This window comes from Lissotriton helveticus, chromosome 1_1 (assembly GCF_964261635.1).
Source record: "Lissotriton helveticus chromosome 1_1, aLisHel1.1, whole genome shotgun sequence".
In the NCBI taxonomy this organism is placed as follows: Eukaryota; Metazoa; Chordata; class Amphibia; order Caudata; family Salamandridae; genus Lissotriton; species Lissotriton helveticus.
In genome coordinates this window covers 222,187,697-222,259,785 of record NC_136057.1, presented here as the reverse complement: position 1 = coordinate 222,259,785, position 72,089 = coordinate 222,187,697, and positions in this window count along the sequence as shown.

Genomic DNA, 72,089 nt, shown 5'->3' with positions numbered 1-72,089 from the left:
GTGTTTGTAACATTGTCGCAAATGCATAATTTTGGTATCAGTGAACCGCAAATGATCCATTTAGTATATCCTGGTGTTTTCGCTATACTACGAGCAAGAGCACTCCTGTTACAAACACATTTCTGTTCTACCCGTGGCATCCATCTTAGAACAAGGAAGCCATTTTGTATTCCTTGCCCTCACATAGTCAATGGACACGCAATGACCTCTTTTCATTTAAGGACACGTAGGCTTTAGCCGGCAATTCACCTTGCTAGTGACACGTGCACCTTAGGCCAGCAACGCTGTGGCAGCATGACTCGGCAAGAGCTGCCTCCCCAGCCTGAGGCCAGTCCTGCTATACTGGTTCTCGTGTTCGTTGGCCTGATCATGATTAGGCGGCCGAAGCTGGTAACCGTGCCCATTTACGACCCACAAACATCTCTTATCCTACTCTTCTATCTTCTGCACCTGGCTCTGCTCCTTTCCTTCTGGGCCTTTATTAGGGGGAGGTAACGAAATTTACGATGAGGCGGTCCGGGTCTTGAATGGAAAATTGACATGGAATTATGATGGAATAGTGGGAACCCCTCGTTCGTAATGTTTTGACATCAGATATTGTTGACGATTCCTGTGCAACGCCAAATATTTATTGTTTAAGACACAAAGGTTTTGGAATGTGCTAACATGTAAAGAATTTGCCTGAAGCCCAATATTCAGTATATAAGGAGCAACCCTCTTTGTACAAATGGAACAGGCTCCTAGATACTGCCCATGTGTAGTTTCTGTGACTTCTGTGTCCCTGCAGTAATAAACCTTTGGTCTTTGACGCCACCATCGAGAAGCCCGTGTTTCTGTTTGTTTGTGCACCGAGGCAGGTTGAACTCCGGGGTCTTCGGGTGTTATCCCTGACACCTCTGGACGGAACCAAAAAGTCCAGAACTCCAATGCGAGGGGATCTTGGTCGATGCGGTACAATGCGACAGTTCCAGTGGCGACACCCTCCAACCTACGACACCGACGGCAGGCACAGCGACGGCAACACGCTCCAACCTCATTGCGAGATTCTTCTCCTGATGTGGTGCAGTGCAAAAACCACAGCAGCGACACCCTCCTTCTTGGGAGTTGCGACGGCAGCAGCAGCGACAGCTCAAGCTTCCTCTTCTTTGCGGCACGCTTCTCTCTGATGCGGTGCAGTGCAACAGATCCAGCAGCGACGCCCTCCTTTCTCCGGAGTTGTGACGGCAGGCACAGCGACGGCGACACGCTTCTTTTCGTTGAGTCGCACTTCCAGCTCCTTGCGACACGCAGTTCCTCAGAAGGCCCAAAACAGCAGCAGGCACTTCCACAAGAACTCTGGGGAGCTGGGGGTGAATTCTGTTGTCCCTGAGACTTCAGCAGGAGGCAAGCTCTTTTCCAAGCCCTTGGAGATCATTCACAAGTTGAAAGCAAAGTACACAAAGTTCCTTTCTCCTTCCTTTGGCAGTAAGGCAACTACTGTAGGCCAATCCCCCAAGCAGCACTTCAGCTTAGGAATAGTCTCTCCTCAGTTTCTTCAGGTTCCTCTCCTCAGTAAGGGTTTCTTCTTGTAGTCCAAGTGATCTAATTTCATGGGATCAGGATCCCAATATTTATACCCAGAAATCCTTTGTTCTCTGAGGGGAGAGGGGCCTTTGCCCAGTCCAAACCAGTTTTGAAGCACTCTGTTTACCAGACTTCTCCTTTCCTTTCACAGTGCAGGGCATGTACATCAGACGTCCCACAGGAGGTGGAGCCAGCATTGTGGAAGGCAAGTACAGTCCTGGAGCACTTTGTTTACAGGACTTATTTCAGCGTACAGGGCAGAGACATCAGCCGCTCCCCAGGGGGTGGAGCCAGCATTGTGGAAGGCAGGCACAGCCCTATTCAAGGTTCAGGTGAACTACTCCCTCCCATCTAGATGCAGATCTCTCTATTTACCACTGGGTGACTCAGCCTGTCTCCTGGAATTCCCCAGCCCTGTCATTCGCAAAACCAGATATAGGAATACACAAACTAGCAGAGGCAGGTTTGAATGGTTAGACAAGCAAATACCTACTTTCTAAAAGTGGTATTTGCAAACACAGAATATTAAAATAAACTTTACTAAAATATGTATTTTAGTATTCTGAGTTCAGGCATACTAAACTCAAATGTCTACCATGTTCTCTGAGACAGTTAGGATTATAAAATGTAATAACTCTAACAGCCCATTCTGGCCTATGGAGAACAGGTAGCCTTGCAATAGTGAAAAACGAAAATGGCTGTAATTCACTATTAGGACATGCCACACACATCAGGGCTTGTCCTACCTTATACTTACAATGTACCCTGCCATTGGGCCTACCATAGGGGTGACTGATATGAAGAAAAGGGAAGGTTTAGGGACTGGGAAGTGTGTGCACTTGCCCAGTCAGCATGACAGTACCAGACTGCACGCAGGCTCTGCAATGGCAGACCTTAGAAACATTTTACAAGGCTGCTTCTGTGGGTGGCACAACCAGTGTACCAGGCCCAACAGCAGCATTTGGATTACATGCCCTGGGCACACTCAGTGCACTAGACTAGGGTCTGACAACTAAATCAAATAGCCAAACATGGAACCACTGATTAGTACATCAATTTACAGTAGGGAGCACTTGCACTGTGGCACTGAATAGCAGTGGCACAGTGCCCAAAGCATCTAACACCAGAAAAAATACATGAGGCAACAGCAAAAATGGAAGGGAGGTCTAACAGTGTTGTTGTCAAAGATAACGCACCCCCTCACAATTGCACCATCAACACCTCTCTGAACGGATGTATGACGTTACAACGCATACTTTAACAACGCAAAAACTATTACAACGCATACAATTACAACGCAGGATTTTACAACGCAAGTACCTTTACAACGCATACCATTACAACGTAAATATTGGTAAGTATATAATTTTTTTTATATAAATTAATTTAAATTATTAAAATATAATTAAATTTTATTTAATTTAATTTAATTAATTTTATTTAAAAATAATTTTAATTTATTTTTACAAATTAACCCTGTACCCCAAAAACTGAAAACTGACCCTGAACCTTAAAAATACCCCTTTACCCAACAACTGAAAACTTCCCTGAACCCTAAAAATACCCCTTTTCCCAAAAACTGAAAACTGACCCTGAACCCTAAAAATACCCCTTTACCCAAAAACCCAAAACTGACCCTGAACCCTAAAAATACCCCTTTACCTAAAAACCCAAAACTGACCCTGAACCCTAAAAATACCCCTTTACCCAAAAACCCAAAACTGACCCTGAACCCTAAAAATACCCCATACCCAAAAACACAAACATATAATATATTAAAAATAATTATATACTTACCAATACTTACGTTGTAATGGTATGCGTTGTAAAGGTACTTGCGTTGTAAAATTTTCGTTGTAATGGCACTTCGTTGTAAAAGTTGCGTTGTAAAGGTTGTTTCCCCTCTGAACAATGCTCACCTCACAGGGGCTGGCACTGGGCTGGCAAGTACTCTGGGAGTGGGCTCTGTTGTGGGCAACACAAGGCTCCGCTCGGAATTGGCAAACACCAAACAACAGAACTCCACTGTCAGCCATCTTGTCAGCACAGGCACACCCCCTCACAGGGAAGCAGAGTCAGAAGGAGGGAAGGGAGGGCATGCTGGGAAGGGGGGTGTATGCTGGGACTTGCAGTCACTCACAATACCCACCCACCCAAATGGCCCAGCAAGCTCACACTGAACCATGCTCACCTCACAGGATGGAGGACTGACAAAAACTCTGGGACTGGGCACTGTTGTGGGGAGTACAAAGCTCCACAGTCAGCAATCTTGTCAGCACAGGCACACACCCTCCCAGGGAAGCAGAGTCAGAAGAAGGGAAGTGAGTGCATGCTGGGAAGGGGGTGTAGCCGAGAGCATGCTTGGACTTGCAGTCACTCACAATACCCACCCACCCAAGAGGCCCAGTAAGCTCACACTGAACCATACTCACCTCACGGGGGGAGGACTGACAAGAACTCTGGGACTGGGAACTGTTGTGGGGAGTACAAAGATCCACTGGGAATTGGCCACCAACAAACACCAGGACTCCACTGTCAGCCATCTTGTCAGCACAGGCACACACCCTCACAGGAAAGCAGAGTCAAATGTTAACAGGGATCCCACTCCTGTGTCTGCCACTTGATGGCCGTTGAGTAACAATGACCATGAAATCCATACATGAGCTGGGTATGTGCACACATCAACATGCACATTGAAAGGCTCCATATTGGCAGGCCAATGTGCTACCACAACATCAAACTCTGTCTGTGACAACTGAAGACAATGCAGTGTTCAGACATACATCCTGACGTCACATTGCAAATGTCATGTATATCAAACATTGTTACAAAGATCAAGGAGGGGTGAATTGTCTACTCCTCCTGTGCAACCTGGTTCATAACTGATTTAATTGCTTCCATTTGAAAGCCACACATATGTACACATGCGTAGTGCGTGACATAATGTTTTTCAGCATCAGTGTACTGTCGCAGCAGCATCATTAGCTCCCCCTTGTTGCAAATATGCTGTGCCTCCACCTGGAGGAAAGTTGGCTGGTTCCCCAGTAGTGCCCAGAGGAGAAAACTGAGAGCGAGTGTTTCTGCTCAAGTGCTGTGAGTCAAAAACACGCACAACACCCAAAGGCAAAGGAAACATGTTGAACATTGTGGTGTATGAACCTTCAAACAAAGGTGTTGTGTGTGGATCCAGCTACTGATCCACCGCACCAGGGTTGGTCACTGTTGGACAACATGTAGCAGCCCCATGTGATCCTAGACCTAATATCTCCTCTGGACACTACTGGGAAAGCAGCCAGTATGCCTCCAGGTAGAGGCATATCATATTTGCAGTAAAGGTGAACCAAAGTAAATGCAGCTACAGTACACTGAGGCGGCAATCCAAGTAGCACGGCCCCATTCCTGTATACGTTCAGGAGGGAATTTACTAAGGATTAAAATCATGTACATATCATGGCTGCCCAGGATGAGTGAATCACTGCCCCCTCCTTCATTGTTAGTACTACCCATTGCAAGATGAATGTATGTGAGGAAGGCCCGCGCCGGAGGGCGATCTTTTAGCTGCAGAGCTCCCCAGCTGTGGAATCTGCTCCCACTTTCACTGCGCAGTACTGACAATCTGCTTCAGTTTAGGAGGGGCCTGAAGACTTGGCTTTTTAATTCTTAGTCTGTTCTTTTATTAAATTGTTTCTTTTTACTTTTCTTTTATGTTTTCTGTTTTTAGCTGTGTTGTGTTACTTTTTATGAGCCACTGGTGGAAAAGCGTCGGGACACTCCTCTCGAGTAGCCGTACGCTATATAAAAACCATGTAACATAACATAACATAACATCAGTACCTCTTCCCCCCTCCTTGTTGCAATATACATAGGTCAACCATTGATGTCAGTAGTAACATAACTTACAATGTCTGTCTCTTCCAAACACAGGTGCCACTGCTGATTCAGCAGCAAGTGAAGATAAGTCCCCGGCCAGACTCTGGTGGAGGATTAGCTCTTTTGCGTCGATCTGGCTCTGAACCCTTCAGATGACGACTAACAACCTGGCACCTCTGGTGTGAGTCATCAAGCAGCCCCACCCCCTGCAGCCATGTAAATACCATCTGGCCACAGACCTAACACCCCCGCTAACACGGACAGACCTAGGAGACCAAGTTCAAACAGCACAGGGGCCCCGGCCACCCAGTATGCTACCAACAATATCACCAGTGGCAACATCCAAGGGGGCCCGGGTCAACTGCACCTGCCACCACTGGTACAGCCCGTGTGTCTAGGTGTGGTGGGAGTGGTACTAGGCAGAGGTCACTGTCTGCAGAGGGGCCTGGCCTGCCTGATGACCCCCCCCAACTGGTACGCATCATAAATGCATACCAGGAAAGCACCGGAGGGTTCAGCCAGGTAGTTGGGGTCCTCAAGGACATGCAACAGGAGCAGGCTGCGCATCATGCCCGCATGGAGGCCAAGTGGGACAAACTTACTGTGGTGCATATGGACATATTGACCTGTCTCTGCCAGATCAGCACAAATATGTCCACACCTCCCTGTGTGCCCACAACATCTCTTGCAACAACGTCTGCAAATGCCACAGGGAGGGAGGATGAATCTGGTGGAGAGTCCGATGCACCGTCGGCGCCTGCTCCTGAGGATCCCCCTCAGAAGAAGAGATGGGGTCATCCGAAGAAGGACAAGTGTGCCACAGTCATTCCTGCACATCCCCCAGGAATCCAGAACCTGTTTTGGATATTGGTCTTTGTGTGCAAAGCGTTCACCTTGTTGCACATGACACAAGTCCCCTACATGACATGGAGGGTCCATGTTGTACCAATGTAGAAGATGAATGTGGACTGCACTCTGGACATTTCATCTACCAATACTTCAAACTCATGTGTGAACTTTGGATTCTAAACCTCATGTACTTCACTATCTCCACACATTTATGTAGAATAAAATTGCTATTACACTATACTTGCCTATGTTGTGATTCCAACTAGGTATGTGTCATGGAGATGAAGAAATGCCGAAGCACATAGTGCATGCCGACTACTACAGCAATGTCATTAAAATTATGTGACTCATGTTGATGTGACACCTATGAGGGACACACCAATTGGGCTCCACAACACATACTCACCATGGACATGTGACACATTGCCTACAACGACGATTGCCAGATATACAGTGGAAAGCAAAGACACCACATCTTTCCGCAGTCACTGCCAACAAGCCCACAGGTGAGGTAACCTTATGTCAGTCAGATGTGTGAAGACAGAAAACACACATAACTAAGTGAAGCACATGTTCATTACAAATCAGAAAGAAGTTTATTACACAACAATATCAAGGTGAATCCACATAACAGTGGGCACATGGTCACCGAGTGCCGTCAAATGGCGCTTTAAGGGTGGATTCTGGATGTCGGTGTTAGACTTGCCCCAGCAACTGGCAAAGCACCTTGGAAAGGATAGAAATGAGACACAGTCAGAAGCACACTAGAACAGGATGGAAATGCAATAAACATGTCACAAGAAACCTGCACACTAACAACTTAGCATGTCAACACCATTGTAGACTACAGACCATCTGACAGGACACATCACTGCACGCTTCGAGTCAAGTACCACATGCACACACTCTAACAGCAACTGAGCTGCACATACACATCACAGGCTCACTCAGGACATTGACATGACAACCTTGTGAACTCACCTTCAGCTGAAGAAGTTGTTGATGAGCTGTGTGCGGACGTCACCCTCATCATCCTCATCACTGGCCTCGTGGCCCAGGCCAGGATCCTCCACTGGTGGTGGATGTTGGTCGTCATCGTCCTGGATGAGAGGCACCTCCTTCAGTACTGCCTTGTTGTGGAGCTTGCAGCAGACAATGATGATTTTACACACCTTTGCAGGCTCATATGGGAGGGCCCCTCCGGTCTTGTCCAGGCAGTGGAAGCGGCTTTTCAGGAGATCAAAAATGGTCTGCAATGTGCCTGATTGTAGCGCATCTGGGATGCTGTCACAGGGTTACTCAGGGGTGTCAGCAACCGTGGAATGTTGGGTTATCTAGAGTCAAGCCAAGCCTGGCTGAAGACGGATGAAATGCCCGAAACCGGTCCTAGGAAGCTTGTTTCCGGTCCGGGGAAGGCATGGCTTGGCAGTTCGGGCTGGACTGTTCCCATTAAGCGCAGGGTCAGACTGATTTGCATATGGCCATGTCTGAACTGGGGTGGCAGAGTGGACTAAAGAACGGAGATGGATTAAACCCGGATCTGTTGACTGGGTGTGAGTGTTTGATTGGTTCAGATGCTCCGTCCATCACTACCCTCTTTTGCACCACTTTGTTCGTGATAATTTGGCAGGGTGTGCTCAGACGTGAGTCCCTTGCTCACTTTGCCACTGGATTCAACCAAGCCTGGCTGAAGACGGCTGAAATGCCAGAAACCGGTCCTAGGAAGCTTGTTTCCGGTCCAGGGAAGGCATGGCTTGTCAGTTCGGGCTGGACTGTTTTCATGAGGCGCAGGGTCAGACTGATTTGCATATGGCCATGTCTGAACTGGGGTGGCAGAGTGGGCTAAAGAACGGTGATGGATTAAACCCAGATCTGTTGACAAGGTGTGAGTGTTTGATTGGTTCAGATGCTCCGTCCATCAATACCCCCTTTTGTACCGCTTTGTTCGCCATAATTTGGCAGGGTGTGCTCAGACGTGAGTCCCTTGCTCACTTTGCCACTGGATTCAAGCAAGCCTGGCTGAAGACGGCTGAAATGCCAGAAACCGGTCCTAGGAAGCTTGTTTCCGGTCCAGGGAAGGCATGGATTGGCAGTTCGGGCTGGACTGTTCCCATGAGGCGCAGGGTCAGACTGATTTGCATATGGCCATGTCTGAACTGGGGTGGCAGAGTGGGCTAAAGAACGGTGATGGATTAAACCCAGATCAGTTGACTGGGTGTGAGGGTTTGATTGGTTCAGATGCTCCGTCCATCACTACCCCCTTTTGTACCGCGTTCTTCACCATAATTTGGCAGGGTGTGCTCAGACATGAGTCCCTTGCTCACTTTGCCACTGGATTCAAGCAAGCCTGGCTGAAGACGGCTGAAATGCCAGAAACCGGTCCTAGAAAGCTTGTTTCCGGTCCAGGGAAGGCATGGCTTGGCAGTTCGGGCTGGACTGTTCCCATGAGGCGCAGGGTCAGACTGATTTGCATATGGCCATGTCTGAACTGGAGTAGCAGAGTAGGCTAAAGAACGGTGATGGATTAAACCCAGATCTGTTATCTGGGTGTGAGTGTTTGATTGGTTCAGATGCTCCGTCCATCACTACCCCCTTTTGTACCGCTTTGTTCGCCATATTTTGGCAGGGTGTGCTCAGACGTGAGTCCCTTGCTCACTTTGCCGCTGGATTCAAGCAAGCCTGGCTGAAGACGGCTGAAATGCCAGAAACCGGTCCTAGGAAGCTTGTTTCCGGTCCAGGGAAGGCATAGCTTGGCAGTTCATCCTTACCAGTCGGGGTTTCGGGCAGGATATTCGACCGAAACTGCCTTACTGCGTGCCACAGAGACGCTACGGCAGGGCGCTGACGCAGGTCACACCATGGCACTGGTCATGCTTGACCTAAGTGCAGCGTTCGACACTGTAGCACATATCACCTTGCTACAGTGTCTGAACAGGGGAGGTGTGACGGGTCGGGCGCTCGGCTGGTTAAAATCCTTCCTGACTGGCAGAAGCTTCCAGGTCCAGAGAGGCTAGTTTCAATCTGTGGAAATGGCACTGGAACAGGGGGTGCCGCAGGGCTCGGCCTTGAGCCCTACCTTATTTAACTTATACATGGCCCCCCTAGCAGCTGTGGTTCAATCATTTGGTGTAGAGATAGTATCCTACGCCGACGATACTCAACTGCTGCTCACCCTCTCCCAGGCACCATCAGGTGGAGCCGACAACTTTAGAGCATGTATGCAGGCCTTAGCAGTGTGGATGGATAACCACTGCCTAAAGCTGAACGGCTCAAAGACGGAGGTGCTGGTGGTCGGTGATGATCAACTCAAATGGTCGTGCGACCTGTGGCCAAGCTGTCTGGGTACAGCGCCTACCCCGTGTACGGAAGCTAAAAACCAAGGGATTTGGGTAGATCCCACACTTTCCTATGAGGCACATATTGGGCGGTTGGTGGGGAAGTGTTTTGGGGCGCTTAAGATCCTGAATAAAACCTTGGACCTGCTCCCCTTGGAGGCTAGACGCACGATGAACCAGGCCCTGGTTACATCCCGGCTTGATTACGGGAATGTCCTCTTCTTGGGAGCTTCCAGCAAAAGTATAGGGCTGCTTCAGGTATTACAAAATGCAGCGGCACGTCTAGTGCTTAGACTACCTAGGAGAGCGACATCCAGAGTCGCATTGGCGACCCTCCACTGCCTTCTAGTAAAGGAAAGGATACTGTTTAAGGCCCTCCTGACATGTCACCGTATCCTATGGCAGAAGGCTCCCCCATACCTTACTGATTTGATCACTAGGTATGAGCCGAGGAGAGAGCTGCGGTCTTGAGGAATGGGCACGTTGGTGACCCACCGTTTTAAGAGGGCTAAAATGGGAGGTCGCTCTTTTAGAGTGATGGCCGCCACAAGCTGGAATAAACTCCCGCTCAGTCTTCGCCTCCAACAATCGGAAACTAAGTTTCGGTGTATGTTAAAAACTCACCTGTTCCAAAGGTGAGTTGGGTGCTGGTCTCTGATGTGGATCAGCCACAGTGCCTGGCTAGTATTTGCTCTCGCAGCGCGGGGACACGCCGAGATGGCGCAGCCATAGCGCTTTACAAATATCTTTATTATTATTATTATTAGTTCGGGCTGGACTGATCCCATGAGGCGCAGGGTCAGACTGATTTGCATATGGCCATGTCTGAACTAGCGTGGCAGAGTGGGCTAAAGAACAGTGATGGATTAAACCCAGATCTGTTGACTGGCTGGGTGTGAGCGTTTGATTGGTTCAGATGCTCCGTCCATCACTACCCCCTTTTGTACCGCGTTCTTCACCATAATTTGGCAGGGTGTGCTCAGACATGAGTCCCTTGCTCACTTTGCCACTGGATTCAAGCAAGCCTGGCTGAAGACGGCTGAAAGGCCAGAAACCGGTCCTAGAAAGCTTGTTTCCGGTCCAGGGAAGGCATGGCTTGGCAGTTCGGGCTGGACTGTTCCCATGAGGCGCAGGGTCAGACTGATTTGCATATGGCCATGTCTGAACTGGAGTAGCAGAGTAGGCTAAAGAACGGTGATGGATTAAACCCAGATCTGTTATCTGGGTGTGAGTGTTTGATTGGTTCAGATGCTCCGTCCATCACTACCCCCTTTTGTACCGCTGTATCCAGAGTCACCTACATACAAAGAATCACACATTAGTTGAGTATTGTAAGGGGGCGGGAGACAACAGTACAATGCTAAACAGTACACACCAACAAGCCAGGCACGCTGGTTTGGCATTTGTGACATCATCAAGGGTATGCGACTCCTTCTCAAGATGTAGGCATCGTGGGCCGAACCAGGGAAACGTACACCCACATGTGTAATCACCATGTCCGCCAGGCATATCGCAAGAGCATTGATTGAGTGGTAATGTTTGCGGTTGCGGTATGTCTGTTCCTGTGCCCGTGGTGGTATCAGGGCCACATGTGTGCCATTGATTGAGCCAATCACGTTTAGCATCCTCCCTAGTACATTGAAGGCATCCTTGATCTCTGCAAGTTCACATGATGTAGGAAACTTGATGTAGGAGTCCAGGTGAGTCAACATCCCCTCCAAGACATCTCGTAGCACACGGCTGAACATAGTTTGTGACATACCACCAACACTAGCCACAGTGTGTTGGAAGGTACCGGTGGCAAAGAAGTGCAGGTCTGCAATCCCCTTCACCTTTGGTGTCAGTGCTGTTGGGTATGGTTTTTTATTTTTCAAATTGTATTAAACAAGTTCAGAAGGCAGATACAATGTCAATGTAATTACTTAACATTTCCATATTGACTTCGCTCATAACATCTAGCGTCTTTAAGATATATGTTTCATCTAGTATAAATTCCTGCAAACTTAGCTGAGCAGTATACTTTCAGCTGTACATATTCCGCCTCCATAAAGTGAGGAGGGCCCCCGAACAAAGAGAAACAACAGCAAACAAAAATAAAAAGAAAAGGAAAGGAAATTAACCGTTCACACCATGTACAATGTATTATTCCTAGTCATATACGTACGCAGTAGTTACCAGGCAATCTGTGGGAACCGATTCGAGCACCCCTCCGCGTGCTTCACTGAACAATTGCAGATTCTACCCGACTGAGTAAATACACCCTCAGTGGCTCCCATATGTCCCTTGGTCTCGAAATCTCGGGCAGCTCCTCGGCATATGCCACCAAGTTGTCTCTACAATAAACTAGATATGTGATCCATGGGCCCGATTCACAGAATGAATTTAAGACTCAATCCTAAACTTACTACTATTTTGGTATTCACAGAATGCACTTACTACTTTTGGCATTCACAGAATGAACTTACTACTTTTGGTATTCACAGAAGTTAGGATTTTGTCTTAAGTTTATCTTAAGACAAACTTAAGACAGACTTAAGACAGACTTGTGTGTTATGTTATGTTATAAAATTTATAGAGCGCTCAGCTGCCGCAGCAAAGTGGCGTCCCGGCGCTATAATGGACAAAATAACACAACCAGAGGAGGGAATTTAGCCGGGACCAAGATTAGGGTAATGGAAACAGAAAAGTTTTGATAGCTCTTCGGAAAGACAAGATGTCAGATATAGCACGGATGTCAACAGGTAGTGTGTTCCAAAGACTCGCTGCCAGAACGCCAAAGGAGCGACCGCCCACTCTGGCCTTCCTGAAGCGAGGAACACAGGCCAGAAATTGACCCGTTGAACGTAGTACTCTAGCAGGGACGTAGTAGGTAATTGCCTGTGCAAGAATAGGAGGTGAAGAGGCCTTTAGAATCTTAAAGGTCAGGCACAGAGCTTTGAACTTGATCCTCTGTCCGACAGGCAACCAGTGAAGATCGTGGATGGTGCGACTGACGGAACAGAATTTGGGCAAGCCTACTAGCATTCTGGCGGCTGCATTTTGCACACGCTGAAGGCGTGTTAATTCAGCTTGGTTAACGCCCAAGAGAAGCGAACTGGCGTAATCCAACCTAGAGAGTACTGTAGCTTGGACAATGAGTTGTCTAGTTGGGGCATCGAAAAATTTGAAAATATGTCTGAGGCTCTGCAAGACCCCGAAACAGGTTACAGCAACTCTGTTGGTATGGGGGATGAAAGTAAGGTTGGAGTCAATCCAGACCCCGAGGTTCTTAGCCTCTGTCACAGGAGTGGGGGCTTGGCCCAGCTCCGGTGGCCACCAGTGGTCTCCCCAGAGATGAGCCTGTTTACCCCGAACTAGGACCTCTGTTTTTGACGCGTTAAGTTGGAGACAGTTCTTTGTCATCCAACAGGCCACCTCCTTTAGGGTTTTCTGAAATTTCGGGGCTTCAACCGCAGGGTCCCCATTTAGTGCAACCGCTAGCTGGGTGTCGTCGGCGTACGACACCATGGTTAAACCACAGTTTTTTGCAATAGTGGCTAGCGGCTGCACATATAAATTAAAAAGAGTCGGGCTGAGTGCCGAGCCCTGCGGGACCCCTTGGGAGATGTTGCGTGAGGCAGATTCAAATGGGGGGGGTGGATACTTTGAAGGTGCGTCCAGATAAAAAGGAACAAAACCATTCTAGTGCGGTATTCTCTACACCGGCCTCTTGTAGTCGTTGAAGAAGGATGGAATGCGAGACAGTGTCGAAAGCGGCACTGAGATCCAACAGGATCAGTGCCGCCGTCTGTCCTGCGTCTATCAACTTCCGCAAATGCTCCACCATGGCTAACAAAGCAGTTTCCGTGCTATGGCCTGTACGGAAACTATTCTGGGATGGATCTAGAATGCCTGAGTTTTGAAGATGGTTAGACAGGATTTTGTTGGCATGTGCCTCCGCAAGTTTGGATACCCACGGGAGGAGGGAGATGGGTCGGTAATGTTCAGGCTTTGAAGGGTCCAAGGTGGGCTTTTTTAAAATAGGGATAACCGTAGCTTGTTTCCATTTACTGGGAACAGTCCCGGACTCAAAGGATAGCCCAATTAGATCGAGCACAGGAGGCAAACAAATCTTGGCGAATTCATTGAATTGTGCAGGTCTTAGGGGGTCAGCGGGTGAGCCTGATTTAACTTTTATAGTAAGGGCTTTAAACTCTTCCTGAGATGGCTTAGGTATAAGCGAGAGAGATCTGGTGATCGTGGGATTGCTTCCTAAGTTAGTTATAGGTACAGTTTGTGGGGGGAATGATCGATAGATCGCCTCGACTTTCTCTACAAAGAAGGCCGCTAGCGTTTCGCAGTGATTTAAAGAGCGTTTTTCTATTGCCGCCGTTTTCTTGCTGATGAGATCTTTACAGACCTTAAAGATGAGTTTTGTCGGATTAGGGCTATTCTTAAACTCCTCGGAGTAGAACGTGGCTCGGGCTTTACATGTGGCTCGATGGTATGCTTTAATACTAGTCAAGTAAGTCTGCTTGAGGTTGGGATCATAAGACTTACGCCAGGTTCTTTCTGCTCGTTTGCAGGCAGTCTTAAGAAGCCTAAGGGAGTAATCGTACCACGGACTAGAAGGACCAGGTCGAACTTTACTCCACCTAGCGGGGATTAGAGAGTCCAAGGCTAGGGTCAGCCACTCACAGAAGTGGTCATATCCCTGCGAGGCATCTTTAGGAGGGTCAAGAGGATGCGATGACAGAAGCTGATAGGAGTCGGCCAGTCTTAATTTTCTCCAAGGCCGCTTAAAGATCGGTGGAGTGGAGTTCTTAAAAGGAGAGATGTTGCATATTAGCTGAACTTCTATTAGGTGGTGATCTGTCCAGGCCATGGGTCTGGGTGGGAGAGTGGTAACATTGTGAAGATTCATCAGAAAGGGATCGAGGATATGCCCGCCCACATGAGTCTGACGATTAATAAGCTGATACAGCTGTAGGGCCTCAAGATCTGCAAGGAAGCTACTAGCGGTAGTGGAGAGTGGAGTATCTAGGTGAAGGTTGAGATCACCTATGATGCTAAAGTTGGCTGATCTAAGGGCCAACGAAGAGACCACCTCCGGAAGGGCGAGCCGGAAGGCGGCGTCCGGGCCGGGGGGTCTGTAGATGAGTAATCCAGAGATGGTAAATTGGGGATGTATAGAAATTGCAAAATGGGCACTTTCACATCCAGCTATGGGAATGGTATTCCATGAGCATGAAATGAAATGAAATGAAAAAGAAATTTCTAGAGCGCACTGCGGCCAAGCGGCTTCCTGGCACTAAGGAACACATCAGTAACTGCCAAGGGGCCCAGAGGGATTTAGCCAGGGAAAGCCTGAAGAAAGAGAAAAGTTTTGAGGGCTTTACGAAAGTGAGAAAAAATAAGGATAGATCGAATGGAGATGGGGAGATTGTTCCAGATCTGGGGGGCCCGCACCGAGAAGCGGGTGCCCCCGGTGCGGGATTTACGGAAGCGGGGGACGTGAAGAAGAGAGAGGGAGGAAGAGCGAAGAGAGCGATTGGGGGCATGAGAAGAAATTAAAGAGTTGATGAAAGAAGGGGCAGTGCGGGCATGCGCCCGAAAGGCCAGACAGGCAAGTTTAAACTGGGATCTGAAATGGACGGGGAGCCAGTGAAGGGTTTTGAGGGCAGGGGTGATGTGGGAGAACTTGGGAAGACGGAGGACAAGACGGGCCGCCTGGTTCTGGATGGCCTGGAGGCGGCGAGTTTCGTAGGTGGGAATGCCTACGTACAAGCTGTTTCCATAATCCAGGCGGGATGTAATGAGGGCAGTAATAATGACTTTGAGGGCATCAACAGAAAAAAACCGGGAGATTTTGCGAATGAGGCGGAGGGAAAGGAAACAGGAGGAGACAACGGAACTAATTTGGGCATGCATGGATAGATCATTGCTGATCTTGATGCCCAAGGTCCGGACAGAGGGGACTGGGGAAGGGGGAGGGCCAAAGGAAAGGGGCCAGTGAGCTAAAGACCAAGGATTGGAAGGGCCACCAGTGAGAACGAGCTCTGTCTTGTCAGGGTTGAGCTTCAATTGATTGAAGCATATCCACTGGGAAATGAAGACAAGAGTAGAGCAGAATTTGGGGAGAGAATCTGTGGGGGAAGAGAGATCGAAGACGAGCTGGAGGTCGTCAGCGTAGTTATACACTGAGACCCCCAGCTCGAGAAGGGAAAGAATAAGAGGGCGGATATAAAGATTGAAAAGAAGGGGGGAAAGGGAAGAGCCTTGGGTTACCCCACAAGTGACCGGGAGGGGGGGTGCGGAAAAATTAGAGAGGTGAACTGCCTGTGATCTGCCCTGAAGAAAGGACGCGATCCAGGAGAGAGCGGTGCCTTGGATGCCCGCTGCGCTGACCCGGTCGAGAAGAATGGCATGATCGACCGTATCAAACGCAGCGGACAAGTCCAAGAGGACTAAGGCCTGGGGGAGGTTGCTGTCGGCCTTCCCTTTAAGTTCATCCAGGACCGCAAGGACCACTCCCTCAGTAGAGTGGCCGGGTCGAAAGCATGGGTAGCATGATCTAGTTACAGCCGCAATTCTGCCACCTCGTGAGTTGCGGTTCAAAGTATACATGACATATTCATCAGGAAGCACAAGGTTAATAGCTGCTATGGCATCGTCGTGAAGCCATGTTTCTGTTAAAAAGAAAATATCAGGCTGTTTGTCTGTAAGTATAGTAAAGACATCTAAGTGGTGGCAGACCAAGGATCTAACATTAAGATGTAGTATTTTAAGTGTAGTCTGTTGGCTAGTAACCATAGGGGGGTTCACACTTAGGGATGACTGTATAGGCTGTAAGTCCGCAATGGGTAGGGGTAGCGGAAGTTCAAAAGAGCACGTAGGGCATTGGACCGGCCCACAGAGAGGATCAAGAGCTCCATGAACACAAGAGCTTACCTTGGGACGGAGACCAGTGAGGACATCACTGGATAACATAGTGGGGAATGTCCAGGGAGCCCTGCCCTAGCCCTGCCTAAGCGCTGACGAGCGCAGACGGGCAGGACTCTGGCTTGACTCCGGCGCGACTATGGCGCGCCCGCTGTACGCGTCCGCTGCGCGGAGCAGTGGCCGTTTATTTTTATACTCAACCCTATCAAAGATGGCCGCCGCCGTCTCTTCGACCGTGCCCCCGATGAGTCAGCCCTGAATTGGCTGGTCACCCAGGGGAGGAGGCAGAGGAGCGAAAATGCAGCGCTCAATCCTGTGAGTTTTGTCAAGATTTAAAATTAGGCTGAAAACGGTAATGCCTCCACCCTCAGTCGGTGGAGACAAGCAGCGCGATAATTCCGCGCGTGCAGGCAGGGGGGGTAGGACACAGAGGATAAACACAGGAACAAAGTAAAATCAGCTTAAAAGAGTTAAAAGAAGTAGCGGCCCGGCTCAAGCCTCAGGCATTAAGACAAAATCCTAACTTCTGTGAATACCAAAAGTAGTAAGTTCATTCTGTGAATGCCAAAAGTAGTAAGTGCATTCTGTGAATTCAAAAATAGTAGTAAGTTTAGGATTGAGTCTTAAGTTCATTCTGTGAATCAGGCCCCAAGGGCCCGATTCACAGAACTAACTTAAGACAAAATCCTAAACTTACTACTTTTGCTATTCACAGAAGTTAGGATTTTGTCTTAAGTTTGTCTTAAGACAAACTTAAGACAGACTTAAGACAAAATCCTAACTTAAGTCTGTCTTAAGTCTGTCTTAAGACAAACTTAAGACAAAATCCTAACTTCTGTGAATACCAAAAGTAGTAAGTTTAGGATTTTGTCTTAAGTTAGTTCTGTGAATCGGGCCCCAAGTCTCTATCTTAGGCCTGTTTTTACTCCCCCATGTGATCGCAACCCGACAAGCTGCCATCAGCAGAGCCAGCCTCGCAAACTTGCCAGTCACTCCTCGGATGTGTGGTACACAGCATAATAGACAGGCAAGCAGTTCACATCCCAGTTCCACACTCACCATATCTTTCAGGCAGTCCACAACTTCTTCCCAGAATTCCCAAACTTTTTGACATTCCCAAGCCAGATGCATAAAGCCCGCGTTTGCACGGTCGCAACGTCTGCAGTCAGCCGTTGTACGTATCCCATACCTGTGCAGTCACAGTGGAGTATAATACACCTGGTGTATATATTTGAAATGGATAATCCTCAGATTCCCATTCATGCTAAGCGTCCCAGTCAAACCGCATACATATGTCCAATCCGCCTCTGAAATTGGTTCAGGCAAACAAGCAGACCAGCGCTCCCAACTCTGATCCGGGATCTCCACGCTTTCATTCTTTATCTGCTTATACAATTTCGAGATTATACTTTTATTCCTGGAGGCAGTGATCGTATAATGCAAATAGGCCAGAGTAGGGGGTTCTTGCGGGTATGTGGTGTAATGTGTTTTGAGTGCATGTCTCAGGTGATGCATCGCAAAACCAAACACGAGCGTTTGGTTATTAACATAGGCCAAGTCCTCTTCCACTACCACAGATCCGTTCACATAAACATCTGACATGTATCTGAAACCCGCCTCTTGTAGTAGACGGAGCGATGGCGCCTCCTGTGTCACCGACAGGGCAGCGTGGTTTGCCAACCAGAGAGACAGGGCATATAACGGAAGTTTGCGTGCCAGGTGTCCGATCTTTCACCATGCAGCAACAGTAGTGTCAACTGCATTAATTTCCGTCTGTGGAGTGCCACGACTGCGCTGAGTGATCGCGCTACAGAGCGGAACCTGGGCCACATCTCCCTCCTCCACCGCAACGTGTGGTGTGAATGCATGAGGCCTGTACCACTAATAAAGATATTGCGCTTGCGCACTTAAGTAATAAATAAAAAAATCTGTTGCTTCAAATCCCCCCTTCTCATAACTCCTGGCCAACGTAGTCCTTTGCACTCGGGCATGTCTGCCTGCCCATGCCAGTCTAATCAGCTGACTCCTAACAGTCTTAAAAAATTGTACAGTGAGCACTATCGGGATGTTAAGAAAGAGATATAAAAAACGTGGCAAAACCACCATCTTAATTAGGGCACTGCGGTCCGCCAAAGAGAGCGGGAGAGCTATCCAATCATCCACTTGACTCTCTAATGATGAATATTCTCCACCATAATTTTCTCTAACCACTGTCTTTGGGTCTCTATGAACCCACACTCCGAGGTATTTTACCGGATCTGCGGTCCACACCAGCAGGAACTCTAAATCCGGACAAGTGGTCGACTCAGTCAGTGGGATTACAAAGGACTTATCCCAGTTTATAAACAGCCACGATAACTGACCAAAGCGTACATATTCTCTGAGCAATTGTGCTAGATACCGAGCTGGTTCACGGACAAAGAGAACCATATCATCTGCATAGAGTGATATAGCTACTGTACTGGAGTTAAAACTAAACGCTGCTTCCCTGTGTCGCTGCCTGATCACACAAGCCAATGGTTCTAGTATCAATGCGAATATTAACGGTGATAACGGACACCCCTGCCGCGCACCTCTCCCTATATGAAAGGAGTCCCATGTGAGCCCTCCCACGCGCACCCGAGCGCTCAGCTTGGTGTACAGCACTGCTATCCACTGCAAAAATAGTGGTGGAAATCCCATGCGCCATAGAATGTACTGTAGATATTGCCATTCGACCGAATCGAAAGCTTTGGCCGCGTCTAGGAGCACTGCCGCCGCCAGCAGCTTCGGCTCCAGTACATGAAACATTGAAAAGATCGTTCGTAAATTATAGGACGTGGATCGCTCAGGTATAAAACCAGATTGATCCGGCAATACCAATTTCTGCATCAAGGGCTGTAATCTAGTAGCTAAGATTTTAGGCCAGAATCTTAGCGTCATTATTAAGCAGTGACAATGGACGATAGGAGTCGCACTTGTCCGGCGGTTTATCCTTCTTAAGCAATGTGATCATCAACGCTTCTCTTAAAGATGGAGGGAGCTCCCCGGATTCATGAACTTCCGCATACATTTCAAGTAGTTGCGGTGCTAGAATATCTGCATATTTTTTATAAAACTCGACAGTCAGACCATCTGGTCCCGCGCCTTTCCATTAGCTAGTGCTGCAATCATAGATCTCACATCCTGTTCGTCTATAGCAAAGCACAAGTATTGTCTGTGAGCGTCAGATAATCAGGCACACGCAATATCCTTTAAATATTCCTCAAATTCTGTCTCTTGAACCTGTCCACGGGACTTATACAGGTCCGCATAGAAGTACCGAAATTGTTCTAATATGTCAGTAGGATCAAGATGCTCAGACCCCTGTTCATCTGTAAGTCTGTCAATACGTGGTTGCTCAAGACGTGTATTAATCTTAAGCGCCAGTGCGCGTCCCGGCCGTCCTCCCTCACCATAACACCAGGCCGTGTGTCTATGTGATAGATATTTTAGTTCTGCATCAGCCAGTTCCTCAAACTCCTTATGCAGTTTCTGCAAGTCAGCCAGGGTATCCGCTCTGGGGTCCGCCTCATATTTGCGTTCCACCTTGCGCAGTTCAGTTTCAGTGGTCCGTAAGTTTGTACGTATATCTTTTAGGACACCCGCCGCTGTACTAAAACACACTCCCCTAATCGTGAATTAAAGGCCTCCCACAGCGTAGCAACATCCGCAACCGTGCCCTTGTTTAGTTCAAAATACTGTACAATGGCTTCTCTTATCGTCTTTTTAAAGACAGGGTCTAATAGGGCTTTGGATCGCAAGCGCCACGTGAATGGGGGGCATCCGGCTGTTGGGAACACCACGTCTAGCTGAACTGGATTGTGGTCTGAAAGTGTGCGAGCTAATGGCGTAACACCTCGCACCCAGTCTGCCGCCCCAGTTCCCACTAGCCAATAGTCTAGTCTCGACCAGCTTCTGTGTGCAGGTGTAGCATGTGTCCCCTCCCTCACCTGTGGATTCCTCACATCAATTAAATCAAATTCTTCCATTGCAGTAGTCAGTGCCTTGGCCACATGAGGGGTGCGATGAGTTAACGGATTCAACTTATCTAAATCAGCATTCAAATAGGTGTTTAGACCCTGCACATACGGTGAACACAAGCTGCGTCATCCATAATGGGACCATACATATTCACTACAGTAATCAGTCGTCCATTTAATCTACCACAGACTACAGCACATCTGCCCTCGTCATCTGTGTATGTGTGTAGAGGTTGGAAATCTACTCCCTGCTTGATCAGTATCATGACCACTCCAGCATAGGAAGAGTATGACGTGGCCAATCGAAAACCCGCCCACCTGTTGGCCACAGCACCATCAGTGTGTTTGGTTAAGTGGGTCTCCTGTAATAGTGCCACTTGTATCATGTGGCGATTCAGATATGCCACCACTTGTCTCACTTTCTTAGGGGAGTTTAGGCCCCTGACATTCCAGGTTAACAATCTACATTTATCAGTCATAGTAATCCGGGCATCTAGTACTCAGCTCAATTTGTCTAGCCATAGAAGAGATTCTCGTACATCGGTTCAGTGTATTTACCATACATCCTCTCACTTTGCGTGCGGTAGCATTCCGTTGATACGGCATGGTGTGAAACAAGCAAATCAAACCTTGTAACAACCTTCTCCTTCTACCCCCCTCCCCACCTCCCACTCCAACCTCCCAATCAGGCCGAGAATAAGTCCCATCCCCCTCCCAACGAATTGCATTAGGTTCCATACAATCCTAACAGTCGGGGAACACCCGCTAGGGGCAGTGGTTCAGCAGCAACTATCCACACCATGGTGTGGTCACCGGTCCTCTGCAATCCTTCCCCACACGTCAGGCATCAGAAGGGCACAACAGGTAATTCGAAACAGCTTCTTAGAACCAGCAGTGTGTAGTGTCTATTGGAGCTCGCCACTTTCAGTCCCCTTCACAGCAACTCAGCTAACAGCTGCACTGCTCCCGAATCGTCTTAGGCGTATTTTCCATGTACTTGCTAATAGACCTCGTCGACTGGATAGTTCAGCCCTTCTAGTCCATGTCATTCAAACCAGACCCCGCAGAATCAGGTGTCCGTGCGCGTTGCGTTGACTTGCCCTTGCAAATGTGCTTGGTGAATTTCAAAGCCGATTTCGCATCCATAAAGAAATGTGCTTGCTCCTCGTGTGTGATTTTCAGTTTAGCTGGGTAGAGCATGGCATACGGAACAGAGGCCTCCCTCAGCAATTTCTTAATCGGTACAAACTCCTTCCTCGCCGCCCGAACACCCGGCGTATAGTCTGTGAAGAATGACAGTTTATCGCCTCTATACATTACCGGGTCTTTGGCTCTAGCGTCACGGAGCACTGCGTTTCTGTCGGCGTAGTTCAGCAGTCTCGCAATGATCGGACGAGGAGGTGTGCCCGGTTTGGGCCTAGGTCCCAACAAGCGATGTGCCCGTTCCACTATGAACATTGTAGAAAGCGTCGGCCCAAAGAGTTCACGTAACAGGTCCTCTACAAACTTCTCCATCTTGATAATGGGCGTTGTTTCCGATAAACCTAAAATGCGCAGGTTGTTTCGCCTAGAGCGCGCTTCCAAGTCCTCATTTTTTGCACTGATCACCTCCACAATTTCTTCCAACTGCAGAATCTGTGTCCTTGATTTTCCTGTACATCATGCGAGTCCGAGACTCTGTTTTCCAGGATATCTAATCTGTGCTCGTGCTTTTCAACCTTCTTCTTGCCTATATCCAGCCCAGACGATAGTGCATCTATCTTACTGTCTATAGATTTTAAGCCAGCCCGGAGTTCCAGAAGTATGGACCTATTGTCATCTGCATTGGTCTCCTCTGAGCTCTGAGCGCCTGTTGGGTCTCCATGCTCTCCTACGCCATCAACAGTGCGAGTTTTGCCCCTGTTTTCAAATTGTAGTTTGGCTTGCCTGGGCTCCGATTTCCCCATGACTGTCTCTGCAGCGTCTGCGTGGTTTCTAGCACGTGTCTTGACAATTTGTCTCTAGTCGCCACTAATAGTGCTATTGTATTGGGCACTCTGCTTTAGGCAAACTCCAGTGATTGCACTCTCCCCGCCGGAGGGTGTGCTATGTATCGTCTATGATCTTCAGGCCAGGTGAGCTACCAATGGTACATGTACCTCGGGGCGAGCCTTTGTGCTCAGACGCTCAACCGGTTATCGCCAAATGCGAGATGCCCTCAGGCGGACCCAGCACCCCTCCCCCTCAGCCAGGCGTGCCTCTGTGACCACATAGGGCCTCCCAGCTAGCAGTGTAGTTCCGCTAGGGTCTGGATGCCACAGATATAGCCCCCAGCCTCCAGAGAATGGCCTGGATCCAGTCCTAGGCTCCCACACCCGCAATCACAGGTCTGTGACCCCCGCCGCCCAGCAACCCGGTCCCCGCCACGCACCACATAAAATGCCGCCCGACGTCGACCGCGCCACCCAGCAACCCGGGCCCAGCCCAACCTGTGCCGTCCCTTACCTTATCCAGGCACCCTCAGCTCTGCTCCTGTGTGTCAGCTGTAGCTTCCCCTCGTTGCGACTCAGCACCTCTTCGCATTTCCGTTCTGCGCTGAGGGATCTGCCATCTGCGTGCTCTGCTCTCCCAGTCTTGAGACTCTGCTGGCAGCCTCAGCGCTCGCGCGTCGCTGGTCCTCCGTCCGTCCCGGTGTCGCACCGTTTCTCTCAGCGGCTAGCTCAGCTACAGATGCCACGATCGGGCAGCCGCTCCTTAAAAGTGATCCAGGTCTCCGGGTAAGTCCCCTGTCCCAGGCGGATCAACTGTGTGCCTCTCCGACAGTCCAGGACGTATTCACTCCGCCGCCATCTTCTCCCCAGTGGCGCGTGAAACACCTCTGCTCGTTTCTCTGGCGATCAGCTTTTCACTCCTGTAATTTGGTTACCGTTTCTATCTTTGCCCCTCAGGCTTCATTTTCCTGTGATTTTCGGACGTGTGGGGGGTCTTTAGAAGGATGGTTCCGTAGGATGAAAATACCAGCGAGCGGAGCTCCCTCAGCAGGCAGCCATTCCGCTTCGCGCCGAAGCCACGCCCCAGTGCTGTTGGGTATGTGCGGCCAGGTTCCAGATGCTGCGCCAACTGCTCCGCCAACTCATCGATCATGCTCCTGGTGAAGCGGTACCGTTGAATGCTGTCGCCTTCCACCATGGTCTCGAGGTCAAGGAATGGTCTATGGACTGCTGGGGCCCTGCAGTACAGAGATGAGTAACATCAGCTACCCATGTGGCACTCACCTTGCAAAAAATCAAATTTTACATCATAGCTATTCACTATTAACTAAGGTGTGTGCGGTTGATTATGGACACATATATCACCTTCATGCCCATCATCTCACATATAATTCACACATGTGTACATGAGTCACTCGGGGTGCAATGTCAAAGCATTGGGCTGTGGCACAGTACCCATGGACTGCTGTCACATTCAAAACACACAACACCGTGTCAAGAAAGTACTGATGTTTCACAGGCATCACAACTCCATGTCAGGGAAATAGCCATTGTCCCTGTATTGCCACATGTGCCGTACATGCATTTCAGTCACCCGCATCTGATCACATTGATACCAATGGGCAATGCGTGCACACAGCTCGGTTCATGCATGTTGGGCGCATATGCAATCTGACCCGACACGGGTGACTTGTAAGCAGACGTGTCATTCAGGCATGGACCGAGCTGTGCGCACGCATAACCCATAGAATCGTTTCCGGACGGACGCGTCTTGTTAAAAAAATACATGTCGGATAGTCAGTTCACCGAGCCGTGCGCACTCATTGGCAATGGGCTGTCAAGGAGACGGACATAAATTCAAAAAACGTTTGAGTCGTGCGCTGGAAATACAGTTGGATGCGTACAACAATGTTGCAATCCTAGGGCGTCCGGAAGGTAAGTGATTTGAACGATGCGGAAGATGTGTAGGAGTATTACATTTCCATGGATTGGACAGATTCATAGAATGCAACAATGACTGGCCTATCAGTGAGAGGCAATGTCACAGAATCTGCCTCGGCAGCACTGACTTAAGGCTGGCAGGCCCCAGGGAGCTCACGTGCCTGCACTACATGCTACAGGACCACTTTCCCAAATCCACTGCTTCTGCTGTCTGTGCTTCCTTTGGATCCTGCAATGATATGTACTTTGGAGAGGGCCCCAGCATTCACTGAGGAGGAGAACCAGGCTCTGCTGGATGGGATCCTCCCAGAGTACAGCAAGCGGTATGGGAAACCAGGGGAGCAGGTGAGTGTGCAGTCCGCTGCCTATTATTTTATTCAAGTTGTATGAGTAAAAGTAATAGAAGTGTGCACAGCAGTGTGAGGCATATGCACTGAGTACATTCAGCTACCTACTTAAGTGGGTACATGTGATGAACAGGTGTCCTACTGTAGTAGTGCTGGAGTGCTAGCCTTAAATTCCTAGCCAGTGTTGCCATGTGAGACGTAGAGCACAAATGCACATTAATATGGGCCCACTACCTGTGTACCTCTTTTAGCTTTGTGATGACTACATGTATACTCAACTGTATGCAGCACAATTATGTGGCATGTGTGGTAATGTCCTCTTCACTTTGTCATCCTCACAGGTTGATGCTCACCAGAAACAAGAAATCTGGCTGGCCATCGCCCGGGCAGTGCGATCAGTGGGGGTCTACAAGCGCCGACTCTGCAACTGCCAGAAGAGGTGGCATGCCCTACGTGGCTGGACCCGGAGGATCGGGAGGGTCCAGCTGAAGCTGTCGCCTCCTCGCCGTAGGGGCGGACACCAGACCCTGACCCCCCACATGCTCAGGATCCTGGCGGTGGTCTTCCCGGACATGGATGGGAAACAGAAGGCCAGACAGCAGCAAGGAGGGGGTAAGTCCATGCCTGATCAGTGAACATGTGTGACATCCCATTTGGCCTGGTCATACTCCCACTTTACGTTGGTCTTGGAGTCCAGGACTCATGTCCTTCAATTGTGTCCCCTACAGTCTGTGAGTTTTTTAACCTGGGCACTGGGTCCCTTCATTCAGCTATGCTGAGGGTCCTGGACAGCATATGTTACTGGGACTCTGATGTGTGCATCATGGGTGGGTGTATTCTTTGCACTATGCCTGATCTCTGACATGTGTTCTGTGTGTGCCTTTCATATGTGTTCAAATTGCTGGTCTGTGTCACAACATGTGTGATGGGGTTCTTAAAACATGCACATGCATCAGGTGAGTCCATGTAATGTCCTCAGGAGTATGTTTAGGAAGTATGTCACACTTGCCCAGACACCTGGCTACTGTCCAGGCCAATACACTCTTTTAGGTATACCTGCTCAGTCATGCCCACTCCACAGCATTGGGAGAGTCTGTACTCACACTCACGTATATGGTCCTGCTGATTGTGCTTCCAGAAATGTGCCATCAGGTGTCTGACACAATGTCATTGTGTTGTGGCTTCCTTTTTGTGACAACTGGTGTGTTGAGGATTTTAGTGTCAGCAGGACATTAGATGTGTGACAATGGTGATCATACCTGTGCAACTTATAGGGGTGTGTTCAGTTGAATGTGCACAATGCTGTATGCAAGAGTGACTTTCACGCAGCTGTGTGTCATTGTCACCAGACTGTGAGGTGCTCATATTCATGTAGTTGTGTTTGCAGTCACACATATGTATGATTTGAGTGATGTAGGTTCATCATAGTCCACGAACAGTGTGTGGCAGGGGACAGAGTGATGCACTTGTCAGCTGCACAGTTTGGTATGGGCCTGACCTATGAATGTGACGCAGTGCAGACTGATGTTGTCCGGATGCATTGCCCCATGACATGTGACAGTGAAGACTGACTTACCATGCATGTCTGTGCCAGGGCATTGACTTGAGAAGAGGGATCCTGCATTGGAGTCAGAGGTGCTCCATTCACCCCATTGTGTCATTAACTTTCAGGATGTAAGAACATCATTGTGTGTTGTGCTGCTAGGCATTACAAGATTGTGAAATGGGAGTAGGGGCATACATTCATCCAGACCCCTGTCCCGAGTGATTGCCATTTGATGTGATGTTTGTCAATAGTACTGTACTTCTACATGGTCACTTGCATGCTCAACAACTGTGTATGTGGTGCATGTGTGCACTTTCAGGTATAATCAGCCAGCATGCAACTGACATATGGGTACAGGTCAAGGAGGGATTTGTGTGCCCTGGTTGATGTTCAGACTGGCTATTGCCCTATGTACACCTGTGTGTGCATTTTGAGCACATATCAGCTAAGGATGCCAGTGCATGGCCTGTGATGTGGTGTATTGACAGTGTTGTGTGCAGTCAGTGCAGGCAACTAATGTTGTTGTTCTTTTCCTACGTATATGCAGATACATCCACGGGCACAGGAGACAGCGCCATGGAACAGGAGTAACTGCAGAGCCAGCCTGGGCCAGCAACTGAGGAGTCTGAGGGACCCAGTGGCACGGAGGGTGAGGGGAGCCACACCGAGGAGTCCTCAGCACCATCCACCTCAGGTGAGGACCACAGCAGCTCGGAGGATGACTCCCTTGTGGGGGCGGGAGTCAGCAGCCAGGAAACAACTGATAGTGAGGCTCTCCCCGCCACCATCACCACCACCACCACCACTACCACTCTCCCCTCGGCTCCCATCCCTGAGGTCTGTGGCAGCTCCTGTGTTCGGGAGCATGTCTCCTTCCTGCCAGGCACCGCACCCCCTGCCCCTGTGTCCCCCGCTGCCCTGTGTGTGGAGTCTGTGGACCTACTTAAACAGATCCATGTAGGGCAGACATCAATGCTGAGTGTCATCTATGCACATACCGGTCTGTTGACACAACTGGTGCCATACATGGAGGGGATCTCATCTGGCATGTCTGCTCTACAGAGGACCAATCCATGGCTCCTCACTGACAGCAGCAGAATCCCTCCTACAGCAGTCCCTGACCCATTCAGCCTCAGCCCAAAGAACTACTCCTAGCACCCCACCTGTCCCCAGCACACACACACCTGCATGGTCACCCAAACACACAGACAGCACACAATCACCCAAACATAAGTCTAAAAGTGCATGTCAGCTAAGTCAGGGGACTGATACCACTCACACAGGGGATGGGTCGCATACACACCCACAGGCATCCACAACGACTCCGCAGTCCTCAGTTCCCTCTCCCTCCAAGAGCCCTTCCCTTGCCTCACCTGCAACCCCATCTCCTAAGAAGCTCTTCCTGTGTGCCCTAGGCCTCTTCCCCTCAGATCCAGCAGATCCTGACTACAGGGGGAAGGGGAAGTACCCACACACAGAGAAGAGTACCCCTCACACCCAGACACCATCCCCCAAGCGCAGGTAGACTGAGGCCCCCACCCGCAAGTCACCCTGTACCCGGAAGAGCAATACCCCCCACCTCCCCAGCTCCACTGCACAGTTTCCTTCCTCCATCCCCCAGGTCAGCACACCACAGGTTCCCCCGCCACTCCCTGTCCCAGTTTCCCCCACCCACAGATACATCATCCCCAAAATTCTCAGACCCTCCACAACTCCCACTTGCTCTTCCACTAACACCATCACCAGTATGTCTTTTGTTGCAACTCCTGTGGGGAGCGTGTCGCCCTAGCTATCCTGCCAACCTCACCTGCACCCGTTTCCACTCCCCTGGTGTTAGGCACTGCAGTGGAGTCCACGCCCACCCAGTCTGACATGGACACTGCAGTGGGGACCATGTCCACAAAACCTGACCTGCCCACTGCAATGGTTCCAGCAACCACCCCATCAGACTTGTGCCCCACAGTTGTGACGGCACAACCCATGTCAGACCCCTCCACTGCAGTTGCCACTGACTCTCCTGCACCCAGCACCCCTTCACAACCTATTTCTGCTGAGCCCTGATCCTGTCCCTGCGGTGCCTGGCCTGCCCCATGTATGCCCCTCAGAGTGGATTTCCCCAGTCCTTATCAGTGCAGGCAAGCAATGGGTGTCAGGTGTCACTCAAACCATCATTGGACTAGGATTTTCAAAGGGACATTGGACTACATTTCATTGTTGATTTTCCCTTCCAGATGGCAGATTGCTGATTAAAGCAATTTTTTTTCTCCCTGTGCATTTTATTGAGCTGTAGATTTTTTTGTTGCTGTTTAGCCTGACCTTGATGCAGGATTTACAAATGTCTGTTACTGAGGTGTTGATGTGGTGTGCTCCATGTGGCCCATGAGATGCGTTTCATGTTCAGGTTGGTATCCATGTCATCCTTTGCAGCTGAGTGGGTGTGTCATGATCAACTAATTTCTGTAACAGGGAAAGATTGCCAGGACCTATGTAATTCTTAGAGTTTTTAAATTACTGCTAGACCAAAATATATTTATTTTATTTGATCTGGTACTTTATTAGTACATATTCTACAACTTTTTAACTTTTTTTTGTAAATTCAAAGCAGAAAAGACATGAATGTCTATATACAGACAATCTTCATGTATAGTGATTCACAAAACATTTAACAGCAATATTTAGTATATAATACACAATATAAACAAACATAATTGATAAAATCATAAGCAAAACATCCTATTATCATGATTGTCTTGTGTTGCCTTTTGGTATCACAATCAAAATAGTGATTCATATCTACATATTACTTCTTAGACATTAAAACTGATGTTACATGATTCATCATTTCAATTAAGAAAGAGTGAAAGAACAAGGGGAAAAACATCTATCTCTTGATACATAGAACTTTACTTCTATATCTAGACTAAATCAATTCTATAATTCCTCAGTGTTCTTAATCTGTATCTTGATAAAGCCAACGCGTTTCGAGTCTCTTATATTTAATAATCAGACTCTCAACAGGATTCTTGATTCTTTTAGCAGCACCGTTGGTTTTCTGAAATAAGTTGTATAAAAAAATGAGGGCCATATTACCAAGGTGAAGTATCGCCGCTTTTTTGGCGAATTGTGCCGAGAAAGCGGCGATACCTCTAGCGCCCCATTAACAAGGGCATGCTAACGCCTGCCTCAAGCCCACTTTGCATGTCAGCGAGAAACATCGCTAATGACATGCAAAGTGGGCGTTCCCACGTCCAACCACATGTAAAATGTGGTTGGAGGTGGTAACACCCTATTACCAAGGCAGGCTTTGGGAGAAGGAGTCCTGCGATAAACTCATTTATCGCAGGTCTCCCAAAGCCTGCTCTGTTAGGCATTGATAACATGGGGGTGTGGATCATAAAGCTGAATCCACACCTCCATATTATCAAGGCACACATTAGCAAGTGACAACAACGCTTGTTTTCATGCGCTAATGTTCCCTATCGCCGGTTATCGCCGGATTTAATATTGCCTACGTGTTGCGCGTTGATAATGACGCGCTAACACGGTGATAAAATCCGGCGATAGCCGGCAATAGGGAAATGTGCGATGTGCGTTTTTTAACGCACCTCTTGGTAATATGGACCTATGTTTTTAAAAATCGGAATTTTTAACTCCCTTATTATATATTAGCTTTCTCTTTAGGCTTGTGCACTAGTAATTATACCTGGACAGCAGTGTATTGTTTTGCAGCTCGGGTGTCTCTATCATTGATGCTTCAGTCAGCGTTTAGCACTGTGCTTCTCTGGCTATTTTTCGTCATGTTTTGCTTCTAGATTATTTAAAATAACCAAGGTCAGAGCACTGCCTGGATGATTCCCCCACATTTAAATAAATGAATGCCACTCTCAGGTATGCACAAAAGCTTGGTAACATATGTATTAACGAAAGCTTTATACTTATATTAAACTAATGGCATGCCATTTGTCATGCAGATAAGAGGAATGATGACAAATAGCCAGAAAAGTTGAGTGGGCATTGGCTAGGCAATGGGCATAAGCTCACGTAGATGGATAATGAGGAAGTGTTGCTATGCCAGCATGCATAAAACCACGTCAGGCGGTATTGCAAGAGTGCGCATGCACGCATGCGTTCACACTACCTGATTTCGGCAATGAGTGACAGCCGAATTCGATCGGGCCGCCACACTCCTATGGATTGCTGAAATAGAGAAGAGCCACTAAGAACCACATGGCTGTTCAAAAGAAGGGGGTTTGCCCTAGTACTACACCTGCATCTGGGCAAAGAAACACAGAAATACAAAAATTTTGCGGCGGCGGAATGGACCTAAAAAATCTCTTATTTTAGATGGAAATTTAAATTAATCCTTCACATGACATAATGGGCCTGATTAACAGAATGAACTTAAGACTCAATCCTAAACTTACTACTATTCGGGTATTCACAGAATACACTTACTACTTTTGGTATTCACAGAATGCACTTACTACTTTTGGTATTCACAGAATGAACTTACTACTTTTGGTATTCACAGAACTTAGGATTTTGTCTTAAGTTTGTCTTAAGTCTGTCTTAAGTCTGTCTTAAGACAAACTTAATACAACATACTAACTTCTGTGAATACCAAAAGTAGTAAGTTCATTCTGTGAATGCCAAAAGTAGTAAGTGCATTCTGTGAATACCAAAATAGTAGTAAGTTGAGGATTGAGTCTTAAATTCATTCTGTGATTCGGGCCCTTTGTGTCGAAACGATTTTTTTATATATTCAAAAACCAGCATCAGAACATGATCCGAAGTTGTATTTGTATTTGTATTTATATATATATATATATTTATCGGAAGGGACAATACACACCATGAATGATACACAACAAGTATACACACAAAGTTCAATATATATTAACAATCTCACATATATCTGTACAAAAAAATTTCACATATATCTGTACAAAATCTGAATCCTAGTTAACCTATTTGTTATCACAGATGCGAAAAAATATTTTTTTAGAACACAATAATTAACGCTCGCAATCCGTATTAAAGAAGATAACTCATACACGTAAGCACAAATAATGGAACATTATTAAACCCTATTTAAACATTAGGCTGTGTTACTTTCTACTCAGTTCTGATTTTTAAGGGCTTCTCCAAAATGTGGTTTTGACGCATTTCAACCCGATTAATTAGGGCATCATCAGGACTGGGGCAGAACGAAACCTACAAAAAACGAAATATATTCCTTATATATTACATATAAACACATATACATATATATCTTAATAGGAGATACAATATTTACACAGGGGGAAAAATAATAATAAAATGTTAGCATTACAAGCATATCCACATATGGTCACAAAAATAACGAAGAGATATTAGTGGTGTCAATAAACAGAAATCCTGTTGACTAGTCATATAAAAGATGTACCCTGGCCTGGAACTAGATCTGGCAACAAGACGCAAAATAAATTAAACACGTACATTTTCATTATACATCCGAGCATAACCTATTATCACATCGTGCACACGTGATTTAAAAAAATAATAAAAACAGGCTTTAAGTGAAGTGAATAAAGGTGCAACCCTAAAACTAAGGGGCATATTAGCAAGGTCCTGAGATAATTATCGCTCAGCGCTTTTAGCGCGAGGATAATTATCGCAGGCTAACGCTGGATTCCATCGCGGAGATAGCGTGCTATCAGCAAAGCTTGTCTCCCAAGCGATAGGAATCCATGCGTTAACTAGTAAACAGTGTGATTATCGCTGGAAATCCAGCGTTAATCAAACTGCAACCAGCGAAACCTTGCTGATAGGGCAGGGTGATTTTAGCCATGTAATTCACCTCCCATTGGATTACATGGCTAAGTCTGAAAATTAGCAGACGTAAAAAAATCAGCATTAACTGTAGTTAGCGCTGCTTTTTTTGTTTCCAACAGGGTTAGGGGGAAGCTTGATAATAGGAGAAATGTCGCTTAGCGCCATTTCTCCTAATATTTTGCTCTGGAACACCCCCTTTGCATCTCATTAGAGATGCAAAGGGAAGCGTAGTGGAAAAGGGTGCTAACATGCGATTTTGCATGTTAGCTCCCTGTTGTTGATAGGGCAACATTTTTATCTCTGCTTCTTTGGCTTTTAAAGGCAAAAAAGCAGAGATAAAGCCCTTGATAATATGCCCCTAAATGTCTTGCACGTGAACACCTCTATCCTTCCAAATCGTGCAATTGTGCAATTGTGAATTATTAGAGAAATTAGAAAAAGGACAACAATGTCCACGCCACCAGGTATCAACACTAACCTCTATTGGATGTATGACGTTACAACGCATACTTTTACATCGCATGCCTTTACAACGCCGTTTTTACAACGAAAACCATTACAACGCATAGCGCTTTGGGTTGCTGGATAGTGAATAGTTTAATTTACTATTTCAACTCCAGTCCCCGTGGACACTAGGGAAGGTGTTGGACAGTAAATTAAACGTATTCCCTATCCTAGAGCGCCCCCCAGCGCAATGCGTTGTAATGGTTTGCGTTGTAAAAGTTGCATCGTAAAGGCACTGCGTGGTAAAAGTTGCGTTGTAAAGGATGTTTCCCACCTGTATCAGATCCAGTTGTCTAAACGACACAATGGTAACTAGTGCCACAATTGCACATTGGCACCAAATGGATATAATTCCATAGGACCAAATGACAGGATACACAAGTGTCGTAATTTGGCAGTACCTGAGTTAGCGTTTAGCTCAGCTACACAAGCTTTTCTGTTAACTTGACCTAAACGTACGGGGGCCATTTTGTATTTGGTGGCTTCCATTTTGTATGAACATGCGGCCTCGTGGTCAGCGTGCCATTTCGTCCTTCCTCCATGCCAATGAACCTTTACCCTGCCCAGCAACAGGCTATTTTTAGCGATGGTCAGTTTCGCGCATGCGTACACACGATCTTTGGACTAATGAGTGGTCACTCCTTAGGAATGTTCCCCCAACTGACCACTGGTATTAAGCCCCTCCCACATGCTGGCTGTGCTCCAAAAATGTCCTTATATGTACCTAAAACTGTTCAAATGTATACCGCCTACCTTTTTATTGCTGTTAAACTGTATAAAAGAGGTCGCGCACTGATGTTCGGTGTGATACTTCTTGCATTGCCAAAGGGTGCTGTAGGAATGTACCACCACCCCATGGGGTCCTAATAAACTTGTATTTTGCATTTTCAGTTTCCGTGCCAACTTTTATTCTATGGTGTTCGAGGGTTTTTGCAGAGTATGTAGGCCTGACAGAACCCGATACCTCAAATTGTCGACCACGAAGGGACTCATCGGCGACTCGGATGCCCGAAGGAGAGGTTGCGACATAGGACTGGAAACTCGCTATGGACGCGTACGCTGCCAATGAGTGACCCGAGTCTTGGCACCCATGGTGTTTTTTCCTTTCCTTCTGATCTGACCTTCCAGGTGGCGCCGGTCTTCGACTGAGATCCTGATCGTTTGGCCTGTCGTGTAGTGCCTGTTTTGGCTGATTTGGCTACGGAACTTGGCAGTTGAAATCTGGACACTTTTGAAAATACTTGGTTAGCTTATGTTTGGTAAGGTAGTCTACTGACACTTACTGTGGCTTTTTGAATTTGAATTTGAATTTGTATGAGTTAGCTAACGTTTGGACCTATGATTTGAATTATATGTGGAGTGCACCTCACATAGGCAGGCATGTAGGGATATTTCTCTGACTTTGAATTTGTTTGAACGGTACATCGTGCGTAAGTACATTTAAGTGCTATTTGTTGTAATATCGCGTTTCCGTGATATTTTTGAACATGCCTGTTCTCAGCACACTCCGAGGAATGTGCTGCTTTGGAAATGGTACCAATTATCGATTAAATGAATCCCAGCCGGCTCCCCCAGAGCGGACTGCTAATCGTGAAATGTACATTAAATTTGGCCACCCTCCCATAATGTATAGCACATTATGGCACAAATACACTAACACTGATCGTGAGTTGCAATGGCCACTACATGGGTCATTTGATTTAAAAAAGGTTCAGTTTGTGGAACAGTGTTTATTTCAGCGCAGGTCTAGACAGGACATGTTTGATTGTGTGCGTATGTGGGAGAAAGCGGTGCGTGAACGAATGAAGCGTGAAGAAGCCTTGGCGGACAAAGAGCAGCGCAAGGCTGCTCGGGATAAAGCTTTACAGCTACAGGAGAAGGAATTGCAGGAACAGAAAGAGAAAGAGAGCCGAGAACGTGATTTACAAGTTAATGGTCAGTTTCCTATTCAACGTCCTCTTTATCCTGTCCTTACTAATGAATTAGATGATTTTTCATTGTTAGATCGCTGCCCGCCTCCGTATGTTCAGCCCACGGCTCCGGATGAGAACTCGGACGAGGATAGTCAGGATAAACACCGTACCAGGTTACATACCGAGCGTATGACGGAATTGCGTTCGATTGCTCGTAAACTTAACAATGATACTATAACTAATTCAGGGGTTATTGATCTTATGAGTAAGTGGTCTGACAAGGAACGGTTGTATTTTTTGGATCATTTTGCAGGTGAAGTTGTTGAGGGGTTTAGGATACAATCTCCTGAGTTGGAACCTAAAGATATATCAGTTGGTCGTGAAAATTTTCGTAAAGGTGTTTTTGCTCTTTCAGATGCGGATGAATTTTTCCAGCGTTTGATTTGGCTATGGGATGAGGCAACACGATTACGAGCGGCGAAAAAGGCATTGGATCCATCAGCGTCTGGATCGACGGAAAATTCCAGAGTGTGCCCTATCTATGGATCAGATAAGAGTGTTGCGATTAATGTTATGCCTATGCGGGAAGCTGCACCTTTGTATGTCCCTCCTAAAGGGGATGGTACGGATGATGATAAGACGTCTAAAGATGCAAAGGGCTATTTTGTGTATAATTGGATTTATACGCCGTGGAATAGAGCAGATGTTATGGCACTTAAGAATGCTTTCCTTGACCCCCGTAAAAATCCAGCAGCTTTCTATGAAGGTGTGGAGGGCGCTATTTCTTCGTGTATTATGACGTTAGTTGATATTGATCTTTTCTTTGGATGGATATTGCCTCCTGATATGTGGAGGGCGATTCGTAAAGTTGATGATCGAGCGATTTTAGGTGCAGAGTGGAAAGACATAGCGAGAGCTGATTTAGATAGAGAACCTGCATTTAAGCCGTGTCAGTTGATTTTAGATTTACCAACGGCTATCTTAAATAAATTAAAAACGCTTGTTTCCCCTAAGAAAATTGATTGGACAGTATTGGCGTCTTGTAAGCAGAAGCCGGACAAATCGGTTTCTGATTTCTTTTCACGTTTTGAGGAAGCGTTCCATGATTACAGTGGTCAATCATTAACAGAGGACACGGGCAGGCACTTATTCGTAGACAAGTATGTGGCTAATCTCCTACCGGAGATTGCAAAACGATTAAAGGCTAGTGAAAGATCATGGACCACTGCAACACCCGCTTCTTTATTAACTATGGCTCAGTATTATGAACGACAGGAATTAGAGGCTAAAGAAAGTAGTGATAAGAAACCAAAGGACTTAAAGACGAAAGTGATGTTGGCACAGGTTCATGCTACGCAATCGAGAGGGAATGATAGGGGAAGACGAGGATCGTACGTTACGTCTCCCCCTCGTTCCGACATTTCTGAGGATCAGTGTGCATACTGTAAGCAGTTTGGACAACGGATTGCAGATTGTCCGGTACTTCGTGAACAGCGTAGTCAGAGGGGTCGAGGAAGCGGAAGGTCACGGAATAGTTATTCAGGACCGAGAGGTGGAGCGAATGATCGTGGTAGGTTTGAAGAGAGGGGTCGTGGTCAGGTTAAACATAATACTTTTAATCGCCGGAATTAATATCAGATAGCTGAAGGAGAGAATACTGAGTCTCAGGATAATAGATATGCATAGGATTGCGTAGGATGGGGTGTGGAATCGGTTGAGGTACCAGTCGATTAAAGGGGTCCATATATATCAGCACATGTTTTGGGTTCTACTGATCAGTTTCTGGTTGACACAGGAGCTACTCGTAGCGCTTTGTCCAAACACTTGGTTCCAAGGGCTCCCATGTCTGGCGAAACAATTACAGCAATAGGGTTCGATGGAACACCTTCTCTAAGCCCATTGTCTCAACCCCTTACATTTCATGTTGATAAATTCATTGCCCCCTGTCCGTTTCTATTATCTCCAAATACACCAGATAATATTATGGGACTTGATATGCTAAAGCATTTTCGTGCAACAATACGCTGTGCCCCTGAAGGGGTGCGGGTTATTTTGAATGAGAACTACCGAGAAATTGAGAGATCGTGCCTCATGCAAGAGGCGGATGCATTAGCTTCCCTTCCAAGCACGTTATGGGCTACTTCCGATACTGATGTGGGTCAAATGATTATTCCTCTTGTGCGCATTACTGTGAAGGAGGGAGCGATTTTACCTCATGTTCCTCAGTAAAAGATCTCTAGAGAAGGCGAAATAGCTTTGACACATATTGTGAATGACTTGATAACGGCAGGGGTGGTGGAGGAAGTTCCCTACAATGTTTGCAACAGTCCAATTCTTCCGATCTTAAAGAAAGATACAGATACTAAGATCTATCGCTTTATTATTGATTTGAGGGAAATTAATAAGATAGTTGTACCCCAGTATCCAGTAGTGTCCGACATTACCACTTTACTTACTTTGGTTCCACTCACATCTACTACATTTACGGTGATCGATTTGAAAAACGCTTTCTTTTCGATCCCCATTCATCCTGATAGCCGATATTTGTTCGGTTTTACATTAAATAATAAATCTTATAGATTTTGTCGAGTTCCTCAAGGTTACACAGAAAGTCCTAGCATTTACAGCCAGGCTTTGAAGAGACAGCTTGATTCCTTTAATTTGCAGTCTGGGGTGGCGCTTATCCAATATGTCGATGACATTTTGCTTGCGGCAGATACACAGGAACAATGTGAAGAGAGTACACTCTCCCTGCTTTCTTTCCTTGCTGAACACAATCACAAGGTTTCACGAAAGAAGCTACAATAGTGTAGACCAAAGGTGACCTACCTCGGTCATCTTTTGTCTAAGGAGGGACTTGTATTAACATCAGATCGAATTCAAGCAATTTTAGATACACCAGTCCCTTGCACGCAGAAGGATGTTCGCGCTTTCATAGGTTTGACGTCCTTTTCTAGGCAATGGATACTAGGATTTTCGTACATTGTAAAACCTTTGTTAGCATTGCTGTCCAAAACTGCACCAACTCCCCTTGAATGGACGGATGAATGCCAGAATGCTTTTGAACAATTGAGACAAGCTCTTTGTTCTGCACCAGTGTGAGGTACACCAGATTATACAAAGCTCTTTACACTGTATGTACACGAGAAGGATGGGTGCGCATTGTCAGTTTTAGTACAATTACACGGAGATAAACAGAGACCTTGTGCATATTTTTCAGCGGTACTCGATCCTGTGGCTCGAGGACTTCCTGGATGCCTCCGAGCAGTTGCAGCAACAGCAGTAGCTATACGGCAGAGTGAGGGAATAGTTTTGTCACACAAATTGCTGGTGTTAGTTCCCCATGCAGTAGATGCGCTATTGAACCAAACGAAAACGCAGCATCTAACCAATGCCCGTTTAACAGGATACGAGTTAACACTGTTGGCGCCACACATTACATTAAAGAGGTGCGCCACTTTGAACCCTGCTACTTTATTGCCATATCCTGAGGAAAATTATATTTTGCCCTGTCATGTGTCCCTACGTGTTCCCCATCGTATGTTATATGTGCATGATTAATATGCATATTTACCCTCTTGCGCGAATAAAGACGCAATTACAGTTGTGTCCAACGTTAGTATGCCAGTTATCCAGTCCTCCTGAAAGCAACAAGTATTAGGCCTATGTTGCCAACGTTTTACATTGTGCACGTTAACTCATCGAGTTGTCCCCGTTTCTAGGCCTCATAAGGGCCCGGACACCAGATTCAAGCTCAAGCCTCCTGAAGCACTGCTCCGAGAGAAGCAGCCCCCACCCGCATCCCTGACCCTTCACTTACTCTCTGCCAAGCAGCACGGTGCCCGGCCCGGCCTGCCTGCCTGTCTGCCAAAGAATATGTTATGCCTCTAGTTATCAGTTCAGCTCCCCGGTTTCACATTCCTAAGCTAACGAACCCCATAAACATCTTCAGCTATAGTCTAGTCTTTCTGTCTCCATGCAAGAGAATTACTGAATTAATATTCATAAAAGATTCATAGCACATGCAATACATGTAGAATATCTGCATGCACCAGCCTTAGTGTCAAGTAGCCTTTGCCCTGATGACTTTTAGATTCAAGCAACATGTACTCCAAACACAAGATACCAGATATGCTATAGGTACATGTCGTCCTGACATCCCAGACTTTAGTCTCCTCTTCTAGTGCAGAAGTCAGAGCCCCCAGCTCTCCCCAGTTACACGTCATGGCCCGTTTGCGCGCACCAGTAGGTTAAAGGTTCCAGCTGCCCAGGTAGCCCCCTCCATGTATCCACCCATTCATGACACTTCTGTGACGTTTACATCACATTTTTCCGTGCACGCCCTGTGCACGCCTTCTTTTCACGCCCATATGTTCTTATCTTCCGTTTGTCACTTGTTACGCCTACTGTATGCAATGCAATTATACTGTTTTACTATATATACTGTATGATGTTAATGAGACGTTGCAGCTGCCATTCCATGCCATTCCCCTTTTCCTTGTGTCTGTCCCTTCCTGAACCTTTGCAGGTGATGGAACCCGATGGTCCATTGGCTCGAGCCATCTAATTAAAGCCTGTTTGACTCAGATTCCACGGATCCTGCCTCTTATTTATTGAGCTATCCTTTTCAGTTAATGTATAGAAAAATAGTACCGGTAATTATTTATTTATTTACCACATAAATGGCGCCCGAATAGGGACGAGCCCCTTCCCCACGCGCCGGCGATGTAACGCAGGCCCCCTGACCCTTCTACAGCCGTGACGGACCCCTACTGCGCACCTGCAGATATTTCTGCTTCAAGTCTCCCTCAGGCCCACGGAGGAGACGGAGGCTGCGGTCCGGCATCCAGACGAGGCGGTGAGGAAGGCGGGTCGTCCCGACCAGAGCCCAATCCGAGAGAGCAAGGTCCGAGGTATCCGGAGGACCACCTGTAACCGAAGCCCGAAGCCCGAGGCGCATGCGTAGTGCGTAGTAACCAGACGTCGTAGCAGTCCAGTCCAGTCCGAGGCCTTCAGTTTGCTTCCCGGTGAGTACCGTTGCTGGGGGTATCTAGACGGGTTCATTAATTTGTCCCCGGTCCGACGGGTTTGGGTACACAGATCCGGTCCGACGTGTTCACCTAGGTGGGTACGGTATGACGTGTCTCTTTATGAGACCGGTATGTTCTGTACTGTTTTAGCAGTGCATCCAGTAATTCTAGTAAGTCTGTTCTTCTCGAGAAATTCCAGTATTATGTTTTCAAGGATACTTCCTATCTGTTCGAACTGTTATTAATGTGTTCTTGATGTCGTGGTATGAATGATTGTTTTGCTCTTCATTACTGTGTTTATTGTGTATTGTGTTCAAGTTCAAGTACGGTTCAAATATGCCTCTGTTTTCGAAGTTACGTCAGATAAAAACAAGAAAAGGGTTACTCGAAGAATCAGTTCCTGTCCCTCCCAGGGACAGTCCTGGACATTTCATGTATCATAAGCATGGCTTAGATGCCATACTGTATCTAGATTTATGGGTTGACTATACCAAACATCTCGAAGAGAAATATAGATGGCCTGTTTCAGGAACATGGGATGCCGAGTGCATCATGAGAGTAGAAGAAGCATTATGGCAAAAGAAAGCCAGACAATCTCAGAAAGATGCCATAGAATTATGGCGTAAAGAATCTCATAAAAGAACAGAGAAAGAATTCAGAAAAGCAGAATTAAGTAGGGAATATTCTGAAAAAGCCCAAGAAAGGGAATTACTAGAAGAAGGTGAACGAGTTAGAGCAGAACAGTCAGACAGACAGAGAAATGCCATTATTAAAGGTATGTATCCCCTTCTCGCCGAGGGTCTGCCGAAGGCGACCCCGGAAGCACCCTGTAATTTACCGCCACCCTTGGTCCCGACTAAGCTACGTCACAAACCGACCGCAGCTGAAATTTTCCTTTCTTCCTATTTAGACGATACTGTCCCAGAATATGCTAATACGAATCCTACTCCGCCTGTTCAACTTCCACCTCCCGTTAATAATGTAATTACTGTGCCCCCAGCCATCGGTCCAGGGAATCCTGTTTATCCGCCAGTACCCCAGGACCAACCCACATTACGTATGCCTACTTTACCAGTCACTTCATCAGCACATTCAGTATTAACTGACGATTCCAGTTCAGGAGGAGCAGGGGGAGGTACTCCTATCACCCCGCCTCAAACAAAACGACTGACGCTGAGAGACGCAGCGTTACAGCACACGCCAAAGGTAGCTACGTACGAAGCCCTCAAAAAGTTCCTTACTGATAGTAAATATGATTGTAGATATGATCCAGTGCCAGGTGAAGATCACATTATCTTGAATTCCGTACGTTTACGACGAGTTGCAGACTTTTTGATTACTATATCAGATATGAAAGAACATCTAGACAGAATATATCATTTTATCCGAACAGGGGAGAATCCAGAAAGTATTCACGAAGCTATGGCACACAGGAAAGTCGAGATTCAAAGTATGATTTTACAGTTCTTGATAAATTGTTTAATAAGAGAACAAGATCATCCTGATAAAGACAAAGACGAGATGAAAGTCTTGACAAGATGGAGCGACAATATAGCCGAAGGAAAACACAAGACACAAAATAGTATAGAAACCATGTACAGAAAGATTCGTAAAGAAATTATGGGTATACACGAGAGAGAGAAAGCAAGAATAGTAGCAGAGAGAGAGAATGAATCTTCAGACGAAGATGTAGACAACGAGAATCCCACCAGAATAGCGTATGTAGGTAGAGCGAGACCGTCAGATAGACATTCACGCCTGAATTACAAGAAAGCTTTTCCTCCTCCCGTACCTGAACAGTGTTCTCTTGAACATTTATTCCAGGCTACCGATAAAGTTCTGAAACTACGGATAGGTTACAGTGAGCTTAGTACCATGCATGAACAAGAACTAGCCCGATCAGCAGTTTGATGGACTAGTGATTCTACCACGTTTTCAGACGAAATAGTGGCCCGAATGTTTCTGAAACTGCCCCCAGACGAGCAGCGACTGGTGGGTATGTACATGATCCAACACCTCATTACCCTGTACGAAAGTCAGCATTCTGATCCAGGTCCCTTATATAATGTATTGAACGAGTTACTCCTAAACAGATGGAAAGGTCTAGGTACTGATTTAATTAGTGTCATTTTAGAACAGCGCCACAAATACAGAACATTCCTGACTCCACCCCCAGTAAGAAAGACATTCTATATAGACAGACAGAATCCGCTGCGAGAAGTGCATCCTGTTAAGGGAACGGGAGGTACACTCGAACGAGTATTTGTTTACACCCCTTTAACGAAAATAGAGCTACTAGAAATGAAAAAGTTAGTGCCCTGTCACGATAAAGATCCAGCAGGGTTCCACCGTGAATTAAAAGACATGCTCCGTATGGGAGAATACACGTATCCAGATATCATCAAAATGTTAAAGGTCCTGTTGCCTGCGGGCATATATGAAAAACTGAAAGAAAAAGAATGGGAGGTGGGAGAGAAAAAGATTGACTGAACCGCGTTAGAGAACGAAGATAATGCACGAGTCCCAGGTACTGGGTTTGGGGAAAAAGCTAAAGCATTGCCCGAGTTATTAATACAAGTCTTGCCAAGATTACTAGCCACGAAAAAGGAAGATTGGGATGCCATCTCAGCCTGTAAACAGAAACAAGACGAAGACACTAGTGATTTTTATTCCAGATTTGAGAAATGTTTCATTATTAATAGCGGTCTGAAAACAAGTAGTGAGTCGTATCCACATCTTTTTGTTACCAAACTAGTTGAGAATTCTTTACCGCAGGTTAAAAATCGAGTACTGAAAGTCGAGAGTACCTGGCAAGCTAATACTCCGTCCCAAATGCTCCAGATGTTGCAGTATCACCAGAACAGAATCAGGGAAGAGCAAGAACACGAAAAGAGACATATGAAAGACACGAAAATGAAAGTACTAGTTGCACAGTCTGTTCCAGCAGATGGTCAGAAGAGGGGTACGAATCAGACTAGTCATTCTGCAGCTCCCGTTAAAGGGACATGCAATTACTGTAAACAGCCAGGTCATTATATAAATGAATGTGCAGTTCTGAAACACAACATAGCTACTGGTAAGACGAAAGAGAGACCGCGTCCTCCTAGACAAGAACATGTTCCGCAGAATACGCAACCACCGCAGAACGCACAACAGACAGTTACAGTACCGCAGCCTATAGCTGCCACACAACATGTTACACAACAGATGTACCAGTACGCACAGTCAGATTATCCAGAATATCAGCAGTATTCATGAAATAGCCTAGAGAGGGAGGTTGGCTTGCCTCTCATCGAGATTCCTGTAGATCAAGAGGGTCCCTATGTACACAGTCAAGTATTAGGGAAAGACAGAAAGTTTCTGATTGATACAGGGGCAAGTAGGACTACCATCAGTCATGACGAGGTTCCAGGGGCTCCACTCTCAGGCTCAAGAAATGTTTCCCTGGGATTTTCAGGAAAGCCTATTGTTAATGAAATATCGAAACCAGTTTCCCTAGAAGTTGGTCCATTGTCCCGAACTACAGACTTGTTACTTACGAAATCATGTCCTGAAAATTTACTAGGTATTAAAACATTGAAAGAATTAGGTGCTGTCATATGCTGCTCCCCGGAAGGAGTGAGATTGTTTTTACGTGATTTCAAAGGTCATTATGTGTTACGTGATTTTGATCCAAGATTATTGAATATACCACAGCATTTATGGGCACAAGGTCCAACTGATGTAGGTTGTATGCACATTACATCCTATCGTGTCACTCTGAAACAAGGTGTTGTTTTACCACGAATCAGACAGTACAAATTGCCACCCGAGGCTGTAGTAGCCTTATCCAAAATTATTGACGAGCTCATTGCTCAAGGAGTGGTTGTAGAAACTGACTCCAATGTATGTAATTCTCCTATCATTCCGATTCTTAAACGTACTGACCCAAATGCACCTCCAGTTTATCGATTAGTGATTGACCTTCGAGAGCTTAATAAATGTATCATACCTCAGTACCCAGTAGTTCCAGATATTTCTTCCCTATTGACTGCCATTGATTCCGAAGCAGCGTTCTTTACAGTTATTGATCTCAAGAACGCATTCTTTAGTGTTCCCATTCACCCAGACAGCCAGTTTCTTTTTGGTTTCTGTTTAAATGGAAGAAGCTATAAATTTACACGAGCTCCTCAAGGTTTCACAGAAAGTCCTAGTATTTACAGTCAAGCACTTAAAAGACAACTAGACAGTATTCACATGCCAACTGACACTGCCCTGCTCCAGTATGTCGATGATCTGTTAATCACAGCCCGTACAGAACGTGACTGCGAACGTGCGTCACTTACAGTCTTGTATTTTCTGGCAGAGATGGGGCACAAGGTGTCCCCTTCCAAACTACAATTCTGTGTCCAGCAAGTGGTATACCTTGGACACTTGCTGTCCAAGAGGGGTAGACAGTTGACACCAGACCGTATCCAGTTAATAGCACATCTTCCACAGCCCAAGACACAGAAGGAGGTGCAAGCTTTTATCGGCCTCACTTCTTACTGCAGACAATGGATCCCTCAGTATGCATATCTAGCCAAACCACTGATACAGTTAACGACACAGGAGGCAGCCACATCGACTGTCCTCCCTTGGACCCAGGAACATACACTTGTTTTTAATGAGTTAAAGAAAGCTTTATGTAATGCACCTGTGTTAGCAACACCAAACTACAGTAAGCCTTTTACACTTTTTGTCACTGAACGTGATGGTACAGCATTGTCTGTTCTCACACAAGATCAAGCAGGACAACACAAGCCTTGTGCTTATTTTTCTAGCTCATTAGATCCGGTAGCCCAGGCTCTGCCTGCGTGCCTCAAATCAGTTGCAGCCACAGCTCTAGCTATCAGACAAAGTGATTCCATAGTGTTAGGACACTCCCTGACAGTTCAAGTTCCACACTCCGTGGAAGTTCTTTTAAACCGAACACAGACTCAGCACCTGACAATTGCACGTTTAACCAGGATATGAACTGACACTGTTTCAGCCACACATAGAAATCAGACGCTGCAGCATATTAAATCCTGCTACATTGTTACCCTCGATTACATCAAATCCTGCCACACATGATTGTGTGGAAGTTATTAACATCATGACTAAGCCAAGACAAGACTTGACAGACATTGCATTACCTGACCCAGACCTGACACTTTACGTGGATGGTTCATGTATGAGAACGAGTACAGGAGAGTTAGTAGCCGCGTATGCAGTGACTACTGAAACTGAAGTTATAAAAACACATCGTATCGACACCCTGTCTGCTCAAGCAGCAGAGCTCATCGCTCGGACCCAAGCCTGTATACGAGCCAAGAACCTGAAAGTAAACATATATACAGATTCACGTTATGCATTCGGAGTCGTACACGACTTTGGAGTACTCTGGCAGGAAAGAGGTTTCATGACTTCTCATGGAGCCAAGATTCAGCATGGCCCCCTCATTCAAGCTCTGTTAGAAGCAATACATTTACCGAAAGCCATTGCCATTATGAAGTGCAAAGCACATACGAAAGCTACTGACACCATTTCCCAAGGTAACGATCTAGCAGATCGAACAGCCAAACTTACAGCTCAGACTCTAGACATTCCAGTTAACACGACAAAGACAGATGTTCTCGGTCAGACTACTTGTATGACAGTTAAAGATCCTACACAAGACGTACTAGACATACAGACACATGCTACTCCCGATGAAATCAAGAAATGGTCTGAACAAGGAGGGGTCCAGACAGATCAGGGATGGTTGACGAAGGGAAAAGCCACATGGTTTCTCCCCGACTCTATGGTTCAAGTCATTATTAATACAGCACACAGTCCAGCACATTTAGGAGAAAAAGCCATGTTAGACAGCATCCAGAACCTCTGGTTTAATAAGCATTTACGAGCAGCAGCCAAACAGAAAGTGCGTACCTGCATGATATGTTGTCAGTTCAATCCAGGTAAAGGTGTCCCGGTGGAACAAGGTGGATTCCATCCTCCTGACCACCCTTTTGAAGTCCTCCAGATGGATTATATTCAGATGGATTGATGTCGAGGATTCAAGTATGTCCTCGTAGTTGTATGCGCTTTGTCCAGATGGACAGAAGCATATCCAGTCCCAGATTACACTGCCGCGACCACTGCCAGGCAGTTGGTTCGTGAGTTTTTCCCCCGCTATGGTTTGCCCAGGGTCGTGTATTCAGACAACGGCCAGCCATTCTCATCCGAACTTATGAAACAAGTATCTCTTCTGTTAGGGTACCAGTGGAAGTTCCACTGCGTACGACATCCCGAGGCAGCTGGCCTCGTCGAGAGACATAATCAGACTCTGAAAATCCGCATTGCAAAGGTCTGTGCCGAGAAAGGCGTAGATTGGATGGTAGCACTGCCAGTCGCCCTTTTTTACATGAGAATGGTCGCTCACTCCCGTTCAGGTCTGTCACCTTTCGAGGTTGTTTTCGGTCGTCCCCCGAACATGTGGGGTACACCTATGCCACGTAAAATTACAGATGTTGACAGTAATATGCTGACAGATTACCTAGCTTCCTTGATGTCTGCACTACTCTCTTGTCGTTCACAGGTCGCGGCTGCCTTTCCAGACAACACCCAAGTAAAACCGCACGAGGTCATACCAGGCGACCTCGTACTCGTAAGGAACTTTGATCGTTCAAGTCCGCTGGAGCCCCGCTGGAAAGAGTCGAAACTAGTTCTGATGACCACAAGGACAGCAGTAAAATTGGAGGGCCGCAAGGGGTGGCTTCACTCCAGCCATATCAAACGATTCCATGGACTCCGTCCAAAGACTTTTTTCAAGAACTGCCCAGATACTGACTCTAAACTTCCCCTGTTAGAGAAAACTCCGCAGCAGAAGTATAAACTCAAGCTCCTGTCTAGTAAGTCAGACAGTTTAATTGTTTAAGTCCCTAACGGGTGAAGCGGTTAGACAGGTTCCTGACATGTATGAGATAGACCCCCATAGTGAGAGAGTTAGTCGAAACTCCAAGAAACTACGTTATTGTAAAAATCTGCGCAGCAGATGTATCGTCACTTTATTGTTTATGTTATTTCTGAGTCTTACGGTTACATGCATAAGTTATGTTTTACATGTATTTTTTCCTCCTATTGATTCACATGTACATTTGTCTTCTAATGATACAGTAGAGCACACTTTTAGTGAACTACCTCCTCACGAGTTATCCTACCGACTTGCCATGCGCAACAATACTTTTATCCGAATGTTACACTATTCACACCAGACTAGCAATGCCACTAATTATTGGGTGTGTGGTCGACTCCCCCCTTTCCAGATACCGAAGGGAGTTCTGCCACTCTTTCCCTATCCGTTTTCACACAATGGTTCGTGTGGAGCATGGTTTACGATAACATCATCCTCAGACGATAAGTCCCTTTTGAATAGAACATGTTTCCCAGACAAGGAAGGTCTTTCCCACAGAACAGGGTTAAATCTAGAAAATGAAGTATATGATCTAGGTAACTTTTCCTCTAATTTCATGGTTTTGAATGTTCAGTCTGAGACTACTCCAGACTTGCCTGCTATTACAGTCCTACCAGTGAAAGGCGAATTATGTGTTAGAAAGAATGGTTCAGTACATCTAGGACACAGTGATTGTAATACTGTGGTCGAGTATAGTGACAGTGGGAAATCTACTTTCAAAACCTCACGTCATTCGTATTTTGTATGTGGTCAGACCGCATATGTACGTCTGCCCCTAGATTGGGATGGAACATGTTACATTGCCTTCCTACTGCCACCAGTTTTCCTAGCCCCATCCGATTATCACAGGAATACACATCTAGTACACATCAGACATAGAAGGGAGATCGAGTCCCCAATTGTCGATCAGACTGAAACTACCTTAGAACAGTATACAGACTTCAATAAAGGTTTCTTTTTCTTCATAGGACCTGTCCAGAATAGTAAGCTAATACGCAGGTTAACCAGAACCCTTGAATCAGTAGTGAATGAGACTACTTCCGCTCTAGGTAACTTAACAGAAGAACAATCTGCTATCAGATTTGTCGTTCTTCAAAACCGCCTTGTTCTTGACGTCATACTGGCCGATAGGGGCGGAGCTTGTAGAGTCATCGGATCTAGTTGTTGCATTTTCATTCCTGATAACGCACCGTCTGTTTATTCAGCTATAACTAGACTTCATAAAATAGCCCATCAGTTACACCAGAATCCAGGCACCTGGACATGGTCCGGTTGGCTCTGGAGTATAATATCTGCCTGGGGATGGAAAGTATTGTCGTTTCTAGGTATAGTAGTAATGATCATATTCAGTTGTTGTCTATGTTTACAATGTGGCCCTGCGATTTGCGGCTTGTGCGCTACCTCTTGTATACCAGGTCCTAAGTCCCATTCCAAGAAGATAAGAGACGAGCAAATGATGCTCTATGAACAGATAGATGGTATCATGAATATTGATGTTTCCTGAAGGAAACGTAGGGAACAAGGAGGGAATGAGGAAAATTATATTTTGCCCTGTCATGTGTCCCTACGTGTTCCCCATCGTATGTTATATGTGCATGATTAATATGCATATTTACCCCCTTGCGCGAATAAAGACACAATTACAGTTGTGTCCAACGTTAGTATGCCAGTTATCCAGTCCTCCTGAAAGCAACAAGTATTAGGCCTATGTTGCCAACGTTTTACATTGTGCACGTTAACTCATCGAGTTGTCCCCGTTTCTAGGCCTCATAAGGGCCCGGACACCAGATTCAAGCTCAAGCCTCCTGAAGCACTGCTCCGAGAGAAGCAGCCCCCACCCGCATCCCTGACCCTTCACTTACTCTCTGCCAAGCAGCGCGGTGCCCGGCCCGGCCTGCCTGCCTGTCTGCCAAAGAATATGTTATGCCTCTAGTTATCAGTTCAGCTCCCCGGTTTCACATTCCTAAGCTAACGAACCGCATAAACATCTTCAGCTATAGTCTAGTCTTTCTGTCTCCATGCAAGAGAATTACTGAATTAATATTCATAAAAGATTTATAGCACATGCAATACATGTAGAATATCTGCATGCACCAGCCTTAGTGTCAAGTAGCCTTTGCCCTGATGACTTTTAGATTCAAGCAACATGTACTCCAAACACAAGATACCAGATATGCTATAGGTACATGTCGTCCTGACATCCCAGACTTTAGTCTCCTCTTCTAGTGCAGAAGTCAGAGCCCCCAGCTCTCCCCAGTTACACGTCATGGCCCGTTTGCGCGCACCAGTAGGTTAAAGGTTCCAGCTGCCCAGGTAGCCCCCTCCATGTATCCACCCATTCATGACACTTCTGTGACGTTTACATCACATGTTTCCGTGCACGCCTTCTTTTCACGCCCATATGTTCTTATCTTCCGTTTGTCACTTGTTACGCCTACTGTATGCAATGCAATTATACTGTTTTACTATATATACTGTATGATGTTAATGAGACGTTGCAGCTGCCATTCCATGCCATTCCCCTTTTCCTTGTGTCTGTCCCTTCCTGAACCTTTGCAGGTGATGGAACCCGATGGTCCATTGGCTCGAGCCATCTAATTAAAGCCTGTTTGACTCAGATTCCACGGATCCTGCCTCTTATTTATTGAGCTATCCTTTTCAGTTAATGTATAGAAAAATAGTACCGGTAATTATTTATTTATTTACCACAATCCTGTTACTGAGACCCAGGAAGAAGAACAACATGATTGTGTTTTTCTGACTGACGAACAAACAAAGGGTCGTGTCGATTTACAGGACACGCCACTTCCAGATGTAGATGGGGAACTGTGGGTTGATGGATCGTGTGGGAGATTATGGTACGGCTTCCGCAGCCTATGTGATCACGACACTTAAGACAGTGGTAGAAACAGCACGAATACCGCAAAAATCTGCCCAAGCAGCTGAATTGATAGCCTTAACGAAAGCATGTGAGTTAAGTGCTGGTCTATGTGTGAATATCTATACTGATAGTCGTTACGCCTTTGGAGTAGTGCACGATTTTGGCCTACTCTGGAGGGAACGAGGGTTTATGACCTCACACGGAACACACATCATGTACGGAGAGTTGGTATGTGACCTCCTGAACGCACTAATATGTCCAAAGAAGGTTGCGATAATAAAATGTAGTGCACATAAGAAAGTGACAGACAAAATAGGGCAAGGAAACGCTTTTGCAGATCGCATAGCAAAAGAGACCGCTATGTTGCAAAATGACTCCCCTATGTATGTGGTGAGATCACAAGCCGAGCGATGGCATGATGCTAGAGAAGAAATTCTAGACATACAGAAGTCAGCATCTGAAGCAGAACTCGCAACATGGGCAACAGAGGGAGTATTGGATGATGAGGGTTGTTGGAGAAGCAAAGACATGAAGAGATGGAAATTACCTGCTGCTTACTTGCAGGCAATGGTTCAAATGAAGCATGGGCTGGCACATATTGGAGCTCTTGCAATTACTAAATTGCTTACACGAGTTTGGGAGCATCCTGAGATTACCAGCACGGCTAGGAGAGTAGTGCAGACCTGTCTGATATGCTTACAGTACAATCCTGCTAAAGGGACCTATACTCCTAAAGGAGGGTTCGTTCCACCTACTGCACCATTCGAAGTACTGTAAATGGATTGAAGCCTACCCCACGAAGGATAATACAGCATTAACAACAGCCAAGATGTTACTCAAAGAGTACTTCCCACGTTATGGTGTTTGTAAATTTTTGTGGAATGATAATGGTCCTCATTTCGTTGGGAAGGTAGTGGAGCATGTCCTGAAAGGATTGGGAATAAAGCAAAAATTTCATGCTGTATTTCATCCGCAGTCAGCAGGTCTGGTAGAGAGGTACAATGCGACTCTGAAGCTGAAGTTAGCGAAGATCGTGGCATCCACGTCTTTGAAATGGCCGGACGCTTTGCCATTGGCATTACTGTGTATTAGATCAGTGCCACACTCCCGATCTGGCCTCACACCCTATGAAGTGGTGTTCGGAAGGCCCATGAATATTTGGGGAGTTCCAAAGCCTCGTTTGATACATGATGTGCCTTGTATAATGATGAACGATTATTTAGCACGATTAACAAGTGATTTACTTTCTATTCACCAACAGGTTCGAGAAGCGCTCCCCGACAATTCCATTGGAGAGGCTCACAATCTTCATCCTGGCGATTATGTCATGATTCGGGTATTTGAGAGATCCAGCAGTTTGGAGCCGAGGTGGCGTGGCCCTGAACAAGTGCTGCTGGCAACGCGAACAGCTGTGCGCATCACGAATAAGAAGCGGTGGATACATTCAACGCACTGCCGACGTGTCTCTCCGGATCTGGTGAACCCTACTGTGCTGTCTGACTACAGAGACATCTTGGACGCGGAGAAGAGCCCAGCTGTTACGCCTCACGAGTCGGAGGGAGCCTTCCCGGACCACACTGTTTCTGGTGGAGTGAAGTACAAACTGCGGCCAAGGAAATAATATTCTTGTATTTTTCGTGACTGGTTAGTAACCGTTCCGAGGTTTGTGAAAATGGAAGCCGGGAATATCAAGGGGGGGGGATCAGTTCTGTCCAGTGTAGCGACACCCGTCTTGAATCTTGGAGAAGAAATCAGCGGCAGCCTCGGTTCTCAGCACTATATTTTTATTTTTTAGTTTGGTTTTTTGAGACTTTGTTCTTTGTACTATGGAACCTATGACATTGAGAAACAGAAGCATTCTGGGTGCGGTTCTTTTTGTTACGACAATAGTGGTAATAGCAGTAATAGCTTGGACTACAGAAAGACTGTTTCCTGCACGGGACTATTTACTGCCTACCACTCCAATTCCATCTGAACATTTCCATTTTACTTTGCCCTATCATGAAGAGAGACATAGACAGACTTATTTGAATAACAGTTTCATTCAAATTTTACACCACACACATAATATGACAAATACCACTAATTGTTGGGTATGTGGTATGTTGCCTGGACATCAGAAGAAAGGAGGAACTCCACTTATTCCTCTTCCTTTTTCTCACAATGGTCCGTGTAATGCTTGGTACACACTTCTCTTTACATTAAGATGGCCAACAAAAGGTGGACTACTTTTTTGGTTGAATAAGGTCTGTTACAATGATCGAGATGGCTATCCACAAGCAGAAGGAACTAAATTTGAATGGGAAGAATATCGACCGGACAATGTATCTACACCTCTTATCTTCACCAACCAGAGACTTACAAATATGTCCAGCTTACATGTGATTACAGTTATTGATAAAAAAGCAGATCTTTGTATTAGAAATAAAGGAACAATTCCGGTAGGGAGGAGTGAATGCAATATTACTCTCACCTTTGATACACCCAATGGTATTTCATTTGTGGCCTCACGAAACACTTACTTTATTTGTGGTAATAAAGGTTATCATCGTCTTCCTCTTGGATGGTTAGGCACATGTTACATATCTTTGGTGTTACCCCCTGTGTTTATTGCCTCGCCTATGTAACATCATGATTTTGTATTGTATCACGATTTTATATTGAATAGATTTAAGAGAACATTGGACATTGATGATGTCGACCAAACTGACACCTCTCTACAACAATATGTGGATTTTAATTTAGGGTTGTTCTCTTTTGTCGGTGCTGCTTTAAACAGCAGGAAAATTAGACGGCTAACACGTGTTGTGGAGGCAGTTGCTAATGAAACTGCCTCTGCTTTAGGGAATATAACTGAAGAGCTCCAGATTACAAGAATTGTTACGCTTCAGAACCGGATGGTTCTGGACATAGTGTTAGCTGATCGTGGGGGTGCATGCCGCATTATCGGAAGTAGTTGTTGTGTTTACGTCCCTGATAATTCGCCATCTGTGTATGATGCCATCTCTAAATTGCACACAATTGCTGCTGAAATTCATACTGACAATGGTACTTGGACTTTTTCTGGCTGGTTTTGGACTCTGCTTAGTACGTGGGGTTGGAAACTGTTAACGGTTCTATTCGTGATTAAAGGGATATTCTTCTTTTGTTGTCTATGTATTCAATGTGGTCCTACTTTATGTTCTGTATGTATTACAGCCTGTATCCCATCCAAACGAGCTATTGCAAAAAATGTGCAGATGAGTAATGCTGAAGTAAAGCAAATTATGATGATCGATATTGACGATGAACATCCGGATTACTTCCATTATGAGGTAGCTTCAGCTAAACGCTAAAAGGGCCGTCTGTCGTAATTTGGCAGTACCTGAGTTAGCGTTTAGCTCAGCTACACGAGCTTTTCTGTTAACTTGACCTAAACGTACGGGGGCCATTTTGTATTTGGTGGCTTCCATTTTATATGAACATGCGGCCTCGTGGTCAGCGTGCCCTTTCGTCCTTCCTCCATGCCAATGAACCTTTACCCTGCCCAGCAACAGGCTATTTTTAGCGATGGTCAGTTTCGCGCATGCGTACACACGATATTTGGACTAATGAGTGGTCACTCCTTAGGAATGTTCCCCCAACTGACCAGTGGTATTAAGCCCCTCCCACATGCTGGCTGTGCTCCAAGAATGTCCTTATATGTACCTAAAACTGTTCAAATGTATACCGCCTACCTTTTTATTGCTGTTAAACTGTATAAAAGAGGTCGCGCATCGATGTTCGGTGTGATACTTCTTGCATTGCCGAAGGGTGCTGTAGGAATGTACCACCACCCCATGGGATCCTAATAAACTTGTCTTTTGCATTTTCAGTTTCCGTGCCAACTTCTATTCTATGGTGTTCGAGGGTTTTTGCAGAGTATGTAGGCCTGACAGAACCCGATACCTCACGAGGACCTCAATAGAGCAGCAAAGCGAAGGTTTGCAGCAGAAAATCTCGAAGAGGAGCAAGACGGCAGGAACCCGTAATCCAGAAACTTTTCAGTGGTGGGTGCAGGAACAGGGTCAATTCGCTCATTGCCAAGTTGTGATGCAAAGAGATAACAGCAGGTATGTTTTAATGAGGTGTTTGTTGGCATAGGAAGCACCCACGTCCGGAGCTGTTGAGCTGTCACAAATCCAACTCCAAGTATGGCGTTTGTAGGAAACCATAACAGATGTTCAGCCACACTTGTGGAACTGCACTCAAATAAATACAGAGCAGGTAACAGTTTATAGAAGGAGTTTGTTAACTCAGAAACACTTGACTCCCACTTGCACTAGGTACTACAGCTGTATAATGCAGTATAATTCAAATCCAATCTTGCTGGTACCAGAATCGCAATACTCAGCATTTGAAAGTCCAAAACGCCCCTCACAAATTGAGTAGACTGTAGGATGTTTGTTAGAAAATACATTGATAGGGTTTCAGGGTTTTTTTCTTTGTTGTCCTTAAACTCAAATCTCTCTTCCTCTTTGTGGCTTGTAGACATTATCCTCCTTGTTATCTTTTTAGTAATTTGTTTCATTTAGACTTGGCCTCTTCACACGTAAGTAAGTTCTCCAATCATAACCATTGTTGCAATCAATAAAGGATCCTCTGTAGGTAGGTAGTGTAGGTTCTATGACGAAGATTATTATGAGATAATAGCCTCTGTTGTGGGTTACAGATGTCATGTAAATGCAATATCAAAGCCACACCAGGAGCAGCCTCCCTGCTGCTCAGCCTGCTCTCTCTAAGTGATCCTTCAGGCAGACATTTACATTCTGTGACATCACACACAAAGGCAGAGTAGCAGCTATCATGGCTAGGGAGAGAATACATTATATCTAATACAGAATATTACAGAACTGATAAGTCATCACACGTTCTTTGAAGTTCTCGGTGACAATTGTACCAAACAGGCCACTTGGCTTCCTTGTAAAAGGAGTGATGTCCCCTCACTTCTGTCTTTCATGTGGTATTGGCCGTATTACAAGAGACATGGCTATCAGTGCACCCTTTATGCAGTGATTGGAAACACTTCTCATTGGTAAGTTGGAATTCAACTGTGACATGAGTGAGCACTGGTGCCATCAGCTTTAGTGCCTACATGTTGCCCAGTGTAAATTTCCCTGTTGTTAGTTATTCTGCAATAGGGTTTCAAATTAATTCTCTGACTGGTGACATGCATCAGGGAGTTTGATCTAGACATGTATATATCATATGTGAGTGTCTACACTCTCTGGGCCCGATTCACAGAATGAACTTAAGACTCAATCAAAAACGTACTACTATTTTGGTATTCACAGAATGCACTTACTACTTTTGGCATTCACAGAATGAACTTATTACTTTGGTATTCACAGAAGTTAGGATTCTGATTAAGACAGACTTAAGGCAGACTTAAGACAGACTTAAGACAAAATCCTAACTTCTGTCAATACCAAAAGTAGTAAGTTCATTCTGTGAATGCCAAAAGTAGTAAGTGCATTCTGTGAATACCAAAATAGTAGTAAGTTTAGGATTGAGTCTTAAGTTCATTCTGTGAATCGGGCCCACCATTACAAGGCAATTAATGTTTGCTATACCAAATAGTGCTGTCATGTGCCATATAATTAGGATTGCAGTGATTCCACATCTTCATGTCATTGGTATTCACTGACACACAATGACACACAATAACCTTCAAAGGATTATTCACCTGTAGGAATGCAGTCTATGAATTGTGTTAATACCTGTACCAAGAAGGATTGGGGATGTTCATATGGCTATAAGAAGTCTCATGCTGTCTGGTTTTGGAGTATCTATCTCCAGAAATGTTGGCCCACAATATCTCCAGTCTACTTTTCTCTGCTGTGACATGGAGCTACACTACTTCAGTACACCTTTCATTAGACTGTTTTGGAAGTGGATTTCTCATGAAGTTTCAAGTCAAAAGTGTCATCAGTTTGCAATGAGCATTTGCATGTGACATGATTTCTGCTTCAGCACATATTGATGGTACACTGGTTTTTCCGTTGACCTTCATGACATTGTGATGTGTTTTAAGGTAAATGAGCATTTGAGCAAATCTGGGCCTTGTTTGAACCATGTTGAATTGTATATTGTGTAGCTAAACTATTGAGTAATATCATACTACTATGGAACACTAAAAGTGCCAAAGTATACAAGTATGGACATAAGGATGGAGTGTAAACAAGTCCATCAATGCATTAGGAGCTGTCTGGGGATATGACATAACTGGGAACAACTGTTTCTAGGTTATGTAGCATGCATGCTTGTGCTCATGGTAATTTTGAAGCCAATATAGTGAAATATGAAGCTGGTGTGATATTTGCACTTAATAAATATTTTCTGTTGATGGTCAAGTGTGGAAAAGCAGATGAAATAAACCATTGTTACATGTCATTTTAGATTCATCCAGGGCTAGTGAAGGAGAAGGGGCCAATTTCATTCGGGCACAGCTGGACATACTGGGTCCGGATTTCACAGTTCAGACATTGAGGAAGGTGTGGGGAGTGCCACTGAGGACACAAGCTCCAGTTCTTGAACTACAGAGCCATCCTCTTGTGGACACTCCAGAGTGGTGACAGACACCACAGGATTAGATCCATATTCATCCTTCTCTACCACCCCCAGTTCCATCGCCACCCTCCCTGTTGTTCCCCAACAGTTGGCCGTCTCCTTTGCTCCAGGCACCTCAGCCCCTGCCCCTGTCTCCCCACTGCACTGAGTGAGGAGGTCATTGACCTACTGAAGCACATCTCTATGGGTCAGACTGCACTCCTGAATGCCATTCAGGGGCAAGGCACCCATCTGCAGAAGATGGTGGCCTACCTGGAAGGCATTCACAGTACCATGTCGGCCCTACAGAGATCTTTTCAGGCTCTGGCCTCCTCATTCACTGCAGTCTCCTGTCCACCTCAACCTTGTTTTCCTACCCCTGGACTGTACCAATCCAAATACCATATTACCAAACCTGCCGAAAGCACACGCACACATTGCCACGCACCCAACCGTACAGATCCAAGAAGTACACACACAAGAATCACCCTCAAAAAAGAAATTACATGCCCACAAACATACTGACTCCACAACCACCACTGACAACACCACAGTCATATATTCACACCACTCCCCCATCACATCCTCACACAACATAGGACACAACACACACATATACATATACCACACCCCCACTACCACATCACTACCCAGGAGAGACACCTTTACACCCACATGTACCACCACAACCACATTGCATCTATACAGACATCCGCACCCACAGTCACCACCACATCAGAAGTCACAACACACACACACTACCCTTCCACTGCACCAACATCCACAGGCACACCACTCACACTATTCACACCCAAGAAACTCAGACCAAAACAATCCTGTACCCAACACTCACCTGAGAAACACGATACACCCATAGTTATAGCACAAACCCCTGACAGTCCCAAACACATCAGACACTGACGGTGATACTCCCTCTACCTCCAAGACCCCCCTCACTCCTCAACTGGGGAGCCAAACTTTCACCTGACTCTCTGCCCTCCCAACCCACCTTCAACCATTTCCATGAAGATTCCAACCACTGCCACACCCAAGTCCACTCACTCCACCTCCAAATCTACACCTTCTACTTAGCAGAGTCCCCCTTCAAAATGCCAGCAAGCCACTTCGGACCCCCAACCTCCCAAACGTCAGTCAACTACTTACTCTTCCAAACCCAGGGACACCCCACCCAAACCCAAACATCCCGGTCCCAAGGAAGACCCATGATGTGCCTGCCATGCCCAATGGACGCCCCTTTGTGAGGAGGTTCTCTAGCAGAGTCATGAAGGGCACGTTTAGTTGCACTGCAGTGTGCTGGACCACACATTTCTAAAATAGACTTGCCCTTGGTTTACTAGATCTAATTGTTTTTGCAAAATTAAACATTTGCTTTGTTTAGAATACATTAGTCCTGCCAATACGTATCTAACTATTTGATGTTATTTGATACTTTGTCATGTGCGACTACAATTGTGTCTGTTTCATCCCTGAATGCTGATCATTTTGTAGTGGTAAGTATGATCTGACATTGGAACAGGTGCTGGAGCTAAGTTACACAGGACAAGGGCACATGTTCAATGAATAGATGAAATCCAATTTGGCAGACATTACATTGGATGGTATTTCATGTGGTATTTCAAGGATTTCCTCTTTTCAGTTTCTATTTTGGGTTAATTCTGGTAGGGGTTTTCAGTGATTTCAATACCTTAAGAAAACAGTGGTTATCACTGGTTACACATGTTTACACCATCTAAAACAACAGAAACAGTGTTTTTCCGGCGTTTATGGAATGTTTTGCTTTTATTATTGTTTGCTTTCTAGACTGATATTGCAGGGTATATAAACAATGTACATACAGTGTATATAAGGTCCAAATACATTTTTACAAATCAAACTTATTTTAGTACAATACTTTCTCAGTGATTCTTTGGTTATGTGCTCTCGCTCTTTCCTTTCTGTGTAAACTTTTATCTGTGAAATGGCCCTATCAACATTGGCACTTGAGATGGGCAACACCAAAGCAGCCAATACAAAATTTTCTCTACTCTGGCCAATGATATAGCTTTCCGTTCCAATACTGGTGTACCTGAAAATTGCAATTCTCTGGAACAGGTTCTGTAACGGAATAGTTGAACTGAGCTCATGTGCCCTCAGAGTAATTAAAGCAGTCAAAAATGAAGCAGCGCCTTTGAAACTCTGGTGAAAATCCCCGTATATGGAAGGGATCTAGAACCTCTGCAGAGTACCACACAGAGGCAGTATTAACTTCAAATGCTATGGTTGAGGAAGGAAAAGCTACGCCAGACACTAATCTGGACTGCCTAATGCACTGCTCTGATCACTCAAAAAGAGTGTACGTAGGTAAATCTTTGGAGATTTGCAATGACATTAAACAAGTGTCACAATAAATGGACAAAGTACTCAAACAATATGGAAATAAGTAACATGAAGTCCACGGTTATTCAAAGTTTCCAATAAAGTTTCTTTATAAGAAATCAGATTTTATTAATTATAGGCTTGCAGGGCCTTTGTCCTTTTGCACGCAACTGTATAAATTGTTTGAAACTTTACATAATGTACTATTTTTCCCCTTGACCCTTACATATTGAGTGCATCTAGGTTGCTATTTGTCCATTTTTGAGGAAGGGACATTGCTATGCATCATTGCAAGCCATTATACAATAAAAGTTCTAGGATTGCTTCTCAAAATGTCTTTGATTACCAAGTGGCAAGCACTCTAACATGGAACGCATTGCAGTGCCAAAGTCACTGAAAGTGTTACCCAGCCTACTCTCAAAGAGATGTTTCACATCTACACCAATTATGCTGCTCACTTGGTAGGCAATGGTGTTTCCAAACTCTCATTGTTTTTATTATGTCCACTACAGCAGTCATGTTTTCCTGTAAAAATCTAAGAATGCAGTAGAGTGCACTTTTTTCACATCACTATCAATATGCGACCAAAGATCTTCACATTTCGTGCCTTTGGCATCATCACTCAGCAAATATTCTGTAAACAGTTGCCATCTGGATAATATAGCATTCACTGCCTCTAGGACTGTGAACCACCAGCTAAGTGACACAGTTGGGATGAATCTTTCTTTGATGCCACACATAGCATAAAATTAGAAATACTTGTCTTTTAGTTCCTGCGCATAACAAAACAGTGCACCAGAATGGACTACAGGGTCAATAGCATTCTTTTTTAACTCTAAAGATTGTGAAGATGTGTTCAGCATACCATCTAACAAGTGAAACAAATGTCTTACAGGGGAGCGCTTCAGCTCAGGTATCGATTTTGACGTTCCATCACACAACTTTTTCATATACGTTGCTGAATCACTGCAAATACAAAGAATATCACTCGAATCTTTACTTACTACTTTTGCTATTCACAGAACTTAGGATTTTGTCTTAAGTTTGTCTTAAGTCTGTCTTAAGTCTGTCTTAAGACAAACTTAAGACAAAATACTAACTTCTGTGAATACCAAAAGTAGTAAGTTCATTCTGTGAATGCCAAAAGTAGGAAGTGCATTCTGTGAATACCAAAATAGTAGTAAGTTGAGGATTGAGTCTTAAGTTCATTCTGTGAATCCGGCCCCTTGTGTCCAAACGTTTTTTTTTATATATTCAAAAACCAGCATCAGAACATGATCCGAAGTTGTATTTGTATTTATATTACCTACTGGCGGTCGCCAGTAGGTATATATAGTTAGGATTTTTTCTCTATGGGATTTTTGAAAATTCTATGTCTAATAACTTTGGCGTTTGTGGACGGAATTGGCTGAAATTTTCTGAAAAATTGAACATTTTGTTTCTGAGCAGCCCCTGGAAATTTGGGGGGGGTTCGTCAAAGGGGGGCCGAGAAAAAAGGGGGGTCCCAAAACGTGTTTTTAACATTGAGTTTTCCATAGGGCGGTTGGCCTCACTTTTAGCCCGAACGGCTGAATGGATTTGCACGAAACTTGGCAAAATTGTAGGTACTGGTAGCCCGATGTGCCTTTGCTAGGTCTCAATATATGTGCTTCAGTGGATTTTGAGAAATTAATGTTCAAAAAAAGATATATATCTGTAACAGCGGACCGGGCAGCGCTCCGGTTCGCGGACTTTACGCGTAACGGAACTTCGCGTAGCGAAGCTGATTGGCTCTCCGGTGTCTGTCAACATTCTAAACAGTCCGGAGCGGCCGCCATCTTGTCTCTCGGTAGGATTGAGAGACAAGAGGAGGCCAAAACAAAGGGGGAAATGACCATAAGGGGGCATAGTATATCCTCCCTGACCCCCTAGGTTTAATGTGGAGGCTTTAAAAGGGCCCCGCGGGGCCAAAAAATAAATAATTTTTTTTGTTTTTTTGCGTGGGTAGCGCCCGGTTCGCGAACCGGGAAGCGTTCTGGGCAGCGTACTATAATGAAAAATGAATGATAGACTTTTCAAATACTGTATGTTAATTGATTGTTGGTTTTGTTGATTATTTTTTAATTTTTTAATTTTTTAAGCAATTATTTATTATTTTGATTGTGTTTCAAAATTTAATAACATTTCTAACATTTAACTAGTTTATGAATTACATATAAAAATGATTAAAGACTCAAACAATTTTTTAATATTACATACAATTTTATTTTTCAGATTGTTTTTCAAAATTTAATAGAACGTCTAGCATTTGACTGTCCGATATGTCCTCTTGTTGAGTGAACATAAGTTCCCACATTTGACCGTCATCATAATGGAGTAAATGATCGACAGATTCTACACATTGAAGTAATTCATAGTCCCGTGACTCATCCATGAATTCTAAGTCATCAATGGGTTCCATAACTTGTTCATTGTTGCTGTCCAGAACAATTTCGAAGGAAACATTCTGCTCACCTTCCATTTTATTGCTGTAATTTGCATAAAAAATAAATATATCAGTAGAGATAGGGCACTGTTGGGTTTAAGTTCAGACAGGTACTTGTGAGTTTATAACAGAGAAGTAATCTATGGGCACTGTATGGTTTCAGGCGTGAAGTAGTACTATTAAAAAGTGCCTGTGAAGAAGCCTAAGTAAATTCATAATTATACCACAGAAACCTAAATCAATCCATAATTATAAAAAAGAAGCCTTTCTCAATGTCTAACTCTTACAGAGGGATAGTATATAACTATCTGAAAATGTTTTCAAATTTATAAAATAATATCTCACCTTCTAAAAACAAGTTTAAGTTGTGAGTGAAAATGATCTTGCAATGTAGTTCAGGAAGTAGTAGTCAAAATGGCTGTGTTTCTCTCTCTTTCTTTATATATATTCAGGTACATAACCAATCAAATGTCAGGTAAAAAAAGTAGAAAATGAAAGTAACATTTTAATTGGTTGTCAATTCCAACACTTCAGATGTGTTTTGAGAAGTAATTTACCTCAGGGTATTTAGAGAGGTCTACAGGCTAAATGGCTAAATGGAATTCCAATAAAATTTGTGAAAATGGTAGGGATTGGTATGTAGTATGAGCTAATCTATATTTGGTGAAATTGTCTCCAGTGGCTTTTCTGTAAACTACTTTCCCACCTTTTTTGATGGTGCGCTTCCCAGGGAGCGACCCGGTACGCGAACTGTTGAGCGCCCCGGTTCGCGAACCTTAAGCGGTACGGGAGTCCACCATTTTGTGTTTCGGTCGAATTAAGATACAAGATGGAGGGCAAATAATGTTCAGAATGGGTAGAAGGGGGCACGGTAGACTTATTTTGACCCCCTAGGTTTTCTGAGGGTGGCTGAGGAGGCTTATATGTGCGAAAAAAAAACATTTTTTTTAAAAATTTCGCGAGGTTAGCTCCCGGTTCGCGTACCGGGTAGCGCCCCAGGGAGCGTACTTTGTTGAAAATTAGTGAAAAATGTTACAGTAAAATAATAATTGTGAGTGATCAGATGTAGGGTAGCTCTGAGAAGAGCTTTTGGGTTTATGGTACATTTAGGTACTTATAAGTAGGTACCAATGCACAGTCTTAAATTCAGAATGAAAATTCTGTTGCCCTCATCTGAGAAGTGAACTCCATCTCCTCTGTAGATATCTTGCATGTAGTAACGCAAGTTATTGTTGTACATGGAACCCATTCCATGGTCTCTCATGTAAGCTGAAACAGATTTGTTTACATGCTTCCTCGACTTCTCAATTTGTGGACAAAATTGGTTTGACCACCTCCATTTCTGTCTTTGGCATATATTTGAATATACCAAGGCAGTTTGAGGAAAAAGTGCCATCAATTGCTCAAAGGTGTCCTTTAAAAGCATTTCCAGACCTACCCCAGTCAAAGTGCCCAAATCATTACCTCCACAGTGCACAATTAACAGGTCAGGTTTTGGCAAATGCATAAAGGTTTTCACCAATGGTATCAATTGGTGACATTTTAATCCTCTGTGGCCAAACCACTTAATTTCCGCATCTTGTAAATTGAGGTTAGGTAAATTTCTGTTCTTAGCATACCTGTGAGCCCAGTGGATATAACTATGTCCAACAATCCAGACAGAAAACATGGTGAGAGAAGGTTCTGCTGCAGTCAGATGAAGTGTGGCAATGAAATGGCAGTTGAAAAAATGAGAGTTTAAAATGAAAAAAACTGTGGAGTTTCTGTGTTAATGAAGCAGTAACAGTGATTGGTGGATTTTGATTGCTGAAAACAGAAAGTTAGGGTGCATGGATGAGTTCTTTGAAAGATGTATTTTGAATGGTCAATAAAAAATCATTAAATGAAAGATTGCAGTGGATACGCAGGTGCACTGAGAGTTCAGAGTTCAATTGCAACATTGTTGTGTGAACTTGCAAACACCAGAGGTCTTCCAAGAGGTGGTTGCCATGCAAAAAAGGCAAAGAGGGCAGAGGGGGGAAGGGTTTTCATTTGAAAAAAAGTGAGGGAAGAGTTTTGATTGGGTGACATGAGAGATATGTGTGAAGAATTACAGCATTTCTGTGCTTTTGATAGCTGCAGACTCTGGAGTGCATACCTTTTGCTCTGCTGAAGACAAATTGGTGTGTTTCTGAGACTGTTTTCAAACTCAAAGTATTTGCTAAGGTGAGAAAATATTTCTTTAATTTAGATAGAGAATAGTGTGCTTTAAGGAGAAAATTATGAAGAAAGTTGTGTTTTTCAAATGTTGCTTTGTCTCAAGTGTTTTACAAATAGATTTTGTTTCTTTGAGAAAATGTAATTGGAGAAAATGTGAAGTATTAGTACTGACAGGGTGTTTTTCTGCATAGGAGCTGTGGAGTCTTTTCAAATTATGACTTGAAAATCGTTTTTGAGGAAAATGAATGGTTATAATATTTCTGACAAGGACATAATGGTGTGTGCTTCTTTATAATGCAATTGACTGTCTCTGATGTTATTTTTCCCATTTTAATGTAAGACCTTTCTCTGTGGCGCAAATTGCTTGTAAATATGCTCCCACCTGTGCATGGCAAATTTAGATTTTGAATGTTTGTGTTACATAGCCATGTTAAAAGTGATACAAACATGCTGCAAAGGCAATCAAAAAACGCTTTTATGTGTCTTAAGGACATTTTAAGTCATTTTCCCATGTGCAGTGTTTTGAAATTATGATTTGAAAATCGTTTTTGGGGAAAAGGAATTGTTTTTAAATTTATGACAAGGACATAATGGTGTATGCTTCTTTATAAGGCAATTGACTGTCTCTGATGTTATTTTTCCCACTTTAATGTAAGACCTTTCTCTGTGGCGCAAATTGCTTGTAAATATGCTCCCACCTGTGCATGGCAAATTTAGATTTTGAATGTTTGTGTTACATAGCCATGTTAAAAGTGACCCAACCATGCTGGAAAGGCAATCAAAAAACACTTTCATGTGTCTTAAGGACATTTGAAGTCATTTCCTCATGTGCAGTGTTTTCAAATTATGATTTGAAAATCGTTTTTGGGGAAAAGGAATGGTTTGTAAATTTATGACAAGGATATATGGTGTATGTTTCTTTATAAGGCATTTCAGTGTCTCTGATGTCATTTTTCCCATATTACATTAAAAGACCTTTCTCCGTGGGGCACATTCCTTGTAAATATGGTCACACTTGTGCATGGTAAATTTAGATTTTGACTGTTTGAGTTACATAACCATGTTAAAAGTGACCCAAAAAAATTGCAAAGGCTTTCAAAAAACACTTTCATGTGTCTTAAGGACATTTTAAGTCATTTCCCTGTGGGCAGTGTTTTCAAATTATGACTTGAAAATAGTTTTTGAGGTAAAGGAATGTTGTTAAAATTTATGTGCGCCATATGCCCCCAAATTTCTTTTTCAGGGGTGCAGCAGGGTGTTCTTGAGACACCCCTGCACCTTTGGAAAAATTCCTAATTTGCGATGAGCTAATTGCTAATCGCAAATTGCACCTTCATTCCTATGGGCATCCTGGCCCATGGAAATGAATGGGTAATTTGCAGTTAGCAATTTGCTCATCGCAAATTAGGAATGGTAAAGAATCGCTATTTATTCCTTAAAATTCCCTATTTTGGAAATGCAAAATAGTTTGATGATACATATGGCGGTTGATCTCTAACAAGATAAGAAGCTTAGGGATACATTTATGATGACTGGCGCAATGAAGTGGACATCACTTACTTCATTGGTAGAGCTTTACATGTATTATCTCCTCTGTATTCTTCATCAAGCGTAACTTTAATCTGCAATCCTGAGTAGGCCTCACCTTAAACAAACCTCTGGATAGGCCACACCTTATCGTCATCATGAATTAATCATTTAAAATGCTAGGGAAAGATTTATGATAGGTGTATGCCTCTTTTGCGCCACTTACAAAACACAGCCCACGGGGAAATGACTTAAAATGTCCTTAAGACACATGAAAGTGTTTTTTTAAAGCCTTTGCAATTTTTTTGGGTCACTTTTAACATGGCTATGTGACTCAAACAGTCAAAATCTAAATTCACCATGCACAGGTGGGAGCATATTTACAAGGAATGTGCTCCATGGGGAAAGGTCTTATAATGTAATATGGGAAAAATGACATCAGAGACAGTGAAATGCCTTATAAAGAAGCATACACCATTATGTCCTTGTCATAAATTTACAAACCATTCCTTTTCCCTAAAAACGATTTTCAAATCCAAATTTGAAAACACTGCACATGTGGAAATGACTTAAAATGTCCTTAATTCAAAATTTGCTATTCCTTATTTTGCGATTGCACTGAAGGATTTGCAAATTTTGCGATTCCTTAAATGCAATGTATCAAACAAAAAATATGTAAAAAATGACATTAAGGATTTGGAAACTACCACCAACTTCTAGTTTGTGGTAATTTGCGAATTCTTTTCAAAAAGCTTTTTTTCCAAAAAACAAAAGGTGCCATATGATGCCAATACATGCCCTTAGGGCATGTATGTGCGCCATATGCCCCCAAATTTCTTTTTCAGGGGTGCAGCAGGGTGTTCTTGAGACACCCCTGCACCCTTGAAAAAATTCCTAATTTGCGATGAGCTAATTGCTAATCGCAAATTGCACCTTCATTCCTATGAGCCTCCTAGCCCATGGAAATGAATGGGTAATTTGCAATTAGCAATTTGCTCATTGCAAATTAGGAATGGTAAAGAATTGCTATTTATTCCTTAAAATTCGCTATTTAGGAAATGCAAAATAGTTTGATGATACATATGGCGGTTCATCTGTAACAAGATAAGAAGCTTAGGGATACATTTATGATGACTGGCGCAATAAAGTGGACATTACTTACTTCATTGGTAGGCCTTTACATGTATTATCTCCTCTGTATTCTTCATCAAGCGTAACTTTAATCTGCAATCCTGAGTAGGCCTCACCTTAAACAAACCTCTGGATAGGCCACACCTTATCGTCATCCTGGATTAATCATTTAAAATGCTAGGGACAGATTTATGATAGGTGTATGCCTCTTTTGCGCCACTGTGCATCACTTTTATGATGCAGCGGCGGTGCAAAAGATTTGCTATGAGGCGACAAAATTACAAATTGATGCATTTAGGCAGATGTGTCATGGTGTAAAAAAAACGTGCCACATGAAACCGATGCAGCAGTGATGCAAAAGATGCACCATGTTGCAAGACAGGCCTCACTTGGGGCCATATGTATCAAGCTAATTAGCATTCGCAAAGATCAAAATTCTGCGAATTTCGGCCTTTGCGAATGCTAATTAGACAAATGGTATGTATCAAACAAGTTTGATGCAAAATAAGGAATAGCAAAATTTGCTATTCCTTATTTTGCGATTGCACTGAAGGATTTGCAAATTTTGCGATTCCTTAAATGCAATGTATCAAACAAAAAATATGTAAAAAATGACATTAAGGATTTGGAAACTACCACCAACTTCTAGTTGGTGGTAATTTGCGAATTCTTTTCAAAAAGCTTTTTTTCCAAAAAACAAAAGGTGCCATATGACGCCAATATATGCCCTTAGGGCATGTATGTGCGCCATATGCCCCCAAATTTCTTTTTCAGGGGTGCAGCAGGGTGTTCTTGAGACACCCCTGCACCCTTGGAAAAATTCCTAATTTGCGATGAGCTAATTGCTAATCGCAAATTGCACCTTCATTCCTATGAGCCTCCTAGCCCATGGAAATGAATGGGTAATTTGCAATTAGCAATTTGCTCATCGCAAATTAGGAATGGTAAAGAATTGCTATTTATTCCTTAAAATTCGCCATTTAGGAAATGCAAAATAGTTTGATGATACATATGGCGGTTCATCTGTAACAGGATAAGAAGCTTAGGGATAGATTTATGATGACTGGCGCATCACCAGGGATGTGCCAGTCATCCTGCGCCGCTGTTCCGCCACCCATGGTGTGCTGCATTTACAATGCGGCGCAGCATGGGGCAAAAATGGCACAGATGCGTGACGTATCTGTGCTGTAAAGGTGGCGCATTGCTGGAGTTGTATCGCAAGTGCGATGCAGCTCCAGCAAGGCTCAGGGGTGCCCCATCTCCACAATGTTGCGTCAAGACCTATGCCTGCTTAAAGCAGGCGCAGGGTTTTGACGCAGCTTTCTCCTATCTGATTGTAAATGCGGCACACCATGGGTGGCAGAGCAGCGGTGCACGTTAACTGGTGCATGCCTGGGGATGTGCCATTTAACATAAATCTGCCCCTTTACATTTAAGTATGTGCAGGGGACGCAGAGTCGGTGAGGCTTATCCAAGGTTAAGAAGAGATGAGTCCTGTTCACTGAAAAATTAGACATAGGCTTCACCTGCTCAGCATCGCTGGACATGGCTAAATAATAGCTGCAAAATGTTACTCTTGTTAAACAATTTTACTATTATAATCTCTGAGATTTGTCTCTTACTCTGCAACATCTCATTGTTGTTATCTTTCTTTAAAGATAAAGACAACATCAACATGAGCGACAATCTGCAATCAGTTGATTTTGACCTCATCATTGAACTTGTAATTGAAACATCAGTGGATGTTGATCCCTTGGATGATTTAAATCCTGAGGATGAAGAAGAACGTGATGAGGATGCAGATTTGTCCGAATTATATGACATAGGGTGGGAAGCTGACCTGCTTGATCCTATGGAACTATAAACATTTATTTTTAAAATTTATAATAAATAAAAAGTAAAAATGTAAACCGTTTAATTTAAAAATAAAGACACCTTCAAAAACAGGTTATGTGTAGTGTCTTCAATAAAATATTAAAATATGCTCATAAAATTAGATCAGATTCACATATAAGATAGCACAGGTAACATGAATATAAATTCCATTTCTTTTCTGCTATTTCTGTATTCTAAAATTGCCATGCACTAAAAAATCTTATATGTAAAAATGTAAAGTAGTGTTTTAAGTTTTTGATTACTGTTATTGATGTACTGTTGGGTAATAGTGGTTAATAACATTTTTTAATATATTTTACCACAGATTCAACTGCAGATCATTTCAACATTTCACCATGCCAACGAAAGAAAGACTGAGAAAGGCTGCAAAACGTCAAAGACAGCAGGTGATTGAAAAAAGCAGCAGTCCTCTAACAAAAAGATTTGTCAAGTCAACAAGAAAGCACCGGGTAAGAGTACAAAAACATTCATAAGAAATATTTGTAGTAAAAAAAATATTACTACAGAAAATGTTTCAGTCCAGAAAAAGAGAAGCAATTCAAATGGAAAGGAAAGGCCAATCAAAAATGTTACTGCTAGAGCAAGAGATAACTCTGTGCATGATAGTAGAAGGAAACAACAGTTTAGGGACATTCGTAAACGAATGTTCCGCAACAGGATAATTGGCAATTTGTTAAAAAATATTAAGAAAGGTCAACAGAAAGTGGTTTATTATAAGAGAAAAAAAAAGTTGAGAAAGTTATTGATCAGGCATTTGAAATTAAACGTAAGTTATTTATTTTGATAATCAATAGAATTAGGAAGCTAAACAGGCAATTTATGATTTCAAAAGAAATAGTAGATGGAAGAGAATAGTTAATCGTAGTAATTTTTGTGAAGTTTTTTCTGGAGAATGGATGCATAGTTCAAGCTGTGAGGCATTTTTTAATGAGGAGAGTTATTTCCAGGATAATGATTTGGTGCATGCAGTTGACACCAGTGGTCGTGCTTATGAAGTGAAAGATGGTTGTCCAGTTGAAAAAGAAAAACTTGTGACAACAGAGGCAGAAGAGGTGTTAGGTAATGAGGTTTTAGGAAGATGTGCTAAGGGTCCTGTGTACACCTGGAAGTGTAGTAGTATTTGCAGTGTGCGACAGGATTCCATCAATTTGCTTTGTGATTTTGTACGGTCATTTAATAAGAAAAGTTTGAAGCAGAAAATAAGGTTGTTGCAAGAATTAGATCCTTGCAGAGTGAGAGAAGTGACAGGTTTGCATGGTCATTCACTGGCTTGTCTTTCCAGGAGAGTATGTCAGAGTGTTTTTCATCATTTCAGGATGCTAGCAGTGCATCATAATAAAGTGAGGAAATTAGTTAGAATGTTGTATTATGCTAAGAGTCCAGCAATTATGCTTAAAAAATTATGTGCTGCTCTTTTGCATGGTTCTGAAATAGATGTGAAGAATATATGTGAAGAAATTGAGTTTTGTTACTTTGGAAGTAAAGAGGAGAATGTTGAAATTGACCAAGAAGAAGCGGGTAATGTGGAAGATAGTGTACAGGTTTCCAGTACAGATAATTTCCAGAGGGAAATTGCCACGTTTCAGGTCAAATCAAGTGAGAGGCCAAATTTCACTTGTGTGTGTTGTCGACGCACTTATTATAAGAATCAGACTAAGTTAGCGGATTTATATGCAAAAAGTGAAAGGGAAAATAATAGTGAATGGAAGGATTTCGCAACATACTTGATGGTAGAAAATTGTTTTGATTTGGGATTGGATCAACGTGTGTGTACTTATTGTTGTTGCAAATTAAATCAAAACCAGATGCCTGCTAGAGCAGTTCATAATAATCTGGAATTGGTTGAGATTCCTTCTGAATTGAAGGATTTAAATACTTATGAATCTATTTTGATTCAAAGTATCCATCCTTTTCAGGCTATTGTAAGAATGGAGCCAAAGACAGGGAAATTGCCTCCATCAGATTTACAGAGAGGATTAAAGGGAAGAGTTGTTTATTTGCCTCTAGATTTGAAGAAAAACATTAACACAATTGGAGTAGAAAAAGTGGAAGAGGAACCTCTGGTTATCTTAGTTAATGGGGTTCCGACAAAGAATAAGAAAATATGGCAAGATTTAGTAGATGTTAGGAAAGTTAAAAAGGCAACATTGTATTTGAAAAAAAATAATAAATACTATAAGAATGTATATGTTGCAGAAGAGGAAGTAAGTGAGGAAGAGGATAGCGATTTGTGTGCTGGTCAAATTGAGAAAGTAGAAACTTCTACTAGTGAAGAAATATATGAACATTATAGTGTTCATCCTTTGCATTCCAAGGAAGTCATGGGGAATGCTATTGAGTTGTTTCAAATGAAACAAGCCAAAGGGAGTCCCATTAGTGTTTGGGAGGAAAGTTTGGAAGCTCGGTGTTTCCCACAGCTTTTTCCAACAGGTCAGGGAGGAAGATATGATGAGCGACCTCATCAAATTCCTGCTTCTGAATACCGGACTTTGCGATTGTATGCAGGAGATGCTAGGTTTCGACAATGCATTCCTTATTTGTTTCATCTCCTGTTTGAAAGCGATCTGTCTGGACTGTCATATGCAGTGAACCACATCTTGAAAAGTGGTATACACATGCAAAACATCTCGGCAAGTGACTTTATGGATAAAGTCAATGTCCAAGACAGTATTTTGGATTCTCACCTGATTAATCTCATGGCGTGTCAGCGTGGTACTAATGAGTACTGGTACCGTCGTCATGGTGATTTAAAATGTATGCTGAGGAACTTAGGTACTCCCACATGGTTCCTCACTCTGAGCTGTGCCGAGTATGGCTGGGAAGACTTACTTGAATTTCTACGAGAGGCAAATGCTAACGTAGAAAACATCGAATTCAAGACACCCGGAGAACTGTGCTCTTTGGATCCAGTCAATGTATGTAGGTACTTCAATCATAGATTTGAAGCTATGATGTCTTTCATCATGAATAAGAAGAATCCACCTCTTGGATTTCTTCTGGAGAAAGGAGTACCAAGCAAGAGGTGCTCCTCATATACATATGTTGCTGTGGATCAAGGATGCACCTAAATTTGGAACGGATCCAGAAGACTCAGTGATGAGTTTTATACAACAGTATTCTACGTGTGCTGTTCCAAACGCAAAGGAGAAGAAAAGCCTAAGAGAAAAAGTTCTGCGTTTCCAAAGCCATCGATGTGGAAAGTACTGTCGTCGTAAATTCCGAAACAAGGACAAGTTCTACACCAAATGTCGTTTCGGCTTTCCACGACCGGTGATTTCTAAAGGAAGAGTAAACAGTTTGATGTCTTCGCTGCGACATAATGTGATGAAGAAATCACCTAAAAACACATACAATTTGAAGAGGAACGAAGAGTCCAAGTACATCAACGACTACAACCCGGTGATTTTGTCCATGTGGAATGCTAACATGGATATACAGTTTGTGGCTGATAACTGTATGGCTGTGGCTCGGTATGTGACGTCTTACATCACCAAAAAAGAGAAGACAGAATTGAAGGATATGTGGGAGGACATTTCCCATGAAAAGAGCCTCAGCAAGAAGTTGTACAGTTTCAGTCTGAAGATGTTGTCGCATCGAGAAATCGGAGCGTACGAATGTTCTGACCGGTTGTCTTCAGCAAGTCTCTATGCCAAGTCCAGGAGTATCATTTGGGCGAGTCTTGGTCTTGCTGCAACGCGTAATCGAGTTCTCAAACCTGTGCGGGAAATTGAGTATTTGGCGGAAAAGGAGCCAAACAGTACCGACATTTTGAAGACCAACATGTTGGATACATATTATCCAAATCGAAGCATTCACCTCGAGAATGTTTGTCTGTATGAGGTTCTTCAAAATTACATATTCAAGAGGAACATCAAAGAAGATACTGAGAAAGGAGTGTATGCTGTAATAGGAAGTGAGGGATGTCTGGTCAAGCAAAGAAAATGCCACTTGGTAAACCATCGAAAATTGAGTGGCGAATCTCCTGAAAAAAAGGAGTTTTTCTATTTAGCACTTTTGCAACTTTTCAAGCCTTGGCGTGCAGAAGAGGAACTGCTTGGAGATTTTCTCTGTTACGAAGACTCTTTCAATGCCGCCAAGGAGACCATAGAATGTCCTGCTTTTCCCAAATATGTACAAATGTTGAATGCGGAAATTGAGCAGGAAGCAATGATTGCAGCCGAGATTGCCAGAGACAGTTCTCAGGACAGTCAGAGTTCTGCTTCATTGAGTCAGGATCCACTAGGAGGACCTGTTATCGAAAATGAAGCTGCCACTGCTATGAATGAAGTGGAAAGAGCCATGGCACATGCTCAGGAGGATGCGGTTAACTTAGAAGAGTTGGAAAGACAACTCAACGTTGAGCAGAGGAAAATATATGACGAAGTTACCATGCAAATTGATCATGGATTAAGTCATGACAAGAAAGAGTGCTCATGTACGTCGTTGAAGCCTGTCCGACTGTACGTGAGTGGAGACGCGGGAACTGGAA